Source organism: Bubalus bubalis, chromosome 7 (assembly GCF_019923935.1).
Source record: "Bubalus bubalis isolate 160015118507 breed Murrah chromosome 7, NDDB_SH_1, whole genome shotgun sequence".
Classification (NCBI taxonomy): Eukaryota; Metazoa; Chordata; class Mammalia; order Artiodactyla; family Bovidae; genus Bubalus; species Bubalus bubalis.
Window position 1 is genome coordinate 14,252,739 of NC_059163.1, and position 60,948 is coordinate 14,313,686.

General features: G+C 47.7%; 1 protein-coding gene and 1 long non-coding RNA gene across 2 annotated transcripts; one reads left to right on the plus strand and one right to left on the minus strand.

Annotated features, from left to right (window-relative positions):
- Positions 1–34,322: 34,322 nt before the first annotated feature.
- On the plus strand, positions 34,323–37,768 carry LOC123334545. The gene is made up of 3 exons (XR_006552564.2): positions 34,323–34,527; positions 34,711–34,807; positions 37,099–37,768. It is a non-coding gene; the product is annotated as an uncharacterized LOC123334545 (long non-coding RNA).
- Positions 37,769–38,936: 1,168 nt separating this feature from the next.
- C7H4orf50 (chromosome 7 C4orf50 homolog) lies at positions 38,937–59,490 on the minus strand. The gene is made up of 5 exons (XM_045166267.1): positions 59,368–59,490; positions 57,059–57,241; positions 48,653–48,701; positions 46,883–47,004; positions 38,937–42,451 (listed from the first exon to the last, which is right to left on the minus strand). The coding sequence occupies exons 2-5, from the start codon at positions 57,131–57,133 to the stop codon at positions 42,206–42,208; spliced, it is 492 nt and encodes a 163-aa protein (XP_045022202.1). The 5' UTR covers positions 57,134–57,241; positions 59,368–59,490; the 3' UTR covers positions 38,937–42,205.
- Between the last annotated feature and the right edge of the window lie 1,458 nt (positions 59,491–60,948).

Genomic DNA, 60,948 nt, shown 5'->3' on the forward strand with positions numbered 1-60,948 from the left:
GTCAATGGCCACGAGCGCTGTGAACCACCCAGGACGGTCAGGGGTGGGGACAGGACTGGTATGCAGTGTCGTCTGCAGCCAGCAGCACATCAAAGCCAACGGACGGGTCATCCACAGGTGACCTGGTATCAGAGGCGCCAAAGCAGTTCCCATGGCAACAGATGAGCTGGCCACATGTGTCTAGGACCACCATCGGGCCCCCTGACCTCAAGGGTGGGAGCCCTCTAGACCCTGCCGCCTTCTCCCGCCCATCACTGAGCACAGGCCACTCCCCCTACAGCCACATTCAACTCCTCCCCATCCTTCTGGCCTCGGACCCTTGTCCCTTTTGTTCCTGCTGCTTAGAACGTTCCTTCTTTCCACCCCTGCCCTCTGCCTGGTAACTTTTCCAGTCTTCATGTTTCCGCTCAGACGTGGCCTCCTCCAGGAAGCCTTCCTTAACTGCACTGCCCATTCGAGGTCAGGCACCTCCTCTGGCTCTCAGCACGGACCACACAGCGTCGCCATTGTCTGATTCCAGTTGTGTGTCCCTGGGTGGACCCTGAGCTCTGCCAGGACCAGAGTCCTGCCTGGAGCTCTGTGTCCCAGTTCCGCCTTGGTGGAGAGCTCTGCAACTATGGAGCTGCCATTAACACACAGAGCTTGCAATCTGAAGGCACATAAAGTTTATGGCCTTCTATAAACGTTAAATGTTCATAATACACCTGATAATTTAATTGAGATGGAGCTCATTAAGTCAAAAGTAGAAATAAAAATCTTTCACAGAACTCCCCTGAACAATGTATTTTAATTCATATATCCTATTCAGTGAGTGTCCACCAGACGCAGAGTCCTGGAATACGAACCGCAAAATATTGACTCTTACAAGGTCAGGGGCGAAAACAAGAAACAGTAAATAAAGGTCTTTGGCGGGTGGGCTGGCTTTCTCTCTCTCTCTCCGTGTCGTAGACACACACACTCGCACACACACACACACACACACACACACACACACACACGTGCGCGCATGCGCCCGCACACTCACACACAGCTTACATCAGACAGTGGCAGCCAAGTCCTCTGTCACCAGGGAGTGCGTGGAGCCGATGATGAAGTACCTTTGTTTGCTCTGACCGGAAGCAGCCGGCAGGTCCGCAGGGACAGGATGGCAACAGAGGAGGCAAGATTCTCCGTGAGCTTCTGGAGGAAGAGGGGTGGGTACTGCATGAGCTGGAGGCACAAACACCCCATACCTCCTACTATAAAACATCTCTCTGGGGCCAGGAGACATTCTTACCGTGGAAGACACTTCATGTCACTTCCAAGGGGAGAGTGACTTTTGATATACGGACAATTCCTAAGAGGGATACTTCCAAATTAATATTGAAATGCTTTTTAAAATCTGTTTTTTGCCCACTATAGAATTTTTATGTGCACCTTAAAACTATTTGGGGAAATAGTTTAAAAACCAAAGATATTTTTATGTGCATCTTAATACGATTTGGGGAAATAGTTTAAAAACCAAAGACATTTGGAGAAATAAATAAAAGTAAAAAAATAAGTCAGTGTCCCAGGGAATACATTAGCGTGTGTTTTCAATGGAATCAAGATTATAAAATTTCACAAGCATTCTGATCTTGTATTGTTCCTCAAAGGACCATATTTGCAGCAGCCATTGTGAACTGCTGCAAAATCTGCCAGTTTATCGTTGTATACCCACCTCCTAACCCTGCCTTTGGACACGGTAGGCACTCAGTAAGTATGTGTTGTATGAATGCTAAATGACCAATGTTTCATTGATGAGATATATCGCCATTTACTTAACCGTTCCCGCAGCTGGACACTGCGGTTGTTCCTAATAACTTGCTATTATAATACTGTGATAAATTGTGCAATTAGTTATATCTGTGTCTCAACGATCAACCAGAGAATCCCCTCAAAAGGTTTTACCCAGGTGAAGGATGTTAATAGTTTTCAGCTTGCAGGCTCATCTGCCAACCGACATTTTTTTTCAAGCCAATATCTGCCTTACTTTAAAGGCTGGAAGTTGGGTAAATATTTCTTTATCCCAAACCCAACACCAAGGCAGCTAGAATTTACATTTTGTTTTGCAAAAGCATGCGCATTCTCCTTTGGGAATAACATTACACCTTCTTGACTTGAATTCAGATATGAAATATTTACTTTTGGGAAACCCAAGAGAACTGACTCTGATATGAATTGTATTTTAATAACAGTGACTTGCATCGGAAGCCAAAGGACAGAAGGGAAGGAGAGGGGAAATTTACAATTTACTCCTTATAAACAGGAAAAAAAAACCCTAAGTGAGAAACTCAGGGAAATGAATCGTCTCTGCCTTAAGACTGTCTTGAGTAAATACAGTTGGCGGCAAGACCAAAGCTGCCTGGAGCTCTGTTTGAGTCAAACCCAAAGTCTCCATCAGTAGAGACCACTGTAAGTTGAGAGAGAATTAAAAGCTGAAGAGCCTGATCTGATTACCTAATTCTGCTGCTGCTGCTGCTGCTAAGTCACTTCAGCCGTGTGCGACTCTGTGCGACCCCATAGACGGCAGCCCACCAGGCTCCCCCGTCCCTGGGATTCTCCAGGCAAGAACACTGGAGTGGGTGGCCATTTCCTTCTCCAGTGCGTGAAAGTGAAGTCGCTCAGTCGTGTCCGACCCTCAGCGACCCCATGGACTGCAGCCTTCCAGGCTCCTCCATCCATGGGATTTTCCAGGCAAGAGTACTGGAGTAGGGTGCCATTGCCTTCTCCAACCTAATTCTGCTATCATCTAATAAAGGGTAACTAAGAGTTGAAGACGCTAGGTCATTAAGGGCTCTTGTGACAATAAGCAGCTTTAAATACCTGCCACCTCTTAGCAAGTGAACTTTATTGGGTACTAACCAGAGGAGTGAAATTTCAGGTGGTTTTTACACGATAGGTTTATAGCCCCATGAATGTGTATGGCCTTTAACTTCTGCTCCTGTGTTTACCGCACTCAGATCACACCTCCAGACATGACAACCAGGTGTCATATGGAAATTGTTGGGTCCTGGCAGAGGTTGCCCATATTGTGAGGGGAGTGTATATGTGCTCAGATGCATCCAATTCTTCACAACCGCATGAGCTGCAGCTGGCCAGGCCCCTCCTGTCCATGGACTTTTCCAGGCAAGAACACTGGAGCAGGTTGCCATTTCCTGCTCCAGGATTGTGAGCGGGTACAGGACTGAAAATCAGGGGCCCTGGGCTCTGAATGCTGTGACTGCCCTGATACTGACATGCTTTGGGGTCTTGTTCAAGGCGCTGCCTCTCCCTGGCTTCAGATCCATCCTCCTTCCAGTACGGAGCTTAGATCAGATGCTCTCTGTGTGCCATTTACTTCTTCGAAAATACCAACTAGTGATAAAAGTCACTATGTACGTGTTTACTATATGCCAGAGTCTCAAAAGCTCTATGGGGCCAACCCTTGACACCTCAAGCTCCTCTTTCTATCATCTCAGACTGACTCTGGTTTCAAGTATTGACTCAAACCATCTTCAAACTCCTCTGAGCTTTTTTTTTTCAGTTGGCCACTTCATAAGGTTGCCGGGACAGTCAAAACAGTGAGGTTTCATAAACTTTGAAATGGAGAAGGAAATGGCAACCCGCTCCAGTGATCTTGCCTGGAGAATCCCACAGAGTCGCAAAGAGTCGGACATGACTGAACAACTAACACCACACTACTAAACTTTGAAATACTAGACAATTTTGACAATTTAAATTAGAGCATATCTGAGTGGGTCCTCCCCAGTATCACACCGGGTGGACAGATGCAGCAGCTTTGTAATGGGGTGCATGGAGAAAGAGCCCCCCAAGCCTCGCGCACCTGGAGAGGTCAGATTGCTCCTCTAGAGCCTGGGTCACCCCTTCAGTAGGGGTACAATCAGCTCCAACATCTGTCTCCCTTAGGAGCACATAAGTCCCCTGAGGGCAAGGACCATGTTTAGATTCAATTCTGCCATCCACTTGGCTGGGACTAGGCATGGGAGCTCAGTTGCTCAGTCATGTCGACTCTAATAATTTCTGGACTGCAGCCAGCCAGGCTCCTCTGTCCATGGGATTTTTCAGGCAAGATCACTGGAGAGGGTTGCCATTTCCTCCTTTAGGGAGTCTTCCCCACCCAGGGATGGAACCCAAGTTTCCTGTGTCTCCTGCATTGCAGGGGGATTCTTTATCCACTGGGTCATCAGGGAAGCCAGGCATGGAAAATGCTCCAAAAAATGTTCAAAGGCATAAGTGGAAGGAGAAAGGTGGGGAGGGGACAAAGAAGGAAAGAGCGTGGGGGACTTCCCTGGGCAGGACTGCGTCAACTCTTTGTGCTTAGAGAGTGATGGTTCAGCCCGCCTGGTGCCCTTGCAATGAAGCAAGATCTGCTCTCCTGGGTCTTTTCCAAGGCGATTTGGATGAAAGCACCATGCCCGGATTTCACAGGTCACTGGAATCCATCTCTGTCAGGCCCGGCTGAAAAGACACTCCCAGAGTCTGGGACGGAGCTAGAAACACCCCACAAAGAGCCCCCTGGGGCCTCACCATCCAGACACTTGGCTGGTGTGTTCCCATGACCCTGGTGGTTTGCATCTAGGGCAAAACAGAGGCGGCTCTTAGGGGGTCTGAACAGCACCAGGAGGAAGCACATTTGGTCTCTTGAGTAAAGGAACACACTCTCATGTCGGTGAAGACTTTCACTGTCAGTCTCCCAATGGGGAGATGGAATCATTGATCAGGATTCTCACTCTGTGGCGGAGAAAAAGGCTTAGGAACAAAGAGCTATTTTCCTTGAGGTTATTTAGCCCTTAAAGGCCAAACAGAACTAAAAACCTACTCTTTTTGACCCTGAATCCACTCTCCAAACACTCTGATTTGACTTTGCCCTTATTCTCTCCATCCTGCTAACACAAAAGCCCTTCCCTGCTCCTGGGCTGACCCTGGTCCACTTTTTCTACTGGAGGATTCATTGGGTCCACTTCCTTCAGGAATTCTCTGATTACGCATGCCAGCTCCCCACATCCACCCGCCCTGTCCAGATCCAGACTTCTTCCTCTGGGCTTTGACACAGACTTCACCACCCGTGTTGTCCTTGGCTTCGATGCCATTTGCTCCCTCTGTTCACTTATTCAAGAAAATGTACAGAGCACTTGGAGGAAGGGAGACTGAGGCTGGGAAGTGAGTCTAGTGGTTTAAGGCCATTGAGAAGGTAGATGAGGAGCCATGGGACTGGATGTTCATTCAGTGAAGTTAGAGAGAGCTGCCACATGACTCAAACGCTCAGCTCTTTCTAACATCTGCCTCTTTATGGGGCCGCATTTCTGCACAATATTTGGACATTAGCCCATCCTCCTGGTCAGGATGGCAGGTGTAACTCACTAACCTGCCAGGTGTTAGCCCATCGGCCACCTGTTCACACAAGCACACGCACCGTGCCTGCAGGACTTGGCTAAATGTCCTATAGAGCAGAGAGCGTATCATTTCCACTCTAGCATTTTCCATCCTTGGTCCATTTATTGAGCCGTGAAGCCGAGCTCCTTTACAGAATTCAACCATTAGAGAGGGGTGTTTAACTCCCAGATCTGCCACCTGATAGAAAGTAACTCTTGGGAACCTCAGTTTCCTTTGGTGCCAGATAAGAATATCACCAGTTCATGGATTAGTATAGATGATGTGTTAATGATGACATGCAGCCCAGCTCCTCCTGGCATACAGCAGGCATGCAATAAGTGGCACAATATTATTGTTTATGTTGAATGTTATCATCTGTTTTTATCATTGTATTTAAGTATTTATTGTTGGCTGTGCTGGGTCTTCATTGATGCACAGGCTTTTCTCTAGCTGAGGTGAGCCGGGGCAAGCAGGGATGAGCGTGGGCTATCCTCCAGCTGCAGTGTGCAGGCTTCTCAGGGCAGAGGCTTCTTTTGTTGCAGTGCACGGGCTCAATGGTTGTGGCACACAGGCTTAGCTGCTCCTTGGCAAGTGGGATCTTCCTGGATCAGGGATCGAACTCATGTCTCCTGCATCGGCAGGCGGATTCTTTACCACCTAGCCACCAGGGAAGCCCAAATGTTATCATCCTGGTCTCTACCCCCACAGCTTTTGTAGATAAGTTTGCTTTTAGAAGAGCTACCCCCAAACCAGGGATTAGGAGCACTGTGACGAGAAGTGTCAATTTTAAGTGACCCAGCGAGTCCTGAGTCCTTTAGTCCTTTGGCAGCTCAGTTTTCTCATCTGTAAAATGCGGATTGGGGGACCTGCCCTCCTCTCTCACAGAGGGCAGAGGAAGGATCGGATGCAATGAGGCCCATGAAAACACTTTTTTAAAGGGGCTTTTAAAAGTTCACTTCACAGAACACAAAGATACACTCTTGAGGACCCCACAGAAGTCTTCGGATGTCTCCCTCTGGATTCTGGGAGAAGACCCAAATTCCCGAGGCCACCATTCATAGAACTTTGTGGGCTTTTTCTCCTCCTCCAGCCTCTTTGAATGGCACTTCCTGCCTGCCTCCTCCCATCCCCACCCCCACACCCTCCATCAGCCGCCGGGAACTTCCCTGACCTCTACTCTCCCTACTAGCATCCATCACATCAGGCTACACTCCAATTACTTGCTCATGTGACCAGAGTCCCTGAGGACTGGCGCTGTCTTGCTCAATCCTGTGTCCCCAACACCAGCATTCAACCAGCCTGGACTCGTCTGCAGCAGGAAAGAAAGCGGGTGGGGGGCTGTCTCAGCAGGAGCCATTTTCGCCCTGTTTTACAGTGGCTTCTCCCTTCGCGGCTCAGGCGCTTAAGGAAAAGGTGCTAGGGCAGCAGCGAGGTCCTCTGTGGCCTGGACCCACATAGAGGACCCATTCTTAAGGCTGGCACACAGGCAGCCCTGGGAGGCATGGGAGTCATGCCCTTTTAAGATAGAAAAGAGCCAAAACACTGGATCCTGGTGACATGGCTACAGTGGGGAGGGGTGGGAGGAGAGGGTCACAGGAGGAGAGAGGAGAGAAAGGGGGGTTAGAGGAGGGAAGCGAGCTAGGTCCACCCCCCTGCTTTTGTTCTTAAACTGCAGAGGTAACATGCTGTAGGGGTTGAAAGTGGACTCCAGAACCAACCCCTCACCACCTGAGCCCCTGGACAACTTATGAAACTTATGTAACCTCTCTGTGCCAAAGTCTTTGACTGTGTGGATCACAACAAACTGTGGGAAATTCTTCAAGAGTTGGGAATACCAGACCACCTGATCTGCCTCTTGAGAAATCTGTATGCAGGTCAGGAAGCAACAGTTAGAACTGGACATGGAACAAGAGACTTGTTCCAAATGGGGAAAGGAATACGTCAAGGCTGTATATTGTCACCTTGCTTATTTAACTTATATGCAGAGTACATCATGAGAAACACTGGACTGGAGGAAGCACAAGCTGGAATCAAGATTGCTGGGAGAAATATCAATAACCTCAGATACACAGATGACACCACCCTTATGTCAGAAAGGAAAGAAGAGATAAAGAGCCTCTTGATGAACATGAAAGAGGACAGTGAAAAAGTTGGCTTCAAACTCAACATTCAGAAAACTAAGATCATGGCATCTGGTCCCATCATTTCATGGCAAATAGATGGGGAAACAGTGGAAACAGTGGCTGACTTAATTTTGGGGGGCTCCAAAATCATTGCAGATGGTGACTACAGCCATGAAATTAAAAGATGCTTGCTCCTTGGAAGAAAAGTTATGACCAACCTAGATAGCAAATTCAAAAGCAGAGACATTACTTTGTCAACAAAGATCCATCTAGTCAAAGCTATTGTTTTTCCAGTACTCATGTATGGATGACTACTGAAGAGTTGGACTATAAAGAAAGCTGAGCGCAGAAGAATTGATGCTTTTGAACTGCGGTGTTGGAGAAGACTCTTGAGAGTCCCTTGGACTGCAAGAAGATCTAACCAGTCCATCCTAAAGGAAATCAGTCCTGAATATTCATCGGAAGGAGTGATATTGAACCTGAAACTCCAATACTTTGGCCATCTGATGTGAAGAACTGACTCATTTGAAAAGACCCTGATGCTGGGAAAGATTGAAGGCAGCAGGAGAAGGGGACGACAGAGGATGACATGGTTGAATGGCATCACTGACTCAATGGATATGAGTTTGAGTAAACTCCTGGAGTTGGTGATGGACAGGGAGTCCTGGCGTATTGCAGTCCATGGGGTCACAAAGAGTTGGACACAACTGAGAAACTGAACTTAACTGTGCCTCAGTTTCCTCATCTGTAAAAAGGGATAACCAAAGAAAAGTCTACAAATTACAAATGTTGGAGAGGGTGTAGAGAAAAGGGAATCCCCCTACACTATTGGTGGGAATTTAAGTTAGTGCAGCCACCATGGAAAATAGTATGGAGGTTCATCAAAAAAACTAAAAGCAGAATTACCATGTCATCTAGCATTTCCACTCCTGGGCATATGTCCAAGATCAGATCAGATCAGATCAGTCCCTCAGTCGTGTCCGACTCTTTGCAACCCCATGAATTGCAGCACGCCAGGCCTCCCTGTCCATCACCAACTCCCGGAGTTCACTCAGACTCATGTCCATCGAGTCAGTGATGCCATCCAGCCATCTCATCCTCTGTCGTCCCCTTCTCTTCCTGCCCCCAATCCCTCCCAGCATCAGAGTCTTTGCCAATGAGTCAACTCTTCGCATGAGGTGGCCAAAGTATTGGAGTTTCAGCTTTAGCATCATTCCTTCCAAAGAAATCCCAGGGCTGATCTCCTTCAGAATGGACTGGTTGGATCTCCTTGCAGTCCAAGGGACTCTCAAGAGTCTTCTCCAACACCACAGTTCAAAAGCATCAATTCTTCGGCACTCAGCCTTCTTCACAGTCCAACTCTCACATCCATACATGACCACAGGAAAAACCATAGCCTTGACTAGATGGACCTTTGTTGGCAAAGTAATGTCTCTGCTTTTGAATATGCTATCTAGGTTGGTCATAACTTTCCTTCCAAGGAGTAAGCGTCTTTTAATTTCATGGCTGCAATCACCATCTATAGTGATTTTGGAACCCAAAAAAATAAAGTCTGACACTGTTTCCACTGTTTCCCCATCTATTTGCCATGAAGTGATGGGACTGGATGCCATGATCTTAGTTTTCTGAATGTTGAGCTTTAAGCCAACTTTTTCACTCTCCACTTTCACTTTCATCAAGAGGCTTTTGAGTTCCTCTTCACTTTCTGCCATAAGGGTGGTGTCATCTGCATATCTGAGGTGATTGATATTTCTCCCAGCAATCTTGATTCCAGCTTGTGTTTCTTCCAGCCCAGTGTTTCTCATGATGTATTCTGCATATAAGTTAAATAAGCAGGGTGACAATATACAGCCTTGACGAACTCCTTTTCCTATTTGGAACCAGTCTGTTGTTCCATGTCCAGTTCTAACTGTTGCTTCCTGACCTGCATACAAATTTCTCAAGAGGCAGATCAGGTGGCATATGTCCAAACAAAACTCTAATTCAAAACGACTCAGGTAGCCCTATGTTCACAGCGGCACCATTCACAACAGGCGAGACAGGGAAACAACCTGAATGCTCGTCGACAGATGAACAGAAAAAGAAGATGTGGTGCATACATACAGTGGAGTACTACTAACCCCAGCCCTAAATGGAATACCACTCAGCCGTAAAAAGAAGGAAATAATGCCATTTGCAGCAACATGGATGGACCTAGAGATTATCATACTGAGTGAAGTAAGTCAGAAAGAGAAAGACAAATACCATATGATACCACATATACATGGAATCTAAGATATGAAACAAATGAACCTATTTATGAAGCAGAAACAGAATCACAGACATAGAGCACAGACTTGTGGTCACCAAGGGGGAGAGGGTTGAGAGAGGGTTGGAGTGGGAGGTTGGGGCTAGCGGATGTAAACTTTTACATATAGAATGGATAAACAACAAGGCCCTACTCTAATAGCACAGAGAATTATACTTAGTATCCTTTGATAAACCATAATGGAAAAGAATATTTCAAAAAGAATGTGTGTGTGTATATATATATATATAGCTGAAACACTTTGCTTGTATCAGTAACTAACACAACATTGTAAATAAGCTATACTTCAATATGCAATTTTTTAAATTGAATAAACAAAGTTCAGGGATCCACAGGGTGGCTGTGAAGACTAAATGGCTAAAAAGTAATGAGTGTCTGTACCTAGTAAGCACACAGGAAGTGTCAGATCTATACTTAAGAATCAGGAATCATTCAAACTTTATTAATCCTTTTCACATCTCCACTGTTTTTTTAGTCTTTCTGTCCAAATAACCTCAATATAAAATTTTTGACAAGTTTGTTTTCATGGGAAAATTCAACACAGAATTGAGCTTTAAAAAAAAAAATCAATTACCCCTCCTCTAACCCAAGAACTTTCTCGTTCTTCATTTCCTGCAGGAGAATGCCTCACTCCCTGGTACAGCCTCCCATGTCCTCTGTGATCTGATCCAATCAGCCTTTGCTTCATGACCTGCTGCTCCTCTGTGATTCCTTGTTTCAGCCACACTGATCCCTGGCATGTTCCTTTGCCTTAGCTTCGAATCACCTGCCTCATTGCAGCCCCATATCTCCCAAGATCTATCCTCATCCTCATCTCATACATCACTTCCACAGCCAGGCTGGGAGAAGCAAGCCTTCCTCCCAATGTGGATCTGGTTGGGGGAGTGGGGAGGGGGCGGTCCTGAGCCATGAGATCCCAGGACTTGGGAACATGATTTACTTGTAAACAATGAGAATAGTAGTAATAATAACAATAATGACATTTATAATAATAATAATAATGGCCAATGCTGTATATGCACATCTATGGGCCAGAGACCACAAAAAATGTCCTCCTATATCCTGGGAAGCAGCACAATGTTGGCTTACAGCCTGCATTTGGACCTAGACTGCTTGGGTTCAAATGTGACTCCCCACTTTCTGGCTGGGCAACAGTTCTATGCCTCGTGTTTTTAGCTGCAACACAGGGTTAGTAGTTGTGTGCACGTATGGTTGCTGTTAGGACTGAGTTAATACATGTGAGTGCTGAAAACTGTGCTTGGCACTCAAGAAGCTCTAGATTCATGATTGCTGTTACTAAAGGTAGTTACTTTTTTCCTCCCAGCAGCTCTGTAAGGAAAGTGCTTTGCAGGAAAGGGAGCCAAGGTTCACCCAGTTGAGATGAATCAATCAGGGGGACGGGGGAGGAGCCATATGGGATTCGGATTTGACCTGCTGTTCAACCCAAGTCCAGAGCTCATGTCTTCTCTGTGTTGCCAGAATTGACTGGATTTTCCTCGCTCCCATGTTTCCACAGGATCAATTTGTGATCACCAGAACTCATTGGAAATGCAGAAGTAGATCCAGACCAACTGCCTGTTGACAAGACCCCCAGGTGATCATGTGCACTTTGATCCCTGAGAAGCACTACCTCACGGAACAAGTGTTCACTACCCTGTAAGGCAGTGGTCGCTTCGTTACTGCTGTGCTTGGGGCATGGAGAGCATCAGGCTGAAAAGGAAACATCTGTTAACTAAATTCAGCCGGAATATCATACCCTCCAATTAATTTTCTGTTGTCTTCTTCAAGCATGGTCTCCTCTGCTTAGGATCAGACTCCTGAGCAAATAGAGACACGGTCCCATGTGGTGGCCAAGGCTCTGAACTGGAGGACTAGGCTCTTAGGTGTCCAGTCTTCCAGTCTGTCCATTCAACAAATATTTCCTGAATCCAACCTTGATCTGGGCTCTATGCCAAGTGTGAGGTTGTGAGGAAGACCAAAGAAGACTTCTCCCCCAATATGGTGGATGCTATGACTTCCACATTGCTGGATAAAGCACTGAAAGCATTTTCTACATGAAGGGCTGAACTCACAAGCCAGGAAGGGAAATCTCCATGAAAGATGGTGCCCTGGGAAGGCTGTGCTGTTCTCTGTGAATTAGGGGAATGGGACATAACACTTATGCAGACAGAGTCATGCTCTGGAACTGAAATCATCATGTAATGCAGGACCTTGAATGACAAGTCCTTCAGCAAAACAGTAGATCAGGTGGGGAAATTCTCCCTTTAGCACAAGAGATCATAAGATTTGCTTGTCTTTCTCAGTCAGAGCTCTAAGTGGGGAAAAATATCTCCCTTGAGAATATGTGACCACATGCCTGTATCTCATGGGAATGTGGGGTTGAACTCATACCATCCAAATGGTGCACAAACCTTCAGTTAGTAAATGAATAGATAAAAGGTTTCCTGAGCCAGTGAAACTCTGGTTATGATACGCCTAATATCCTAACACCCACAGGCCAGTGATATTCCTGAAATTACTGGGCCTGATATTGCTGAGCCTATAACAGTCTTATGGCTGAAGCAGAGACACACAGGATTCTTCACACTGATAAAGTCCCACAGGCCAAGATTACAGAGCACCCAACAAAAGGATATTTTACGAGTGAGACACAAGACATAATCAGGAGAGTTCAGTTTCCTAAGAACATCAAATAATAGAACTATTGGATAGCACCATAAAGTAGATTCTAAAAATAATGTCTAACTTTTATAGAGTACTTAATATGGGTCACTATTGCTCTAAGAGCTTTTTTTAAATATATTGACTCATTTAACCTCAAAATAATTTTAGGTGGGTAGGTATTATTATAACTTCCACTTTAAAAATGGTAACACTGAAGTATAGAAAGAGTCTGAATTCAGAGACTTCATGCTGCAGAAAAATACGGTACCATTGAAGATTCACCTGAGGAAACTAGCTAGGATATTATTTAGACAGAGTTATAAAACATGGAAGAGAGGTCACGAGTTGAGAAAAAATAAGGTAGTCCAACAATGCTACTATGAGTTCCAGAGGGAAAGAAAGGAAAGAGGATAATATTCAAATATATAACGGCAGAATTTTCCAGAAATATTGAAAAATATAAATTCTCAGGTTTAAGAATTACAAGTGCCAAGTAGGAGAGATAAAATAAATATGTCTTCTAGCAGAACTTTATAATCCCCCAAACAAAGAGAAAATCCCAAAATCAGCCAAAGAGAGAGAAAGGGACAGGTTACCTAAGAATGTATGGCAATTACACAATAGCAGACGTCTTGATAGAAGCCAGAAGACAGTGGAAATACACTGTCACATTACCAAGAAGAAATAATTGAAGATCTAGAATTCCATATCAAGGTAAATGATCATTCAATAGTGAAAACAAAGTAAAGATATTTTTAGGCACAAACTGAGGTTAACTGCTAAAATTCCTTGCTGATAAGATGCTAGTAATCAATGGGCTCCAGGCAGAACTAACCTGAACCCAAAAGAAGAATACAAAATTCAAGAAGGAATGGTAAGCAAGAAATTGGTAAATCTAAACAAGTAATGACTATAAAAAATAATAATGACTAATTTGTGATGTATATAAACAGAGTGGAAATATATTATTGGATAATATGAAAATGTAAAAAGATATCTCATAATTAAAGCCTTCTGGGATTTTGTGTACAGGTGGATGATAGAGATATTAATCCAAGGATGCACAATAAAATGTTAAAGAGTACTCAAAGAATAGAAATATAATATGTACCCGGGGCAAAGTGTGGAATAAAGAAAACAGTCAGTTTTACAGAAGGCACAAAAGGAGAAAAATAAGAATGATAGCAAAGGCAGGGTAAATAATAGGTACAAAACAAGATGATGGAAATCAAATGTATATATTAGTTACTATAATAATTATAAATGGATAAACTCTTCTTGAAAAAAGATAGGGATCATCCTACTGGATTTCGGAAATAAAGCTACATGCTGCTACAACCAGAGACGTACCTAAAATATAAGGACAGAGAAAGATTGACTGTTAAAAGAACGGGAAAGGTGTACCAAGCAAATATTAACCACCAAAAGAAACTTAGTGTAGCTATTCAACATTAAGCAAAATAAACTTGAAAATACCAAACAGTATTAAGGATAGATTGATAGTATGATAGAAAAATACTAGACTTATATGCATCGAAGAATATAGCTTCAAAATACACAAAGCAAAAATAAAGAAAATTAGAATGAGAAAATGTTAAATCTACTCCATAGTTGGATGTTTAAACATATCTTCCTCAGACAGATCAAGCATACAAAAATGCCAGTTAGGACAAATCACATTTGAAGAACACAGGTAACAAACTTGATATAATGGTATCTATAGAAGTCTGACTCGATGGACGTGAGTCTGAGTGAACTCCGGGAGTTGGTGATGGACAGGGAGGCCTGGTGTGCTTCGATTCATGGGGTCGCAAAGAGTTGGACACGACTGAGCGACTGAATTGAACTGAACTGAATAGAAGTCTGAAACTAATAATAACTAAATACGCTTTATTTTTAAACATACAAGGAATGTTTGCAAGAAGTAATCATAGTCTTAGAAATAGAGCAGGCCCCCACAAGTAAAAAATACATTAGAAGGTTTTGTGATCCATTTACTGGGTTCCCTAAACAAGCCATTTTTCTCCTTAGGCCTCAGTTTCTTCAAATGAGTTAATTGCACTGATTCATCCCCAAGTCTCTGATAACTGTTTTATTTTTAAACTTAATTCAGATCATCCAGTTTCAATACTGCTAAATATCACATGGATCAAGACAAATTCTTCTTTCTCATTGTAAAAACCTGTCAAATCCCTTTCACAATATAATGTCAGTTTTCTTCTCTTTTTTTTTTTAATAATTTAAGACAAATGATGCCTCTTTCTGCCTTGGCTTCACCCTAATCTTCCCAAGTTTGCTGCTGAGACAGATGGCCCATTCATCAAGTAGCGAGCCTTCCTCTGTCTGCTCATGTTTATCTGCTTCTTCGATTTATGAAAGAAATAGAACAAATCAATCACCATGCAGCCTCTTAGTCATTGTCCAGAATCAGGCAGCATCCTCACACCATCCTGTCTCCACTGTTCTCTCCCCTTCAGTCCTTTCTCCACACTGAGTCCAAAATGGTCTTCTTTAAACACATGAAGTCATTTCCCTGCTGGAAGCTCCCCATGGTTGCAAGGGAGCCAAGAGCTCAAATTCCTACAGTAACCCAGCAGCATGCTTATTGGGTCCTTTCCCTGGCAGAGCCTGAATAAGGATCCTTTTCTTCTCAGCCTCCAGACTGCGGAAAACTTGCTCTACTGTTCAAAGGCTTTCTTACTGGTTTATCTACTCCCCATCCGCCCCAGCTTTAGAATCTGGCAAATATCCAGAGGAGAAAATGAACCAGGCGTTTGACTCCCGCACCCCCATCTCTAATTTTGTCTCTTTGGTCCCATGAGTGGGCATCTCTCTGTCCCCAGTAGCAGCATCCACCGGACCAGACCTGGACTCATGGTCTTGCCCCCAGGTTGCAAAAGACCCAGAGGAAAAGCAGCAGCTGGCTCTCCACAGTTCTCCCCTCCCCAGAACCTGTCTCCCTCTAGTCCTCACTGATTCAGCTGCTCCCTGAGGATTTAAATGGATAATTTTTGTATTTCATACAAAACAGGCTTTCTCATTGTTCTTGGCAGGAGTGATTGTCCAATATCTCTAGGAGCTGCTAACAACTCCATCCTACCCAGGACTGCATCTCATTTTTATTTATTTATTTATTTATTTATTTTGACTGGCAACTCATTTCATACATGATATTTTACATGTTTCAATGCTATTCTCCCAAATCTTCCCACCCTCTCCCTCTCCCACAGAGTCCATAAGACTGTTCTATAGAACAGTCTTATGCATCTCATTTTTAAATTCCAAACTTCCTGGCTTCAAATATCCAGAGACAAGAGCAATGAGCCTATGAAAGAAGTGCTGTGTCCATACCACGCAGTATGTCATTAGGGCCTCAAAAAGTGACCTCACCAAGAACTCCCACAAGACAGATTAGGGCTAGGTCATTCTATTCCCTCCCATCAACTCAGGCCCCTCAAAAATCATGCACCCCTCTCTTGCTTAGTGACTGGGGAAAACCACACACCTCTGCTAGTATTAACATGCTTCTCTTCAATAAAATCAACATGACTTTGCCTTTGTCCTTGTTGTTGTTGAATTGCTCAGTCGTGTCCAACTCTTCGCGACCCCATGGACTGTAGCACTCCAGCCTTCCCTGTCCTCTACTAGCTCCCAGAGTTTGCTCAAATTCATGTCCATTGAGTCAGTAATGCTATCTAACCATCTGATCCCTCAAAAGAAATCCTAACTCTCATCTGTAATTCAGTTGGCTATTTTGCCTTTTTTTCGAATCCTGCATTTCTCACTGATAGAAAGAACCCTAGTGCCCGCCTCCCAGCCCCTAGCCTAAAGGCTGATTCCCACCATCTCAATCATTTTAAGGGATCTGCAGATGTGGCTTGAATATTCCTAATATAGTGAAGTTCTCACCTCATCAGGAAGCTAATTTTGCTGCGTGGACAATAGTTATGGAAGCCAATGTGCTTGGCAAGTTACCAGAGCCTCAAAAACGTTAGCTGCTTCTGTGGAAGACTGTTTGCAGAGCTGGTCGAAAGAGTCCCTCCTTCTTCTATGTACACACGCATTTGCACATGCATATGACTCCCCTACCTTGTCACACATTAGATGAACAGAGAGGGGCAGACGTGATCATTGTGGGTGTTCTGGCCTCAGGAGACCTTGAAGCACCTGCTCTCTTGTTCTCTCTTTTAGCTGTTCATTTGCTTTAGTCTTTATTTTATATGGAGTATAGTTGATTTGCTATCTCTCTTTTGGAATGCTGCCTTGAGACCACCAAGTACAGAAGCCTGAGCTAGCCTCCTGGAGGATAAGAGGCCATGTGGAGCAGGGATGAGCATCCTAGCTGAACAGACCAGCCTACTGCTGACTGGTCCCAATCACCAGACGCAAGGCCGTCATCTTAGACTACCTATCCCCAGTCAAACTGTCTGATCTCCCCAATCGAGAAGTCAGCCAAAAAACTGTAGAGCCAGTCCAAACCCTACCCATATAAGTGAATAAATGAAATAGGAAAGGTTTTAATCAGCAAGATCAACAATATCTAATAAACCTTCCTTCTGCCAATTATTAAGGGTTCTGATGGTGATTTACATTAACTAGGTGCTTCCTCTATGCTAGGCTCTAAGTATTTTACTAAAGTTCTTATAATTCTAACAACCCAATGAGTTAAGGATGATCATTGCTAATGAGGAAACTGAGGCCCCAAGACCTGAGGCAATTTACCTAAGGCTGCCTATTCAGCAGATAGAGGAGCAGAGACTCTGGTGTGCCAGCCCCAGTTCCCACATCCTCTGTCTCTGCCCAGACCACTTCTCTCTCACCCCGTAATCCTCTCACCCACCCCGTTTCCTCCCCATCTCATGTAACTTCCCTCTGGGACCCATATATGCAGAATGGCATGGAAGGAAGAACTCACATTTGTTTACTGAGTATTCATTTAGGCAATAACATGTATCACATGTGCTGTGTGTCTGATACTCTTCTAGAAATTAAGAATACCAGTTTTGAGAACACAGTAGATCAGACCACTAAGAGTTTAAACATGTGCATAGCACATACAACCACTCTGAGCACATTCTCTCATGGGGGTCTTCACAGCAGCCTCATTGGGTAGACATCACCTTCCCCCTCTTACAGAAGGAGCTGAAAGGAATAAGGACATTCACACAAGGTCACCTAGGGGGTGGGACCCAGGTTGGCCCAACCTCAGACTTAGGCTTTCCTCAATTCACCCTGAGACCTTCTTCCACCCACAGCTCCTTGGGATGGATGTCCTCCAAGTCTTCTCCAAACTAAAGGCTCCATTTCCCATCTTTGTCCTTCTAATGTCTTAGTTTCAATCCCAAGAATCTCCTGTTCACTGATGTTTATTTTTAAGACTTGCTTGGGGAATTCCCTGGCAGTCCAGTGGTTAGGAGTCTGCACTTGCACTGCAGGGGGCCTGGGTTCGATCCCTGGTCAGGGAACAAAGATCCTGCAAGCCACACAGCATGGCCAAAAAATATAAATAAATAACAGATTGTTTTAAAAACTATTTTTTAAAAAAAGGACTTGCTTTCAGCTAAATTGTGTGTGCATTTATGGAGCGCTGAGCATCTGCCAGGCACTGGGGAAGGGGCTGGCAGGGGGAATCCCAGTCAGTTGCTTAAGGAAACTGCAGGAGAGGTAGCACCTGGTTTCAAATAATGGTGGGGCAGGTAGTGAAAGTGAAAGTGAAAGTCGCCCAGTCGTGTCCGACTCTTTGCAACCCCATGGACTATACTGTCCATGAAATTCTCCAGGCCAGAACACTGGAGTGGGTAGCCTTACTCTTCTCCAGGGGATCTTCCCAACCCAGGGATCAAACCCACGTTTCCCGCATTGCAGGCGGATTCTTTACCAGCTGAGCCACAAGGGAAGCCCGGAGCAGTGTAGAGTGGGTTACAAATAGACTGAAAAGGGTTCTTTTTATGCACACACTGCCGCGAGAAGCAGCAACGATCAATGCCAGACTAATCAATAATAGCTACTATTGCACCTCTCTGCTCTCCTCAGACTTAAGATCAGGGGCAGAGTGGTCCGAGAACAGACCAGGGGCTTGAGGGTTTGATTGGACCCAAAGGGGAATCACAAGAATCCACAAAGGGACCCTCAGGAATCTCGCCTGTGCTCATCACCATACATACAGCTTGGACAATGACAAGTCTCAGTTTCAACCTCTGCAAAATGGGAGACAAAACCAATTTCTTGACATCGTTACACAAATGAAATGTAGCAACAGGTATGAAAGGCCTTGAAAAATGCCCAGCATAAAGTTAGTAGCCAGTGGGACTTATAATTTTACCAAAAATGCTGATACTATCAAATATTTAGTGAAGACTTGCTATATGCCAGGCTCTGCCCAAGTATGTTACATAATCGATTCATTTCTTCCTACAAGTAATGAATATAAGACAGATGCTGTGCTGCCACGTTCCATTTGAGATAACAGAGGCACAGAGGGGTTAACTACAGTTTACCCGCAGCTAGTTAGTGGCCTGTGGTGCTGGAGAAGACTCCTGAAAGTCCCTTGGACTGCAAGGAGATCAAACCCATCAATCCTAAAGGAAATCACTCCTGAGTATTCACTGGAAGGACTGACGCTGAAGCTAAAGTTTCAATACTTTGGCCACCTGATGTGAAGAGCCGACTCACTGGAAAAGACCCTGATTCTGGGAAAGATTGAAGGCGGGAAGAGAAGGAGATGACAGAGGATGAGATGGTTGGATGACATCACCAACCTGATGGACTTGGGTTTGAGCAAACTCTGAGAGATAGTGAAGGACAGGGAAGCCTGGTGTGCTGCAGTCCATGGGGTCGCAAAGAGTCAGACAGGACCAAGTGACTGAACAACAACAACACAGTAAGTGGCCTAAGAGGCTAGTTTCAGAATCCACTATGTTAACCAACATGCTCTCCTGCCTCTGTAAACTAAAAGGATGACAGCGTCAGGTTGGATGGGAGATATAGGAAACATCATACACACAGTATGATCTCAAGTTGAAAAAAGTCTGCTGCATAAGGATGATCATCAAATGTTGAAAGTGAACATCTCAGTGGTGGGATTCCGTGTGTTGTGTGTGTGTGTGTTTTCCAAATTTACTCAAATAAATACATACCAATTTTTAGAAGCAGGAAAACGTTTTTTAAAACGTTATTTAAAATGTTTCCTAGTAGCTACTATTCCAGGCTTGGTTAGGCACTGGGCATATTTATAAGGATATTATATTACCCTGGATTTTAGGCACTATCTGGAAAATTTCTAAACTGACACAGAATAGATACTCAACACACGTTTAGCCTCTTTCTTCTTAGTAGCAACAGCTATTTATAGTGTTCCAGGAAGCACCCGTAGTAGGCTTCTTCTAAAGTGATCATACCTTCCCTAAAATTGTTATGAATGCAATAGAACCAAAGGGCATCTTCATGATGTTGTTTCTTTACATTCACTCTGAAGATAAGCCTCCAAATTTTCCCAGGGGTTCACATTTTGATCCCTAGATTTAAATTTTGAATTTTACTGGGGGTGCACCTCTGGGTTGATGTTTAGGCAGCAGTAGGTAGAATCTTGGAGAAGACAATGGCACCCCACTCCAGTACTCTTGCCTGGAAAATCCCATGGACGGAGGAGCCTGGTGGGCTGCAGTCCATGGGGTCACTAAGAGTCGGACACGACTGAACGACTTCACTTTCACTTTTCACTTTCATGCATTGGAGAAGGAAATGGCAACCCACTCCAGTGTTCTTGCCTGGAGAATCCCAGGGACAGAGATGCCTAGTGGGCTGCAGTCTATGGGGTCGCACAGAGTCGGACACGACTGAAGCGACTTAGCAGCAGCAGCAGGTAGCATCTGGTGTGCCCTGGAGGTATGAGATATGTGGTATTTTTTCCATTCCATGGGGAGCAAGAAGATTAAAGCCACGCTCTGCCCTTCACCACAGCTGTGTGACCTTGGGCAGATTCATAAAAACATCATCAAGCCTCAGTTTCCCAATCTATAATATGGGTATCCTCTTCTTTATCCCTAGTATGGTCATTGGGAGACTCAAACAAGAGCATGCACAAGGAAATACTTTGCAAATTGTGAAGTCCCATCCAGAAACGAGAGGTGGAAAATGCTAGAGGCAATCACGCAGCCTTGCTGTGGTCTGAATATTTGTGTCCCCCTCCCCAATTTCATACATTGAAATTCTAATGCTGAATGTGATGGTATTAGGAAGTGGAGCCGTTGAAAGGTACTTAGGTCATGAGGGTAGAGCCTTCATGAATAGGATTAGTGCCCTTGTTAAAGGACTCGACTAGAGTTCCCTTCTGCCATGTGAGGACACAGAGAGGAGTCAGCTGTCTGAATTCCAGAAGTGGAGCCCCCCCAGTCCAAACCAAACCATGCTGGCACCCTGATTTCAGAGTCCCAGAGCTGTGAGAAATAAATGTGTGTTGGTTATAAGCCCCCAGCTTATGGGATTTTATTTTAGCAGCCTGGATGGACTGAGACAGCACCAACAGCATGGTGGATAAAAAATGGATAGGACCCCTGGACCCGTCTGCACCCTCACCCATTTAAGGAGCCAGCTTGCCCCACAGCTTCGAGAGCGAGCAAGGGCAACTGTCACTTGTTTTTGTCCCTCTTGCTGCAACAGGGGCCCCAACAAAGCCTAAATTTCTCATCTTATCAATTTCTATTGATTAAAGGGTCCAAGAACCTAAGCCAGTAAAAACCTCAGGTGCCTCCAGGCCTACAGCCTGTCCTTGAATTTCTAAAATAAATCTTGGTAAAAGATACGGGGCTCCATCACTTGATCTGCACAGGGAGGTGCATCGGGCTGAGGATTCTACAGCTCTTCCAGCAAAGCAGGTAATCTAGTTGGGCCCTGGAAGCCCCATCCCCCACTGCATCAGGGGAGCCGAGGCAGAGAGCAGAGGTTTCCCTTAGTCAGCAGCATTCTGATTTAGACAGCCTGGGAAGGCGTGACATCTTAATCAATCTTCCTTCAGGGGCTGTTTCTGATTCAGCTTGGCACACAGATTCCCCAGGGGCTGAGCAGCTGCTGGTTGCAGGTCTTGCTAAGGCCAGACCTCGGGGGTTCACTTCATTTTCCTCCAGGTCATCTTCCCCCGCACTGAAGAGCCCACTGGAGTTCCAGGGGAGGGAAAGCCCTACATTGTATCCATGGACGTGAGTTCCGAGCATCCGTGCATCAGTGATTCACTGAGGGGCCCCCCACAAACAAGATCTGGGAGCGCTTTAGAGTTCCCACTCAAGGAGACACAGCTCATGGTTTGCCCAGCCTCCTGACCCTCATGAAGTCTCTTTCTCTCCATCTCAGCATCTCCTGTTCATTGATCGAGGGACGGACTCTAATTTGTCTCCACTTCCCTGGTGGCACTAGTGGTTAAGAATCCGCCTGCCAGTGCAGGAGATGTGGGTTTGATCTCTAGATCGGGCAGATCCCCAGAGAAGGAAATGGCAACCACTCCAGTATTCATGCCTGGGAAATCCCATGGACAGAGGAGCATGGCGGGCTACAGTCCACGGGGTTGCCAAGAGTCAGACACGACCTGGACACTAAACAGTGACAGCCATCTGCTCTGTGCTGGGCGCCGACCGGCGGGGCCAGCCGAGCCTCTGCTGTCCTCCCAGCCACCAGCGTTATCCATTTTCTGGAACCCAGAAGGCTGACCCCTAAGCATGACCTCTAGCTTGATTTCTGGCTTCCAGTTTGGTTCAGCCAATGAGAGGCAGGAGGAGGGGTCAGGAGGGAGGCAGGAGAGAAGGTTCCAGAATTTATTCTGCACCCCCTTGGGAGCATGTCCACAGTGGCTGAGGGTCTCCACCACAGCCTGGCTCCCTGCAGCCTCGGGAGCAGCAGAGGCCTCTCCAGGCCCTACTTCCCTTCTTGCCGTCCTCTGTCCCCTCACCCCCACTGTCCCGACAGTGAATATACCCTCTTCAGTCACCCCTTTTGGGAGTGTCTCCTCTTTCCTGCCTGGACCCGGCTTGTGAGATGAATTCAGTAGCTGTACTGTGTTACCTCCAGCCGTGAACCTCGAGGACAGTACCCTGAGTGAGATAAGCCAGTCATCACAAGGGCACAAACACTGTACAATTCCGCTTAAACAAGGTACTTAGCGTAGTCAGCCTCACAGACAGAAAGTAGAATGGTGGTCTCCAGGGGCTGGGGTGACTTGTTGAACAGGGACGGAGCTTCTGTTTGGAAGATGAAGATGCTCTGGAGAGATGGATAGTGGTGATGACTGCATAACAATATGAACGTACATGTTGGTTAAAACAGTAAAATTTGTATTATGTATATTTTATTACCAAAAAAGGCACCAGTCAGTCACAGTGTGATGACTTTATTTAGATCTTGACTCAAAAAACTGCAAAAAAAAAAATTAATATAAATGTATAAGATAATTAGAAACTTGTACACTGATTGGATATTTGATTAAAAAGGAATTGTTTGAGGTATGGTGATGGTGTGGCGATGGTTACAAAAATATCTTTGAATTAAGTGAAAAGTTCTCTAGTTTTACTTCAAAATAATATGTGTGGGGGGAAGCGGCGGGGGCGGGGGTATACAGATGAAAACAAGATTGGTCTTGAATTGCTGATTTTTGAAACTGAGTGACATCTACATGGGGGTTCCTTCTATTATTCTGTTTGTTTTGTAAATGTCTGAATTCTTTCATAGTAAAATGTTTTTCAAAATGAAGTTAAATCTCAGACCTGTCTTTTATTAGCTGGGTTCTCTAGGACATGCTACTTCACCTCTCTCCTCCATTCCTTCTTCAAGGAATCTTCTGCTCGAAACGTCACCTGCTCTGAGCATCTTGGGATGACACCGCTGTAGGTATAGGAGCACCTTCCTCACTTTTATCCCTTTTTCTCCCTCTTCATCCTCTTCATCAATCATGACTTGAACTCACACCACGTATGAGTGTGGGTATAGCCTTTCTCTCCCCCTCTGACTCATTCATAGCTGCATGTCCCACACCAAGGAGCATGCCTGGCACATAAGAGATGACCGATAAGAATTGCTGGAATGAGTGAATACATGAACTAAAATTACGGAAGCAATGACTGCTGCTTCAAGTTGACAGGACCACGAGTGCAATGAAGTGCTCAGCCCAAAGCCCAGGAAAGCATAGATGCTGACTGAGCACTAACTCTTTTTTCTTTTCTCTCCATCTTGAAAGCAAGGCATGCTTAATTATCAGAGAAATGCAAATCAAAACTACAATGAGGTATCACTTCACACCATGCAGAATGGCCATCATTAAAAGGTCTACAGATAAATGCTGGAGAGGTCATGGAGAATGTAAATTGATACAACCACTATGAAAAACAGCGTGGAGGTTCCTCAGAAAACTGAAATACAGTTGCCATATGTGATCCAGCAATCCCACTCCTGGGCACATATTTAGAGAAAAATATAATTCAAAAGCATATATGCACCTCAAAGTTCATTGCAGCACAATTTACAACAGCCAAGACATGGAAGCAGCCTGAATGTTCATCAACAGATGAATGGATGAAGAAGACATGCAATGGAATATCGCTAGGTCACTTCAGTCATGTCTAACTCTTAGTATCTTATGGACTGTAGCCAGCTAGGCTCCTCTGTCCATGGGATTCTCCAGGCAAGAATACTGGATTGGATTGCCATGCCCTCCTCAATGAAATATTACTCAGCCATAAAAAATGAAACAACCCATTTGTAGCAAATGGATGCAACTAGAGATTATCATACTGAGTGAAGTAAGTCAGAAAAAGACAGATATCATATGATATCACTTATATGTGGAATATAAAACATGACATAAATGAACATGTCTATGAAACAGAAGCAGACTTAAGATACAGAGAATAGACTTATGGTTGCCAAGGGGGAGGGAAGGATTAGAGTTTGGGGTTAGCAAATGTAAACTATTATATATAGGATGGATAAGCAACAAGGTCCTACTGTTAGGGCAGGAAACTGTACTCAATATCCTGCCATAACCATAAGAGAAAAGAAAGTGAAAAAGACCACATATGCATAACTGAACCACATTGTTGTGTAGCAGAAATTAACACAATATTGCAAATCAACTGTACTTCAAAAATTTTTTTTAAAAAAAGCAATCATGCTTTTTTTTCACTTTATCTTCCTGAACCTACAACTTTGTGTGTGTGTGTGTGTGTGTGTGTGTGTGTGTGTGATAAAAAACACAGTAATAAAACTGACCATCTCAACCATTTATAGATATGCATACTGCTGTGCAATAACTCTCTAGAACTTTTTCAACTTGCAAAACTGAAACTCTACACCCAATGAACAATCATGCCCCTGCCCCAACCCTGGCAACGACCATTCTACTTCCTGTCTCCATGAATTTGTCTCCATTAGATAATCCCATATAAGTGGTGAGCTTCTCATGTGGCTCAGTGGTAAAAAAAATCTGCCTGCCAATGCAAGAGATTCAGGTTTGATCCATGGGTCAGGAATATGCCCTTGAGAAAGCAATGGCAACCCACTTCAGTATTCTTGCCTGGAGAATCTCATGGACAGAGGAGCCTGGCAGGTACGGTCCATGAGGTTACAAAGAGTCGAACATGACTTAGCGACTATAAACAACAACAGCAATGTATAAGTGGTATAAAATACACAGTATCTGTGCTTTTTTTTTTTTTTTTTTTTTTGGTATTTGTGCTTTTGTGACTGGCTTATTTCACTGAGTATAATGTCCTCAAGATTCATCCACATCGTAGAATGTGTCAGAATGTCCTTCCTCTTGAGGCTAAATCATATTCTGTTGCATGAACAGATTGCATTTTCTTACCCACTCACCCGTTGATGGACACCTGGGCTGCTTCCCCGTCTCAGCTACTGTGAATAATGGTACATGAACACGGGAGTGCAGGTTTCTCTTTGAGACCGTGATTCAGTTCTTTTGGATGTATACCTAGGAGGAGGATTGCAGGATCTTGTGATGGTTCTATTTTTAACTTTTTGAGGAAACACACTGTCTTTTGACTAGAACCAGAGAGTGCCTCAAGCGTTCTGGGTCTTTGGGATTTCAATATAGACAAAAGTCTTGACCTTACAATACAACAGTGTGTGAGGGCAACTCAAATGTCCCAGTGAGAAATGTGATGCTAGAGGAGGCTGACGATTCAAGCGGCTCAGAAAAAAGCTAGGGCTTGACTTAGTAAGAGATGGGCCAATCCTACGGAACAACCTGGCCAAAGCCTTAGTTTTTAAAAGAGAGCAGTCTATGTCTTGGATGAGAGCAGACACAGGGGTCCCTCTTCACCTCAAAAGGTCAGGCTCCTAAAAGTGGTCCAGAAGAGAAGACTGGTGGTGGAAGATTTCGAGGCTTCATAGGAGCTAAAAGGTTGTGGGTGAACCAATGAAGAGCCAGTATGGAGTTCTCTGAGAATAAAGAGGATGGTGAGGAAATATATGATATACAGAAAACATGGGTCAAACATCAAGGGGGTGGATAGAGCATTTTGTCCCCTTGTTCCACAGAAATTCTTTAGGTTCCTTCTTCCTTACATTTCCATTAAGATGCCAATGAATTTGCTCTGCTTTGTTGCTGACAGCGTGAATGGTGAGGCCACGCCAGGTGTATGTGACTTTGTATCCAAATGCTCGACATCTAGGAAGAGCTCATGCTACCTGAGGCTGAGCCCATAGAGGCCAACCCCCTGATCATTTTCCACTTGATTTTTATAATGGGACACTAGCTTTGTTTGGGGTTGCCAGGTATCCAACCAACAGACTGTACTCCTTTTCCTGTGCAGCCAATTATGGCCATGTGACTATGTTCTGAACTTCAGACAATATCAGCAGAAGACGCCTAAAGGGCTCCTTAGGGAGTCACTTCTCCTACTACTCCACGACCAAAAATAACATATTTTCTTTTTTGTTTTTGGCTATGCTGGGTCTTTGTAGTTGCAGCGCATGGGTTTCTCATTGTGGCGGCTTCTCTTCTTGCTGAGCACAGGCTCTAGGCGACGGGCGCAGTAGTCATGGCTCAGGAGTTGTGGTGCACAGGCTTAGTTGCTCTGAAGGACGTGGCATCTTCCCAGGTCAGGGATTGAACCCATGTCTGCTGCATTGGTAGGTGGACTCTTTAGCACTGAGTCACCAGGAAAGCCCAATGATAACCTATCTTCTGCTTCCTGGAACTTTGACTTAATGGCTGACACTACAGCAACCATCTCAGATCATGAGGTGACTTTGAGAACGGAAGTTTGGATCTGAAATGTTAGAGAATAAAGAAGGATCATGTAGACCATTCAGGTATGACCTAAATCAAATCCCTTATGATTATACAGTGGAACTGATAAATAGATTCAAGGGATTAGATCTGATTGACAGAATGCCTGAAGAACTATGGACAGAGGTTCGTGACATTGTACAGGAGGCAGTGACCAAGACCATCCCCAAGAAAAAGAAATATAAAAAGGCAAAATGGTTGTCTGAGGAGGCTTTACAGATAACTGAGAAAAGAAGAAAAGCTAAGGGCAAAGGAGAAAAGGAAAGATATACCCATCTGAATGCAGAGTTCCAAAGAATAGCAAGGAGAGATAAGAAAGCCTTCCTCAGTGATCAGTGCAAAGAAATAGAGGAAAGCAATAGAATGGGAAAGACTAGAGATCTCTTCAAGAAAATTAAGAGATACCAAGGGAACATTTCATGCAAAGATGGGCACAATAAAGGACAGAAATGGTGTGGACCTAACAGAAGCAGAAGATATTAAGAAGAGGTGGCAAGAATACACGGAAGAACTATACAAAAAAGATCTTCACGACCCAGATAATCACGATGGTGTGATCACTCACCTAGAGCCAGACATCCTGGAATGTGAAGTCCAGTGGGCCTTCGGAAGCATCACTACAAGCAAAGCTAGTGGAGCTGTTGGAATTCCAGTTGAGCTATTTCAAATCCTAAAAGATGATGCTGTGAAAGTGCTGCACTCAATATGCCAGCAAATTTGGAAAACTCAGTAATGGCCACAGGGCTGGAAAAGGTCAGTTTTCATTTCAATCCCAAAGAAAGGCAATGCCAAAGAATGCTCAAACTACCGCACAATTGCACTCATCTCACACACTAGTAAAGTAACGCTCAAAATTCTCCAAGCCAGGCTTCAGCAATACATGAACCATGAACTTCCAGATGTTCAAGCTGGATTTAGAAAAGGCAGAGGAACCAGAGATCAAATTGCCAACATCCGCTGGATCATCAAAAAAGCAAGAGAGTTCCAGAAAAACATCTATTTCTGCTTTATTGACTATGCTAAAGCCTTTGACTGTGTGGATCACAACAAACTGTGGAAAATTCTGAAAGAGATGGGAATATCAGACCACCTGACCTGCCTCTTGAAAAACATGTATGCAGGTCAAGAAGTAACAGTTAGAACTGGACATGGAACAACAGACTGGTTCCAAACAGGAAAAGGAGTACATCAAGGCTGTATATTGTCACCCTGCTTATTTAACTTATATGCAGAGTACATCATGAGAAACACTGGGCTGGAAGAAGCACAAGCTGGAATCAAGATTGCTGGGAGAAATATCAATAACCTCAGATATGCAGATGACACCACCCTTATGGCAGAAAGTGAAGAGGAACTGAAGAGCCTCTTGATGAACATGAAAGAGGAGAGTGAAAAACTTGGCTTACAGCTCAACATTCAGAAAACGAAGATCATGGCATCTGGTCTCATCACTTCATGGCAAATAGATGGGGAAACAATGGAAACAGTGAAAGACTTTATTTTTTTGAGTTCCAAAATCACTGCAGATGGTGATTGCAGCCACGAAATTAAAAGACACTTGCTCCTTGGAAGAAAAGCTATGACCAACCTAGACAGCATATTAAAAAGCAGAGACATTATTTTGTCAACAAAGGTCCGTCTAGTCAAAGCTATAGTTTTTCCTATAGTCATGTATGGATGTGAGAGTTGGACTATAAAGAAAGCTGAGCGCTGAATGATTGATGCTTTTGAATTGTGGTGTTGGAGAAGACTCTTGAGAGTATCTTGGACTGCAAGGAGCTACAACCAGTCCATCCTAAAGGAAATCAGTCCTGAAAATTCATTGGAAGGACTGATGCTGAAGCTGAAACTCCAATACTTGGGCCACCTGATAGGAAGAACTGACTCATTTGAAAAGGCCCTGATGCTGGGAAAGATTGAAGGTGGGAGGAGAAGGGGACGACAAAGGATGAGATGGTTGGATGGCATCACCAACTCAATGGACGTGAGTTTTAGTAAACTCCGGGAGTTGGTGATGGATAGGGAGGCCTGGCGTGCTGCAGGTCATAGGGCCGCAAAGAGTGGACACGACTGAGCGACTGAATTGAACTGAAATGAACTGAACTGAACTGAGTGATGCCCGTGGGCCCCTCTGAGACCTTTGAATGCTCAGCCCTGAAGTACATAAAGAAGCTTCTACTTCATTTAAGCCATCATTATTTTGGAATTCATTATATGCATCCAAACTCATTTTTAATTGAAACACTCTCCCTTGCACGTTAGGACCCATCCTGGTCTCAAGGTCATAGGCGGACTTGGAAGCTTGAATTGGAAAAAGTCTGAGTTACTTTTATATCAGCTATGCTGATTAGTTTTCCTTCCCATCTTCCCAGTTCTCAGGGCTTATAGCCCAGATTCTGCCCCTGATAACTTCCTATCAGATCAAGCCATCACACTTTCTTATACTTATCCAGCCTCTCCTCCTCAGGGCCAGGAAAGAGGTCTGTTCCCTGCCTCCAGAAGCTTCCATGTAATGAAGGATATCATTTATCCCATCCCCTTATTCCTGCTCCTAGTCCTTCAGGCTTCCTCTTCTTGGAAACCCCAGCTCACTCATTTTCTCATTATTCCCAAGAGGAGTGACTCATGGTTTGGGTTGAATAAGACTCATATTGTCATGGCTCACAAAAAGAAATAAAACTGAACTTGCTAAGGGGTCATTGTGGGAGGAAGAATTATATGTTCCTCTCATGTTGTATTCACCGCACATGTACTGTTTATATGACCCAAACCTGTACCCCATGAAAAACTCTCCTCTGCATTTCAACGCACAGAAGGAGTACCATGCAATGTGGGAATCAGGAATCCCAGGTCCCAGGCCCAGCTCTATCCCTGACTTCCTGTGTGGCAAAGGGAGCCATGCTCCCCTTCTCTGAGCCTTGATGCCCTCATCTATAAGGCAAGGGCCCTCAAAGGCATCAGTGCATTTTATCCCTCTGCTCCCAAATCTGCCAGATGAAATTTCCCCTGTGCTAGTGAGCACCTTCTTCACAAAATACAAATGTTCCTAGAAACTGTCAGTCATTCACTACATAGTATGAAGTACTAATAGTTAAACAAGGTGACTTTTCTCCTGCTGCTGCTGCTGCTGCTAAGTCACTTCAGTTGTGTCCAACTCTGTGTGACCCCATAGATGGCAGCCCACCAGGCTCCCCTGTTCCTGGGATTCTCCAGGCAAGAACACTGCAGTGGGTTGCCATTTCCTTCTCCAATGCATGAAAGTGAAAAGTGAAAGTGAAGTCGCCCAGTCGTGTCCGACTTTTAGCGACCGCATGGACTGCAGCCTACCAGGCTCCTCCATCCATGGGATTTTCCAGGCAAGAGTACTGGAGTGGGGTGCCATTGCCTTCTCCTCCTAACAGTATGGTAAAGCCATCTGTACTGAATGCATTGACATGATCATTCTGAGGGAGGGAGGAAGCTTATGATTATGAAATAAAGGAAACTGTGGAATGAGGAACTGAGGCTCAGAGAGAATACATCCCCTTAGGTCCCATAGCCAGTTAGATTCAGTACTGGTATTACAGTCTGTCTCATTCCAAGTCTTTGTCCACTATCCTGCAAACCAATACTTGGAGAAAATCTCCATGATACAAGAAATACAAATATTAAGCTGAGAAAAGATGTCACCCTATGTATAAGGTGAAATTTATGGCCCTAATAATAATGGCACAGATAAGGCATCTGTATTAAATGAGTAAGACAGATGGTGTGTAGTAAATAGCAATCCTTCCAAAGGAAAAAGTCCAGAGATGAAGAATGAGTATGAAGTTTCCCTGCCCCCCACCCTCACACCTCTGCCTCTTTCTCCATCCCTGCCTGTGACATCTTTACCCTCTGACCCACCTTCCTTCCATCCCAGACCCCCCAGAAATGCCTGGGCTCTTTACTTCTTCAGCAGCTAAAGGCAAAAGTCCCAGTGCAGGAGAAGTAGGGGTTGGGAGGAGACCTGGGTTCGAATCCAGCCCCCTCTTCTGCTGAATCACTTCCTTCCCAACCCCCCCACCCCAAGGCAAACATGAAAAGGACAGTAATATTTCTCATCCAGCAAGGTTTGGATCTTGTGTGTGCTTAGTCATGTCCGACTCTTTGCAACCCCATGGAGTGTAGTCTGCCAGGCTCCTCTGTCCATGCAATTCTCCAGGCAAAAATACTGAAGCAAGCTGCCATTTTCTACTCCAAGGGACCTTCCCAACTCAGGCACTGAACCCTCATCTCTTGTGTCTCCTGCATTGGCAGGTGGATTCTTTACCATTGCACCACCTGGGAAGCCTGTGCCCTAGAAACAACCAGATATGGTAAAATAGGTGCTGGGAGCACCACTGAAAGAAAATCGAGCAACTAATTCATTCATTCAATAAACATTAATTGAACCCCTAGTAGACACTCAGCACAGTTCTAGGCACTGGGGATGCGGCTGCAGAAAAAAACAAAACAGTGTTGGGGGCAATAGGAGGTGGTCAGATCCTGGATAAATTCTGAAGGTAGAGCTGACAGGGTTTGCTGATCTGAGGATACGCACACACACACACACAGCAGGAGGAGGAGGAGGAGGAAGAGAAGAGAGAGCACAGAAGTGAAGCTCACTTTGCAGCATTTTTGCTCTACTGAATCCTGTAAGGAGCCAGCACAATCACACCTCCAAATCCTGAGAAGGCTGGTGACGGGCCCAGGGCACCTCTGAGGGAGGAAGGCAGAGCAGGACTAAATATAGGAGGATTGAAGTCTGTACAGGAAGCAGCTGGGCCCTGGGGCCCCTGCCCCGGGATTGCTCAGCCAGGCGACAACCACCCCGAACCTGGCTGCCGGTGGGAGGGAGGCTCCAGGCCTGGGACTTCAGGAAACATCCCTTCTCACTCCACCTCCTCTTCCTTAAGGGAACTTTGGAGGAAATACTTCAACTTCCTAAAAGATCAGGGGCCGAAAAATAAAATACCACCTGGCTCCTTTGGGGAATGGACTTGATTTGGTCATTCTTTTCTGCATGTCTCAGTTTAGATGTGTTTGGAAAAGGAAAGCCAGGTGTTTCTAGGAGGCAGAGCAGGGAGGAAGGAGACAGTGAGAAGAGACAGAAAGGGACTTCCCAGGAGGTCCAGTGGCTCAACCTCTGCACTTGCACTGCAGGGGGGACGGGTTCGATCCCTGGTGGGTAACTGAGATCTCACATGCGGTGTAGCCCAGCCCAAACAAACAAAACAAAACAGGGACTTCCCTGGCGGTCCAGTGGTTAAGAATCTGTGCTTCCAATGCAGAGGGCATGGGTTCGATCCCTGACTGGGGAACTAAGATCCTGCATGCCACATGGCAGAGCCAAGGGGGGATAAAGCGAGAAAGACAGAAAGCGAGCAGAGATGGGCGCTTTGACACTTGAGGGTGACTGTTCCATGTTCTACGAGGTCCTTAGCCCTTACTCCACTGAGGGTACACGAAGTTTGGTTTCACTTGGACATATTTTATATCCACATGAAGATACTCGAGGAGAGGCAAAGGAGGGTGGCAGAGGGAGCAGAAAGCTGCCATGTGCCTCCTGTGAAGGGCACTCTTTGCACGTCCCGTCGCTTTCCGTCTTGATCGCCGTCACACGTGAGACATGCCCAAGTCCGGCTGTGAGGGTGTAGTAGTTGGGATGTTTCTGATCGGTTCTTCCTCCTCTTGCCCATGACCTTGAAACACTGGGGAGTGGGCAGAGGAGTCCATTTCCCCTCTCACTGATGTTCTACCTGTTCACACGACTCGCTGTGGCCATTGGAGTATGGTTCTGGGCATATTCCAGTGTTAAGAGGCACTGATGCCCCATCCACCCTCCTGTGTGCCACCGGAAGACCATGAATTCCCGGAATTCAAAGGGGAACGTGGTGATGGGTGCCACAGGCCTGAATCCAGCCTCAGCCTACAGCAGAGCTGCCCTGCTGAGCCCAGCCTGGTCAGCCAAACAGCAGCCCGCCATAGACCTGAGAGTGTGAGCATGGACATGGTGGTAGCTGAGTTTGGGCTGGTTTGTTATCCGGCGATATTGAAGCAACAGCTGATCAACACAGACAGGTTAAGTGACTCCCTTAGGGACACACAGCTATTAAGCAGCAGCCCTGTAACTTCCTTACCTAGTGCTCCTTCCCTCCCCTCAGGGTCGGGGCTGGGGTATAGAAGTTAGATGATCCTAGATAGGACCCAGAATTCAGGGCTCAGACTCCTTGGGAGTAAAAAAGGAAGAAATTCATGGCCATTCCTAATGATGCAGTGAACAGAAACCACCATCCTGTTGAGGGCTGCTCCCAGGCCAGGCTCAGGACAGCTTGGGCTCTTGAGTCAGGCTCAAAGATGCACGGGGCCAGGAACAGCCCTGCAGCACTTGGCAAGCTGGAGAGCTGCACAGGTAAGGCCTTGGGGCCTCCCTGACCCCTCCAAGACCTGCTGACCTCAGCCTGCTGACGTGGCACCTCTGGGTCTGAGTCGGCAAAAATCAGGTGCTGAGACTGGTCTGGAGCATTTGCGCAGAATCACAAAAAAATGCCCATTCCACGTGGCTCCAGCCCACAGCCCTCTGTGTGATCTTGTAAATGGCACTACTTCTTCTAGACAGGCATGGTCTCCTGGCAAGAAGAGACAGCAAGGGGATTTGACCCCCTTTGGCCCCTGGACTATATACTTGGTTCAGTACACAACATGAACAACTAGACCAGCAGCCCTGGAAGAGGTGGATGGTTGGCTGTTTGGCTCTGCTGCCTGACCATGGACCCCACACTCCCAGCTGGTGGGCCTGGATCCTGCTCTGCTGATCATACCCAGGGCAGGCTCTGCTGCCTGACCATGGACCCCACACTCCCAGCTGGTGGGCCTGGATCCTGCTCTGCTGATCACACCCAGGGCAGCACCTGGACACAGTTCGACCTTAGTGTTGACATGTGTCCGATGAATAAACCATCAGTAACAATAGGGATGCTTTTGAACTGTGTTAGAGAAGACTCTTGAGAGTCCCTTGGACTGCAAGGAGATCCAACCAGTCCATCCTAAAGGAGATCAGTCCTGGGTGTTCATTGGAAGGACTGATGCTGAAGCTGAAACTCCAATACTTTGGCCACCAGTGCGAAGGGCTGACTCATTTGAAAAGACCCTGATGCTGGGAAAGATTGAGGGCAGGGGGAGAAGGGGACGACAGAGGATGAGATGGCTGGATGGCATCACCGACTCGATGGACATGGGTTTGGGTGGACTCCAGGAGTTGGTGATGGACAGGGGGGCCTGGCGTGCTGTGGTTCATGGGGTCACAAAGAGTCGGACACGACTGAGCGACTGAACTGAATGATAGGGAGTTGTATATTGAGGCCATTGAGATTTAACCCATCGCCTTCTGTCTGTAGTCTTCCCTGTGTGTTGTGTGTGTGTGTGTGTGTGTGTGTGTGTGTGTGTGGTGGAGGATATGGACTCTGGGGTCTTGTCCAGTGTGAGGCAAACACCAGGGGGTCCTAGTCCCCAGGATGAGGGTAGCAGAAGCCACAGCAGCAGCTGGAAGCAGTGAGCCCTGCCCCCAACTCTCTCCACCTCCAGCCTCACACCTGCTTCCCGTTGCTCAATTACTCTCAGCTGCCAGCCATCAGAGCCGCACGCTTTGGAGCGGAGCCCTGGAGGGCTTGGGGGCCCTCGGGAGCTTTTGGCGGCGATTTATAGCCAAGGGGAGAATTGATGTGCCTGCCTGTGGGGGAGGGCTGCAGGTGGGTGGGGGAAGGGAGAGTGGGGAGTAGAGAGAGGGAGGGGGTTGGGAGGAGTAATGGAGGGATTAGCTCTGGGCAGTAATCCAAGCGGCGGGGCATCCCTGAGCCAGGCAGCGTGGCAGAGAGGCAGGGCTTAGGAGCATAGAAGGCTGGCACCCCTTCTGAGAGCTTTGTCCCCTACAGGCCAAGAAAACTTAACACCAGGGGTGTCTATGTGGTCTCACCTTAAAGGGCGAGTGATGATGCTGTGAGCCCAAGGAGCTGTGAGAACCCCGTGAAGGTGGGTGTGGCCAATGGCACAGATGGGGGCACAAAGCAGCTTCTTTTTTTAAACTTTATTTTCTATTAGATTTTATTTTTTTAAATTCAGGTTGCTCTTGGTCTTTGTTGCAGCGAGCGGGGAGGCTACTCTTTGTTGCAATGCCCAGTCTTCTTATTGGGGTGCTTTTTCTCATTGCGGCACTCGGGCTCATTAGTCGTGGTTCTCGGGACCTAGAGTGTGGGCTCAGTAGTTGTGGCGCACGGGCTTTAGTTGCCCACGGCATGTAGGATCATCCCAGACCAGGGATGGAACCTGTGTCCCCTGCATTGGCAAGTGGATTCTTATCCACCACGCCACCAGGGAAATCCAGGAAGCAGCTTTCATGAGATGTCCCTCCCTCTGTAGCCCACATGGTTGAGCAGGTGTCCTCCTAGGGACACGAGCCACTGTTTACCCCTCTTCCACTGTACAGAGACCCTCAGAATGAGTCCCCTAGGAGGTCAGAGCTTGAAGGAAAATTCTCTAGTCTGCTTCCTTTCACTGGAGATTCAGTGCACTCAAACCCATGTTATTCCCCCCTTTTGCCTTGACCACCGGGAATCTCAGAACTCATTTTTTTCCCATTCAATTCTCATAGCTGCCCACAACCTCACTGTGGGGCATATAGTTATTCTCTCCTACCATCAATTATTATTTGGCCTTAAGTTTTCACTCTGTAATACAGATTATTTTTAAAAAATTTATTTACTTACCTTTATTTTTGGCTCTACTGGGTCTTCACCACTGTGTGCAGGCTTCCTGGTATCCATGTCTGTTACTTAAGTCTCTCTAACTCCTTGGATGGAGACAGGGACATACATGGGGCGAGGTGGATCACACAGGTACATGTGTGAGGACCTGTGTGTCACGCTCTGGGATTCAAGGTCCAATGGAGGAAAAACTAATTTCAGAGTCAGAGCCAGACAGACTGGGGCTCAGTTCCAGGGCTCTACCTGTCTGGGTTATCTGTGAACCTCAGTTTTCTCAGGTGCATAATGGGGATAAACCACCATTCTTCACAAGCTGATCAGTGAGGAATTTCAGAGATACACCGCATAAAAGCCATGAGTGCCCAGTGCCTGGGGTGGCGATGGCTGGTATCTGGTCAGTGGGGGGCACTGTGTTTTATGCAATTCCAGGAATGGGAAGACACGCTGAGCCTTGACTTTAGCAGGTAGAGAACTTAAAAGCAGCAATGACAGTAATAATATCTTGCACAATGAGCTGAGTTCTGTGCACTAAACTGTCTCCCTAAGATACGAGGTCCTTTAAATGTCCCCATTTTATAGATGAGAATACTGAGGTCCCGAGGGGCCCAAGGTCACACAGAAAGGAAATGGCAGGTGGACTTTTGAGGCCAGAGCCTGCTCTGTTGCACCCTGGAACTGCTCTCAAGGAGGATAGGTTAGGCAGAGCGGACAGGAGGGCAAGTGCTATGGGCGTGTTGGTCACCCTGTGGATGGAACAGAGGGTAGATAAAGCTGGAGGAATTGTCGGTCGGATCCCTGAAGGGCTGAACGTCAGCATCTGAGGCTGGGCTGGTCCTGCAGATTCGGACTCACTGGGGGTTGGAGGGGGAGAAGCAGCTCAGGAAATTATTTTCCATGCTTACCAGTAATTTCTGTATTTTTGAAAACATTTTCTCTGGACGGCGGGGAATGTTGGCTTTCTACTTGAAGGCATACCAGCAAGTTAAACTTGAAAATAACATCAACACCACAAGCAGTTATGATGCAGGCATCTAGCCTCTGCTTAATCCTTCTGGGATACACTTTGGGAAGTGAATTTGTTACTGTCATCAGAAGAAGGAAATTGAGGCACAGAGTGGGCAAGCAGCTTGCTCAAGGTCACACAGCTGATGATGGCAGAGCTGCACAGCTCATACTGAACGGCCCACGTTAGATCTGTTCATTTTTAACGAGTGTCAAATGAAGCAAGAAGGACTGGCCCAAGCAGCAGAAATGAGCTTCCTTGTGGTTGATGAACAGGGGCTTTTAAGAAGTGAGAGATACCAGCCCAGCCTGCCTCCTGAAGACCTGGACAAAGATACCCTCAAAGCTGTGGGGAAGCTTTCCAGGAATAGGCAGACCAAGGAGAAGGACAAAAGATCCTGGAAGAAACAGCAGCAGTTCCCGCACAGGAATTGAGCTCCTGTGACCGTCAGTGTTGAAAAGCTCCTGGCAGGCTCCTTACAGCCCTGGACAAGCTTGGCTGTATCACCACACACAGACCCTCAGCAGCACCCTCACTGTCTCCCAATCTCCTTACAGATGTTCCTCCGAGAGCCTTTGCAGTCCTAAGCCCTGTCTCCACCTGTGCCACCAGCATCGGCATCCTCTCCTCGTCACCCTCGACTTCCCTGATTCCTCCTCATTCCGGTTCTTCACATCACCCTCATGGAGAGGAAACAACAGCAGCATTCCTGGCGTTCTCACCATGTGCCCTCTTTTTAGTGCTTTTCCTCACTCACTCACTCACACCCACCCTAGGTTGTGTCCCCATTGTACAGATGAAAAAACTGAGGCATAGAGAGGTAAGGTGAGGGGAGGAGCCAAACAGAGCGGGTGTGCTCAGGTCCTGGGCCACCTGCCTCCCAGCATCAGAGCGAAAAAAGGAGGGATGCGCCTGCAGAATGGAAACCCGGATGGTCCCTCCCTGAGGTCAGGAAGCGGGTGCTGTCCACTGAGCTGTCTCCCCAGTCCAACGTCCCCCCTCCTCCTGAGGACAGGGCCCTGTCTGTCTAGTTCACCACCTGAAGCCACGCCGGCCCATCCATGGCAGGGGCTCAGACAGGAAAGGCTAAATTGAAAGAGCACATCCTTGAGTGCATGACGACAGGGACCGCCAAGCGTCGCGAGGGCGGGTGAAAGCCAAGCAGCTTCAGAGTGGGGCGGGGAGTGGGGGTGGGCAGGGCTCTCAGAGTGACAAAAGCTTCTCTGCTCTGACCCAAAAATTCCAGATTCCAGGAATCTGTCCTCAGATGAATTGATACATGAGCAAAGAGATGGATGGGCAAGCATCGTCGTGACAATCCTGGATTTAACAGCAAAAGATCAGAAACAATGCACATGTCCATTGAAGCAGTGCTGTCCACACAATGGAAAACAGTGCAACTGTTCTTTAAAATATGGTTTTTGTGTTTTTTTTTGCTATACTACTCAGCTTGCAGGATCTTAGTTTCCTGACCAGGGATTGAACCCGGGCCCGGGCGGCAGTGAAGGCACCAAGTCCAAACACACGGGCATGGTGCATGCATGCTAAGTTGCTTCAGTCATATCTGACTCTTTGTGACCCCGTGGACTGTAGCCCACCAGGCTCCTCTGTCCATGGGATTCTCCAGGCAAGAACACTGGAGTGGGTAGCCAGCCCTCCTCCAGGGGATCTTCCTGACCCAGGGATCGAACCCACACTTCTTATGTCTCCTGCATTGGCAGGCGGGTTCTTTACCATGAGCGTCACCTGGGAAGCACCCTAACCAGTGGACCACCAGAGAATTCCCAACAGTGCAACTGTTTAGAAAATGAATGAGAAATTTATGTTCTCATGTGGAATTATCACCAAGCTGTAGGAACTGAAATAAGCAAAGCACAGGCCAGAGTGTGTAATAATGCTCCATCGGGATGGAAGAGGGGTGAGCACACGTGGGAGGTGACCATGCAGAATATACAGAGTGTCTCTGGAAGGAGTCTTAAGAAGCTGGGCTCGCGTTTGCCTCTTGGGAGGGGAGCCCAGAACAGGGGTGGGAAGGAAACTTGCACCATGCAGACTTCTGCGCCTTCTGAATTTTGAAACATGAAAATGTCTTCCCTATACCAACAAACAGGAGATGCAAGAGACATGGGTTTGATCCCTGGGTCAGGAAGGCCCCTTGGAGGAGGATACGGCAACCCACTTCAGCATTCGTGCTAGGGAAATCCCATGGACAGAGGAACATGGTGGGCTATAGTCCATAGGGTCGCAAAGAGTCGGACATGACTGAAGTGACTTAGCATGCATGCACACTAACAACCCTTGTAAAATCATACTCATAATAGTATTGCAAAAAAAGCATCACTTTTCACTGGGGGACTGTAGAAAGATGTTTTACCCATCCACCTCCCATCTCCAACCCCCGACACACCCCTAGCCTTTGCCTGTGTGATTGCCCCTACTCACAAAGCCTCCCTCCCTGGCCAAGCTCTACTCACCTCCAGGGCCCACCTCAGTCATCACTTCCTCCAGGAAGCCCTCCCTGACCCCTCCCTCGATGGTCAGCCACAGCTTTGCGCCCCTGGCCCCTGCATGCTCCCTGCCACACCCTGCTTATGCCACTCCAACTGCTCCATCTGTGCAACCGTCCCCCCAGGAGTCTGGAGGATGGGGACCGAGAGTGAGACTCCTGACACCCGGCCCCCAGCTTCTCATCTGCCCCGACAGGCAGGTGCTCAGGGAAATATTTGCTCAATAGATCGCTTTGACATAGGAACAAAATGCCTCCCAGAAGGGCACGGCAGTGAATGGCAGTGAATCAGGTGCAGGGAGAGACTGCACCGAACGCTTGTACTGCCTGGCCACCAGCCAAGCCAACTCTCTCATCGGATTTGCCTAAAAGCCCAGGTGGGGCCTGTTCACAGGAGTCAGGGTGGGATGTGCACTTACCTTGCTGTGTGCAGGGCTCCCGTTCTGCATAGCTCGGCCAGGCTTCACCAAGAAAGCCATGGCTGCAGCTTGCTGACAGCCATGTGATGAATTGCTTTCCGCAGAGGCGGCCAGGCTGGCCCATCTGGCTCGTCTCCAGAGGCCTTGGGTCATTCCTGAAGCGTGGGGCAGCCTGGGCCAGCTCCAGTGGGTCAAGTTCCTGCCTGACCTTGCTTGGTCACCCTGGGAAGGTCCTGTCCCCAGCCTGGGAAGTTTTGACCAAGCTGGGCCCTGGTCCCATCAGGTCCACCTGGGGCGGCAGGGGAACATAGGGTCCCTTCCAAGGGCTGGAATCTATGGTTCAGGCCAGAAAGTTTCCAGAGTCTGCCCTCGCAAAAGTGCCACAGGGAGGAATCACCATACAAAGCAGTGACCCAGTGCGAGGAGATCCAAAGTGCGACTCCAGGTGGGACTCCTGGCTCAGGGTACTAAGTGGCTCCTGTCTTCAGACTGTGATTTATTATGGAATCATCGGGTTACGCTGCCAAGACTGCTGTGACTTCTTTAATGGATTTTCCCCCATGGCCTCTCTGTTGAGGCCCCGAACATGAGCAGTGGCAGAAGGAGGCACTCAAGGACACCAATGTCTGAACCTGGCGGGAGTGTCTGGGAACCAGAAATGGCCTTGACTGCCTCCGGCGGGCTTGGTCCTGCAGCTCAGCTGGCTGCTCACCCCAACGTCACCCGGTTCCCAGCTTGTCTTGAGCATAGTCCCAGTGCTCAGAGTGAATGGCATTGTTCCAGAAAAAAAGCAGGAAGAGGGCAAAAGAGGCGAGCGCAAACCAGCGTAGTGAAGGTCTCTGCAGGATGCCACACAATCGGCAGTCACGGGGTGGCGGGGCTGGTTCAGATCATGAAGGTGAGGACGACATTCCAATCTGGGGACTCGGTGTGTGATGGGGCCATCTTCCAGGAGGTCCTGGAGGCTGGAGACAGGCATCTGCTTTCTTCCTGTTTCCCAGCACCTCCCTGAGGTCCCGGCGCTCACGTGGCAGTTAAATCAAATGCTTACTGAACAAATGAATGGGTGGATCCGTGGGTAAACCGATCCAAGGAACCGTGGATGATCGTGATGACCCATGACACATCCCCTGGGCTAATGAAGACTGTAGCAGCCTGGTGAGCCGATGCTCGCTCTCAGAGGTGCTTTTCTTATGTCTTGATGGCCTCCCAGGGTTCCTCAAAATCAATCTATTCATTTCCATCCTTGTGCTCTGGTTAGGCACCTGGGGTGTTAACTTCGAGGAAGCTGGGTGAGGCTGTGTGGGAACTCTTTGCATTGTTCATCTCAGCATAAAAAGCGAAAATACATTAAAATAAAATCAATAGGTTTTGCGTACTGCTCCAGGAGCCCTTGGTTTCCTGTCCTGGTCCTTCCTTGGCCTCCCATGACAGCTGCTTCCAGGTGGGAACAGAGTTAGGAGGGTAACTCTGACCTTCCCTCCAGCCCCTCCCAAGGAGAGAGACGATGTCTCTGATTGGTGAGCCGGGGGCACAGGGTCTGGGCTAACGTGACCCGAGCCCCCTCGCCTCTTCTTCTACCCCTGGGTCCTACACCCAGGTCAGGACAGGGTCTCCTTCCCGGAGGAGGTAAGTGGTGCTGGGTAGGGATGAGGCAGCGACTCTTAGCACCTGGCCTGGCAAGGGGCTGCCCCACCTGCTTCCCCTCTGGTTGCACACTGGGAAGTTTCATGCCTCAGACTTTGGCTCCTGCTGTTCCCTCTTACTGTAAGACCCTTCCCCACCTCACCCATGTATTCAGCACCTCGTTGGGCTTAGGGACTCTGCTCAGCCATCCTTTCTGAATGACTTCCCATTCCCCCAAGCCAGGCAGAACTAGCCCTTGCCTTGTCTCATGTCCCAGGGCACACTTAACCACGAGTGCATGGTGAAATGTTTACACCTGCATCTCTCTGTTGCCCTGTGAGCCCCCAGGGCAGGGACCAACGTGACCTCACTTCCTTCTCCCTCATATCGTATTGCCTGGCATACGCTGGATTCCACAAATATCTGTTGAATGAATGGACTTATCGGAAAGTTCTAAGTGGTTTTAATGTTCAAAAATGTAAAAGAGATAATGACTTCAATCAAGCATCTCCTTTGGTAGACAAAAATCTTTTAAAACGTGGGGAGGGGCCTCAGGCAGGAACGTAACCAAACAGTTCTCTGCAGCTGACAAGGTTAGGAGCTATTAGGTCAGGTCAGGACCTCCCAACCCGGCACTGCTGACACCCGGGGGGGACGACTCTTTTTGTTTTCGGAGGCTATCCCAGGCACTGGAGGGTGGTGAGCAGCATCGCTGACTTCTACCTGCTAGATGCCAGCAGCAGCTTCCCAGTTGTGACAACAAAAATACTGACATTGTCAAACTTTGCCCTGGGGGTGGGGATGGGGGTGGGGGATGGGGATCACACCCAGTGGAGAGCCACTGGGCCAGCCACTTGGTAGGTTTGGGAACAGTCGATATTCCCTTTGCTGCCTGGATGTTTGCAAAGCTGCGCTCCTAAGAATTTGCAAGTCCAGTGCATCTCCTGAGCTCTGACAATCACCACAGCTCCCTAAGCCACAGGCAAAGCCACTTGCCACAGAATGAGGGGTTTGATTGCTACCAATTTCTTAAAACGCTCTCTGAAAGTTCTGCTTCAAATTATTTATGGTGTGGAGGAAATGGCCCCCAGAGAGTGCACAGTCCAGTTCTATTTATAACTCCAGTGGTGATTTATTGACCTGGGAAGTGCTGCTGAAGCTTCCTCGAAGCTCTTGGTGCAAAGCCAGGATCCGTGCAGGGCTCGGGAGCTCGGGGGACGGCAGGAGATCATCAGACTGGAGGCCAGGACAGGACATTCCGCCTTTTTCTTGCAGACATTGCACAGGGAGCCCTGGTTCCATGGTGACGGAAGCCTGGCATATTTCAGGATCAGCCATCAGTCCTGAGGGCAGGGGAAGCTGGAGGCAAGAGCACAATGAAATGGTCTCTGCTTCTAATGTTCATAAAAGCCCCTCTGACCCCACATTTTATCCAAGGAAGAGATGGCAATGGTAATGAACATTTATTGAGCACTTTCTGTGCCTGGAAGCTTCTAATACATTTCAGCAAGGCACACGCCATCAGCACTGAGTTATGGATGGAAGCAGAGATGGGGGTGGGGAAGGCTCAAACCCCGGGTCTGAAGGCCTGGGAAGACCGTGACTGGTATCTCTGTAGAGTGATGTCCTCTGTAAATTTTGTGTGTGGTTCACAGTGACAAGAGATGGTGACCTTCTCATTAAAAGGAAGCCAGTGTCCACTGGATGCCAACCTCCTTCCTCCCCTTTTTCATTTTTTCCTCTAAGCTCAACCATAAAATAATTGTGACATGTGACAAATTTAGTTACTGCCCTTCAAAAAATGACCCCGTTTTGCTTCTAGGTCATTAATCCCCTGGTGTCATTTAGAGTTCATTTTCACTATGGGAAGCTCTTACCCAAAGCCGGCCCAGAGAGACGGCTGGCAATCTGTTTTTCTGCAGGGCAGAGAGCTCTGCTCAATGCCTGTTACAACTGAACAGAACCAACGCTGCAGGCGAAATACAATGCTGGGGATGGACGAGGTGTGAGCGTGACCTTCTAGAGAAATCACCCAACAGCTCCCTCCCACTGCCTCATTCTTTTTCCAAATCCACTCAACAAGGCCTCCTATGGGCTCGGTACTGTGTACAGTACTGAACAAAGATATTTACATCAACCGTTCTGTCATCTCACGGTAAACTATCGTGTGGCCTTGAGATCATTCCGGTACAGGAGTTGTTATCCAGAGGCCTTCTATGGTATGGTGAGAACTCTGAGGAAGGCTGAGGAGCACCTGAGAAACCTGGAACCCTCACAGTATTACGATGCGCTTGGGTTGGTCCATTCATTCAATTTATGCTCCAACTCTTTCCTCCAAAGCTTGGCTATCGGTTTCTGCCCAATATCGCTGACTGCAGGCATTGGATGGTGTTTTCTCACATCGAACTCTAGACTGTAACCTCAACGAGGGCAGGAGGGACAACTTTTAACCCCCTCAATGAAGGCCCAGCACAATCTGGACGCATGATGACCAGAGCACCAGCTCGTGAGCCAGGCTGTCCGGGTGGGGACCCCAGCTCTCCAGCCGTGTGACCTGGCTAGTTATCCTCTCTGTGCCACACCTTTACTCACAGTGAAGTGGAATGAATGTTGAGATCTGTTTTGTGGGTTTATAGTGAGTACTGGGGAGAAGGCAATGGCACCCCACTCCAGTACTCTTGCCTGGAAAATCCCATGGATGGAGGAGCCTGGTAGGCTGCAGTCCATGGGGTCGCGAAGAGTCCGACACGACTGAGCGACTTGACTTTCACTTTTCACCTTCATGCATTGGAGAAGGAAATGGCAACCCACTGCAGTGTTCTTGCCTGGAGAATCCCAGGGACGGGGGAGCCTGGTGGGCTGCCGTCTATGGGGTCGCACAGAGTCGCACACGGCTGAAGCGACTTAGCAGCAGCAGCAATGAGTACTGGATAAGCTGATGTACTGCACAGCGTATGTAGTCAAGAAATGAAGGCAGGACTTCCTTGGTGTTCCAGTGGTCAAGCATTCGCCTGCCAGTGTAGGAGACATGAATTTGATCCCTGGTTCGGGAAGATTCCACATGCCACGGGGCAACTAAGCCTGTGAACCACGACTACTGAGCCCATGCTCTAGAGCTCTACGGCCACAACTGCAAACACTGAAACCCACAAGCTGTAGAGCCCATGCTCTGCAACGAGAAGCCAACACACTGCAATTCGAGAGTAGTTCCCGCTCGCCACAGCTAGAGAAATCTCGAGTGCAGCCACGAAGACCCAGCACAGCCAAAAATAAAGGAACAATAAAGACATAAATGTTAAAAAGATAAATAGGGGCCGGGGCTCTTTCTCATGGTTGTTCTCATCAACATCTTCATTATGATCTCCTAGACTCCCCTCTCCTTCATGCTTCAGCCTTGTTTAATTTCATGCCAGCCCTCCATGCTTTAGGATTGCTCTCCCCTCTGTCTTTGCAGTTATCATTCCCTCTGCCTAAAATGTCCTCTACCTGCCTGTGATAAGGTAGGTCTATGATCAAAAGTCAGGTGTAATTTTCCTAGAAAAAGATCAGAGCTGGAAAGACGTTCTCATTATTAGATAATGAGCCTGTAGACAAGTAATTCAAAATGAAAGCCATCAGTAAAAACAAACAAACAAACAAACTTTAAGGTCAGTCAATAACACAGCTTTCACTTATTGAACACCTCCTGCGTCAGGCAGTATGGTAATTGCATTATGTGCATGATTTCATTGAATTTCCCCAGAGACCCTGAGAGGTAACTATTGGCCCTATTTGTTAGATTAAAAAAATTAATATAAGCATGAAGGCAGGAGAGAAGCCACAGGGAAAAAAACAATAATCATAGGTTGAAATAAAATGCTAAGAATAAGATCAGTTTCCTCCTAAGTAATGGTTGCTATTCTTTTCTCTTGAGCATCTCTTATATTCCAGACACATATTCAACTCTGCTTATCTGATTTTATCCTCATATCAACAGTAGACGTCATTATCCCCATTTTACGGACACAGTAAGTAATCTGCCCAATGTCACACTGAATTACAACTGAGATTTGAACTCAGGCCGGTCAGACTTCAAATCTCATAAGTAAAATAGGTTTTCTCTGGGAAAACAGAGTGCTGCTCTGGCTCCGACTGCATGCTACTAGTCAGCTTCAGTCACGTCCGACTCTTTGGAACCCCAGGGACTGTGGCCCTCAGGCTCCTCTGTCCATGGTATCCTCCAGGCAAGAATGCTGCAATGGGTTGCCATACCCTCCTCCAGGGATCTTCTCGACTCAGGGATCGAACCTGGGTTTCTTACGTCTCCTGCATTGGCAGGCAGGTTCTTTACCGCTAGTGCCACCTGGGAAGCCCTGACTCCGACTGGTTTGGACATTCTGGACCAAACCTTGAGTAAATGCAACTAGGAAAGCTGGACAAAATGTAACAAAACATCTACTTGAAAGCATCCGAGAGCCCCCAAAGACTGTGAGGATTCATGGGACTAAAATTCAAGACAGGAGGGAAACCAAGTGTAGCTGGCCCACATTTGAAGGTTGTATCTCCCCTCCAAGTGAAAGGGGAGCCTGTGTGTGAGGGTGACAGCTGAGAAGCACTAACAGAAAGCTAAGCAGAGCTTTTGACAGCCTCATGGGGTGGGCAGGGGCTAGGGGAAGGACACTGATAAACATTACAGGCTTTTGCTTAGAATCCTGAAAGGCTGGGCCCTATGAATAAGAGTGACCAAGAAACAAACAAATCTTATAAGTATGAAACTCATCTCTGAATCAGTTCTGGTGTGAAGAATGGAAAAAGCCCTGTCTGGATGAAGATACTATCAAACAGAATCTCAAAATATGCCTTCACATTTTCTCACACATGATGTCAATGAAAAATAACCAGACACAGAACACACAAAAATAACCAGACACAGAACATAAAAATAACACAGAACAAAAGAGAAAATTAAAAAACAGAGAATAAAAAGAGACTATAAGAGAAACCTGGCAGCTCATATGGTAAAGAATCCGCCTGCAATGCAGGAGACCTCAGTTCGATTCCTGGGTTGGGAAGTTCCCCTGGAGAAGGGATAGGTTACCCACTCCAGTATTCTTGGGCTTCCCTGGTGGCTCAGATGGTAAAGAATCTGCCTGCAATCTGGGAGACCTGGGTTTGATCCCTGGGTTGGGAAGATCCCCTGGAGGAGGGCATGGCAACCCACTCCAGTATTCTTGCCTGGAGAATCCCATGGAAAGAGGAGTCTGGAGAGCTACAGTCCATGGGGTTGCAAAGAGTCGGACACGACTGAGCAACTAAATACACACGTAAGGGAAACCGGGGGGTAGGGGGGTGTTTTGTGGTCACTTTCTAGTTCTTGATCTGGTGATGGCTTTATGAGCATAAATCGCTTCACAGCAATTCATGGAGCTGTATACTTCTGAGTTGTACCCTCTTCTGTATGTGCATTACCTCTGAGCCATCAGGGAAGCCTATATCTTCAATAAAACTGTTTATTTAAGAAATTAAGTGACTGACTTCCCTGGTGGTCCAGTGGTTAAGAATCTGCCTTCCAATGCAGGGGACATGGGTTCAATCCCTGGTTGGGAAATTACAAATCCACATGATGCTGGGCAACTAAGATGGTGTGCCACATACACTGAGCCTGAGCTCTCTGAAGCCCGCTTACCACAACTACAGAGAAGCCTGCGTGCTGCAATGAAAGATCCTGCATGATGCAACTAAGACCCAAAGTAACTGAAAAATAAATCAATATTTAAAAAAAAAAAAATTAAGTGACTGATGTCTTCTCACCTTCAAAGAATCCAGTTGAGCTGTCCATGCTGGCGACTCAGCCTCAGGAACAGGCCAGGTCTCTGAATGCAAAGGTCTCTGCAGGACACTGTCCATTTGGGGATTCAGGAGGCATTTCTGAACTAGAAGAGGGTATGCCCAAACTTCAATCCAGAAATCTATTCTAAAAACCAGCAAGTCTCTGAGCCTTTTCATTCTCTTTCATTCCCAGATCCTTCACCCCATGACAAAGTCCCTCTTTGGAAGGGTGCCTTTGAACTCTATGAGTGCCACACCCACACCCCTCTGATGGTACTCCTGTGGTCTTCAGGTATCCTAGAAAACTGCCTGCCTGCTTCACCATCTACTGCCTGGCTATAAGCTCCTTCAGCACAAGGACCACCACCTCTGCAAGCCAGCTCATCTTTGTAAACCCTACAACACTGATAGGGGCCTGGCAGGCAGCCTTTTAGAAATGCTGAGTGAATAAGTAACTTCATCAATCTGGTACACGTCTTTCTTTCAAGGATGAAGAAGCTGAGCCCAGATGAAGGAGGAGGCTTGCACAAACTAGTGGAAGAAGCAGGACCAGCTAGAATTGATGTGCCTCCAACTGTGAAAACAGATGCCAACCCAGACTGCAGGGATGGAAGCTGAAGGTACAGAAGGGGCGGTCCATCCTGAGCAGCGGAAAACTGGAGCCAGGTCTCTCTTCCTATTTGTTGGCACCGTGCAACATACCAGGTACTAACATATCTGAAAAAGATCACGTTATCCTCCTTTTAAAGATAAGGGTCCCGGGCTCTGAGAGGTTAATTAACTCATCCAAGATCAACACAGCTGGTAAGAACAGAATCTAGTAATAAGAATCTCTAAGCAAGCAGTTATCAAGAGCAGCTCAGTTGCCTACAGGTAACATTATCCATACTTTCTTCACTTTTATATTGAGCATCTTAAAACAAAATAACCCTAAACACACCCCTAGGAAGCCTCCTCCCCCAGGGCTGACAGTCCACTGCACTGGTAAAATAAGGCTCAGGGAAATTCTTTTCTTTTTAATAATAAGAATAATAGAACGACAAAATCCCACCCATGTTACCATCTAAGTAAGCATTGTTGGTATTTTAGTTTATCTTCTAGCCTAAGCTGCCAGTCATTCACAGATATTCATGTACAGTTATATCAGTGGTGTATGTGTTCACTCAGTCGTGTCTGACTCTTGGTGACCCCACTGACTGTAGCCCATCAGGCTCCTCTGTCCATGGAATTTCCCAGGTGAGAATACTGGAGTGGGTTGCCAGTTTCTTCTCCAGGAGATCTTCCTGACCCAGGAATCAAACCCGGGTCTCCTGCATTGCAGGTGGATTCTTTTACCACAGAGCCACCAGGGAATTCCCTCATAGTTTATAAATAAGAGTTAATTAACAATACCGGAGTTTCCCTGAATAGTTTTTCACTGTTATAAATAACCTGGCATGTATATGCCTGTCCACTGAGCTTTTCCACACATAGAATTATTTATTCAGGATGAATTTCCAGGAGTGAAACTACAGGGCTGCAAAATTTGGCCATTTGGGTATGGCAGTATTTTTCTAACATGTTCTCCTTAAGAGTGAAATAAAAAGGCAAAGCCAAGCAGGAAAGAGAGTGCAAGACAGCAGGCTCTGGTTTCCTTTAGTCGTCTGCACTCGACCGTGGGCGTTTCCCCACCCTGGCCCACCTGTCAGATTGTCTTGCTGGCCTGGACTGGTCTGAGTATGCAGACTCTTCCTAACTGAAAATCGCACTGACCTCTGACAAATGCCGTCATCTCAGACTCGACGTCCAGGTGGTGGCTTGTCTGGAAGAAAAGACATCCCAGCAGTTACTCTGCGTGACACGCGAGGAAAAGCCTTCCACACTTGACTACAACTGGAAAGAGCAGCCCCTGGCCCCTGCAGAAAGTGCATCCTATGGCCGGATCCACTTTCCTGTGTGTGCACACGTGTAGGCAGGGCCCCCACCCTCCTCCACCCAGGACCTTCAGGGGAGTCCAGGATTTGCTCCCAACGATACAGGTGTAAGGGAAAGCTTCCATTTCCTTTATTCAAATTGAATCTCCAAGTGGAGACTGATGAATAGGTTTTAAAAGCTGTTATAAACATAGACAATGTGTTAAAAAGCAAATATATCATTTTGTTGACACACATCTGTATAGTCAAAGGTCTATGGTCTTTCCAGATATGAGAGTTGGACCATAAAGAAGGCTGAGCACCAAAGAATTGATGCTTTTGAACTGTGGTGTTGGAGAAGACTCTTGAGAGTCCCCTGGACTGCAATGAGATGAAACCAGTCAATCCTAAATGAAATCAACCCTGAATACTCATTGGAAGGACTGATGCTGAAGCTTAAACTGCAATACTTGGGCCATTTGATGAGAAGAGCTGACTCACTGAAAAAGACCCTAATGCTGGGAAAGATGGAAAGCAGAAGGAGAAGAGGGTGACAGAGGATGACTTGATTGGATGGCATCCCTGTTGCAATGGACATGAACTTGGGGCAAAGTCCGGGAGATGATGAGGGACAGGGAGGTCTGGCGTGCTGCAGTCCATGGGGTCACAAAGAGTTGGACATGACTTGGCAACTGGACAACAACAAAAAAGGCTGGGAGTGGGGCAGGGTGAGGAGGGCAGCCACACAAGACAGTCTTCAGGAGAAATACTCTCTCTGCATGAAGGTCCTTCCAGCCCCTTGTGAGAGCCGATCACTGAGCTGCTCCTGCGGCCCCTGACTGAGAACCCAGGAATCCAGGTCAGGCTGGACCCAAGTCCCTGCACCACTCCATGGACCAATTGTCCTCCTCTTCCCCACAAGTGCACAGGCTCTGAAAGAGCTGAAGTGGCAGTAGGAACTCAGCTAGTCGGCCTGGCGGCTCCCAATGGGTTCAACAAGAGCAATAGCTGGATCTTCAAGGCAGGTTAGAGTTGATTCCAGACCAGCAGCCCAGATCTTGCTTCCTCTTGGGTTTTCCAGTGGGGAAGGGGCCCCGAGTGCAGTGTAGCTGTGATAGCTCCCTTCTCCCAACTCCACTGTGTCCGCCAAGTATCTGCACCAGCCACCTTCCTGCATGGAGGATCCTGCGCTCTCATTCTCTAGTGAACTTCTATGCATACATCAATACCTAATCCAAGTGTCTCCACCTCTATGACATCTTCCCTGACTCCCCTTGGCTGAGTTCAGCCACCTGCCTATCACATAGCCCCTCTACGCTGCACTGGGACACCTGGGCTCTTTGACTATCCCTCTAAATGGACTGACTAATCCAGAGACAAATATACAAAGGCATGGATGATGGCCCTACTGTCTTCTGATACTAATCCAATCACAGCACCACTTATCGGGAGCCCTCTGCACCAGGCACAGTGCCTGTTCTCTCACTGCATTTCCTGCCCCCAGAACACTCCACTTACATCTCCTAAAACTCTGTGTCTTCGAGGACCATGACCCTTCACACCCCAGGGCCTCTGCACATGCTGTTCTCCCAGCCTAGAGGGCCTTCACACCATCCATCTACATCCTTAAAAGCCTAGTTTTGTGTGCTTCCTCCTCCAGGAATCAGTCTCTTCTCTCCACTCTGCTATGCTGCAACTGAATGCTTTTGCTTGCACTTGGGTTTGGAGTTAGTTTTATTAGACACAGACTTCTTCAGGTTTCCTTGGTCTTTGTATGCACAGAGTAGCCTCATAGGCACTAAACTACTTCCAGAGGCACTGCATTCAGTACGTAATCAGAGATCTACAGATCTTTCTCCTGCTTCTCGTTTATCCCATCAGCCTGGAGAGGCGTGGAGCCAGGCAACCTCAGGTTGAACCTGGCTCTGCCGCTTACTGGTTCTATGGTCCTGGCCAAGTCAGTTGAATTCTCTGAGTCTTGCCCTCTCCATCTGCAGAGTGGAGCCATGAATATGCTCCTTGCAGGGTCTTGTCAGAACCAAATAAGAGTAAACATCTACCAAATGCTCCACGCAGAGTAATAGATGGATAAAGCCTCACCCTACACACTCCACTCCCCTGCCTCTCTCCCCAGGTAAATTTTTTGGGGGGATATTCTCCATAAAAGGCAGCAGATGAAGAGAAACTAATTGCCTGGATCCTCAGAGGCCCAGGCTTGGGGTCGTTGATTTAATGAATTAAGGGAGTTTAGGGCTCTCAGTTTCGCTGTTTCTTTCAAGATGAGATTCCATTTCCAAAGGCTCATATATAGATCTTGTTGACCAGTGCCCAGAGGAGAGCAAGATGTTTCCAGGATGTGGAGAATGGAGTAAAAAGCAGGGCAAGAGGAAGTGGAATTAGCAGCTTCCTTGCCTGGTTGCATGTGTCTTTTTAAGGCTGGGGTCTCAATGACCCTCTGGTGTTAGTACACCAAGCCCCTGACCACCCCCAGTGGGGCAATTTCTGCTTGACCTTATATCCTCAGTGAATATCTTTATGTGATGGCAACGTGATGGGCATTTGAGGGGGGTCTCACAGAGCCCTACAAGAGCTTAGCAACCCCCACCCTGTGCTATCCAGGCCTAAAAGAGCAGGTGACTTCAGGAGGTGAAGGCTGAGCATTGGGCCACAGGGTGGCTATTCTTCAGGGTCTGGGTGTCTTTATCTGCCAAAGGAAACTCCATGCCCATAGAGAGGGCAGGGAATCTCACATCCCAGGAACAGCAGGGAGCCAGGCAGGGCTAAGACATCCAGTGCTCTGATGGATCTTCCGTTTGCTGAGCTGACCCCACACCCACCCCCCCCCCCACCACTGGAGCCTGCAGGAGGCTGGGCATGGGCCGGAGGGCACCCTTTCTCCACTGCCCCTTGGCACCCAGGCATCTGCCTTCAAAAGCGGATGACACCCAAGTGCAAGTAACAAAAATGGTGTCTCCTTCTTGGCTTGGGAATGTCAACAGCCTAGGTCCTGGTGAAATCCAGAAAAAAAAGAGATGTCCTGGGGCTCGGGGTCAGGAAAAAAGTTAAGGGGGCCCCGAGAAGGTGCCCAGAGCCCTGTTCAGTCAAGTCAGTTTGGGGCTGGGGTGGGACTGAGAACCCCCATGTCCATTTGGGAGTCCAAGAATGGAAGGAACCTGCCCTCCTCACACTCCCATCTCAGCTGAAGCCAGGGAGGTACCAAGACCCCATGTTCCCAGCTGAAAGACAGCGGGGGAACTGACCAAGCTGGCCTCGTGGGATTCCCTGCTTTGGGACCAATGCTCAAGAGAACCTACAGAGCTGCGGAAGGGCGCTAGGCCGGATGCAGGGCTGACCTGCGGACAGTGGCGGCCTGGACAATGAGGCAGGTCAGGAAGATGGCAGCTCTGAGGGCTGGCCGCCCCCATCCCCCCCACGTGCTGTCCTCTGCCCTGAATGTGTGTGTCCCCCCGAAAATGCGCATGCTGAAATCCTAACCCCCAAGTGAGGGAATTTGGAGATGGGGTCTTGGGGGAGTGATCAGATCATGATGACAGGGTCCTCTGGCTGTCCAGAGGAACCAATGTCCTTGATAGAAGAGATGTTAGAGAGCTGGCTTCTCTGTCCACCATGTGAGGACACAGGGAGAAGGCGGCCATCTGCACCCCAGGAAGACAGCCCCCACCAGAATCCCACCTCGGGGCTGATCCCCAGCTTCCAGTCTCCAGGACTGTGAGAAATAAGATGCTTGCAGTTTCAGCCGCCCAGTCTGTAGTATTTTTGTTAAGTGAGCCCAACAGACTAAGACACTTTAGATGCAGCCCCGAGAAAGGGGTCCGGGGCCTGAGCCCACTGAGGCTCAATTTCTATCACCCACCCAACCAAGGCGAGAAGAGGAAGTTGATGGGAGGCGATCACTGACCCTGAGCCACTGCCATGGCGGGAGGGGGAGCACCCTCTTCCCGAAAGGGTGGAGCCCAGATGGACCCCAGCTCTGAACCCCAGCCTGCCACCCCCGGGTATGACCTTGACCAGCTTTGATGCTGGGGCTCAGTCTCCTCCTTGACGAGGGGGGATGTTGGGAGGATGAAGTGAATAAACCACAGAAAGTGCTGGCTCAGGGCAGGCTCTGTGAGTCTCCCATCATCACTGCCTCCCGGGAATAAATGAACAGCAGCCTGTCCATATGGGATGCCCCGCTCATAGCCCACACCCCGCCCTCCCTCAGGAGGCTGTGGTTAACGGGAGCCCCCTCCCGAGTGCAGGGCTCCCAGGACCCGCCCTCTTGGATCTGGCACGTGCCCCCTCCTCAAGTCCGTTAAGTGTCCCCCCAGCCAGTCGGGCAGCCCTCCTGGGCTCTGAGCCCAAGCCCAATGTCCCCACCGGGAATTCCATCTGTGTTCTCTGAAACGAAAATCTGCACCAGTAAAACCCACTTCCTGCCCAGCTGCCAGCGGGAGGAGCTGCCGCCACCACCACGAAGGCTCTCCGTACCCCCAGGGCTCTGCTCGGCTGCCTGGGCCTTGGGTATTTGCGGCCTGAGCCATCTGGCTGCCATGTGCATGGCCTGCCTGGGACTCTGCAGCCCAGGCCAGCCCACAGGCCTGCTGGGATCATCTTCCCAAAGCACAGCAGTTACTGCTGCACCTCTTTGGCAGCTCCCCATTCACTGAAGAACCGGATGCAAACACTCCTGTGGCCAGTCAGGTGCCCGTGACCTCGTGTCCAACCTCTCAGAACTTCTCCACTCGGAAGTCCCCTCACTCGAGCCATCCTGGAGCCCTTTTTGCTTCTTAAATACATCACGTTTATTTTTCACTGCCTTATATTAATATAGGGCTTCCCTGGCAGCTCAGATGGTAAAGAATCTGCCAGCAATGCAGGAGACCCAAGTTCAAACCCTGGGTCAGGAAGATCCCATGGAGAAAGAATTGCTACCCACTCCAGCACCTTGCCTGGGAAATATCACAGACAGAGGGGCCCAGTGGGCCACAGTCCCTGGGGTCACATATTAATATCTGCACACAAGGATCGGCCTTGCAGGGACAACAGGGACGGACTCACTGAGGGCCTGGTCTGTACATGCCAGACCCCTGTTGCTGCCCACATGCCCCAAAGGCCCACACTGCACCCAACACACACCGCCTCTCCACCCTGCAGTGGCCCTGCACAGAAACCCAGGTTCAAACCCAGCTCTGCTTATGCAAACGACTGAACACACAAAAGGCTGAGCTAGACAGCTGCTTGTAGACAGGTGTCTTTGGGCATGACTTGTAACCTCCTTGAGCCTCAGTTTTCCCATCTGGAAAGGTGGGGGGTAATAATAAGAGCACCTCCCACACAGGAGGACTCCCTAAGTCAGTTACATAAAGCCCCCATGGTGACACACGTCAGTGTTCCCTCCTAAGGCCACAGAGTAAGACAGTGGCAGAGCTAAAATTTGAACCCAGGGCTCCTGGATGCCTACCCCCTTGACAACTGCTCACACAAGGACCAAGTTCCTACCTGTGGGACAGCCCTGTACAGGGTGTTTCATGAGTTATCTCCAACTGTCTTCATGTTCATTCTACCAAGTAGGATGTAATATTCCCATTTTACAGATGAGCAAAGCAAGGCTCAGAGCAATTAAGGCACACACATAGTCTCCATCTTTTCCTTTTTGACACTCACTGTAATTTACAATTATTTCTCTCCTTGTCTGTGTGCACATTTTGGCCTGATTCATTATTTCTCCCCAGACCCCAGCACCGTGCTCGGCTCGTGACAATAGGTGCTCAATAAATATCTGTGAAATGAAATGGCAGAGCCAGGCTTTTGTGCTTTGTGGAGGGGACAGTAAGCTATTCCTCAGATCAAGAAAATGGGGGTGTTCTTGGTGAGCTGCAGCCATGAAATTAAAAGACACCTGCTCCTTAGAAGAAAAACTATAACCAACCTAGACAGCAGATTAAAAAGCAGAGACATTACTTTGCCAACAAAGGTTCATCTAGTCAAGGCTATGGTTTTTCTAGTGGTCATGTATGGATGTGAGAATTGGACTACAAAGAAAGCTGAGCACTGAAGAATTGATGCTTTTGGACTATGGTGTTTGAGAAGACTCTTGAGAGTCCCTTGGACTGCAAAGAAATCCAATCAGTTCATCCTAAAGGAAATCAGTCCTGAATATTCATTGGACAGACTGATGCTGAAACTGAAGCTCCACTACTTTAGCCACCTGATGCGAAGAACTGACTCATTGGAAAAGCCCCTGATGCTGGGAAAGATTGAAGGTGGGAGGAGAAGGGGACAACAGAGGATGAGATGGCTGGATGGCATCACCAACAGGATGGACATGAGTTTGTAAGCTCTGGGAGTTGGTGATGGACACGGAGGCCTGGCATGCTGCAGTCCATGGGGTTGAAAAAAGTCGGACACGACTGAACAACTGAACTGAACTGAATTTGGTGAGCTGATCTGTAAAATAATGCAAAATGGGTCACGGCAGGTTCAAAGTCACCTGAAAAGGAGGGCGTGTAAGCTTATGATAAGCCATGGCCTTTCAGAATATCCACAGGGGAGACACCCTGGCCCCTGGGGAGGCCTGTCCGGGGCCAGAAGCACATCCCTCCAGGAAATGAACGCGTCAGGCTGATGACACCACTAACCCTCTCTGTTTTCATCCCAGGCTCCCAAATGGCCTTCTGACTACAAATGTTGATTGACTTACAAACAAACCAATGAACCATGAGCTGGACTCTCTAGATAACTCCACTATAGGGAGAGAACAGGCTGATTATTTTTTTATCCATCCAATATTTCAGCCTGTGCATAGCTTGATCTCACATGAGAAATGATTGTTAAGTGTTCAGGTTTACACCTCAGACTCTGTGAATTTGGTCAATGTAAGTCAGCCTGTCCAATCCCAGTGAACAAATCAGGTCTAGTTTCAGAGCCTGCCAGACAGAACAGCCCCTGGGTGGGTGGGAGGGTTCACTGCGATGAGGCCTTCTCAGCCCACCGCCAGCCTCTCTCCCAGGAGACCCCTGGCACATCCAACACCTTTCCTGGAACTCTGCTTTCAGTCCTGCCTTAACTGAGACATGAGGACTGTGCCAGGCCCCTCAACAAGATGCCGACCTCTCTCTCCACCCCTATTCTGCCTCTGAAGAAGCTTGAAAGCCTCAGGCAGAGGGATGAGCGCTGGCCTGGGAGTCAGGGGCTCTAGGTTCAAATTCTGACTCTGAACCAAGTCACTGTGGCCCTGAGCAGGCCCCTTGGCCTCCTGGAGTTCACATGGGCTGTGTGGCAATTTGGATTAGAGGACACATGAAATCCTAAAGGCTTTAGGGGAAGGAAGGGACAGAGAGGTTTGGCCTGCAGAGGCTGGGCTGGGAAGGCCAAGCAGGGAGATGCAGATGTAGGGCTACACTATCAAGAGCAGGCCCCTCTGACTGCAGAGCCCCGGGGGGATGGTGGAGAACAGAGCCAGCTATATCCATAGCAGCAGCTGCATTTCCCCCTTGCACAATCAGGAACTAAGCTAGTTTGGTAGGGGTGCTGCTAGCTGGTCCCCAGGAATGGGGTTGTGTGCCCAACGAGTGTGTGTGTGTGTGTGTTTGCCTGTGAGTGAGTCTCCCAACCTCTCTGAGCCCCAGTCTCCTCTTTCATCGACCATTGAAAGAGGAGATTCTCATTTATTTAGTTCATGACTTCATTCATCCAACAGCTATTCCCTGTGCAGCTTTTCCATGCCTGGCACTAGACAGACAGAAATGGTTAGGGAGTGGCTCTGGCCCCAACAGAGAGGCTGACAAAAGTCTTCTAACAGCAGAGGGAAATTCCTCTAACTTGCCGCATCGGTCGTGCCCACGTGCCATGTAGGATCCAAGGCTGGCTGCTGAGCAAGGCCACACCTGAACGGGGCCTTGAAGGACAGACGGGAGGCTGCAGGGCAGACAGGAATCCTGCCAGAGGAAGCGGCAAGTGCTAAGGTCCTGGGGCACCCATGAAAGAAATGTCTGATGAGACAGAACTTGTATGGCATTGAATTAAAGTCACGGTTTCTGTGTCTGTCTTCTGCACCATGTCGTGAGACTTTCTAAGGTTCATGATGACTGGATCACCTCCCTATGCCAGCCCTGAGCAGAGGCGCTGGCATGAAGGAGCCGTGTTCCAGGCAAGGTCAAGGGACAGAATAGGGGAGGGCAGGGCAGGTCAGGAGGTGGACAGGCAGGTGGATGAGCCCACAGTCCCTACAGGAAGAGGGGCAGGGCGGTCTGTGGGACCCTACCTCTGGGACCCTCGGAGCCAGGAAGGTGGCCGCATACTCAGCCAGCGCCACGTCATTCACCATGTTCTGCGCCATCCTGGAGAGCAGGTGGTTCTCTGCCCCGTGTCTGTGCAGCTCCTGAAGCAGGTGTGTGATCAGGTGGTTCCTCTCCCAGCACTTCTGGACCAGGGAAGCCAGCTTGGCCTGAAAGGATGGGGGTGAAGACATGGCTGGTGGGTCCATGGACGCTGGGCTCCTATGGGGGCGGGGCGGCTGAGTGGGAGGGGCGGGGCACTGGCTCCAGGTTTTGCTTCTCTCAAACTCTGGGTGGCTCAGCTGGTAAAGACTCTGCCTGCAATGGGGAAGACTCAGGTTCAATCCCTGGGTTGGAAAATCCCCTGGAGAAGGGAATGGCAACCCACTCCAGTATTCTTGCCGGGAGAATCCCATGGACGGAGGAGCCTGGTGGGCTACAGTCCACAGGGTCACAAAGAGTCAGACACGACTGAGCGACTAACACACACACACACACACTCATCTTAGCTCAGCCTCCTTCCTGCCATCCCTCCCTTCACCCCGAAGCCAGAGGCAGCTTTGAAAACAAGGGGCCACACTGCTGCCCACCCTTCTGGATGCCTTCTGGATGGGTCTTCAGCCCCTCCACCAACCAGCTATGAGACCAAGCTCCTCTCTACCCCTTGACTTGCTCATCTGTACAGTGGGTATTGTCGCCACATCAAGACAGAAGGAGACGATGCAGACAAAGCATGCACACTGACCGGCCCAGGCAGGTGCTCACGCATGAAAGGTTGGACCGTGCCTCTCCAGCCCCATCACAGCGATGACCCTGTTTCTCATGCCTTGTGTTCCAGACACACTGATCCACTTCCCACCCCCAACACCCCAGAACTTCCTCACTACTCTTCTGTGGCTCCTACATGTCCTGAGCCCAGGAAAACCTTGTGCAGATCTGTTCAGAGGCCAGCCTGGGTAGTGCCACCCTGGGCAGGTCCCCCTCAGAACTTGGGTCCCTCTGTGCCCAGGCTCCTGGCTCCTGCTGTCCCAGGAGTAAATCTTTACATCTGTGGTTCTGTCTCCTCCATAGCCTGGGGACTCCTTAAGGACAAGGCTGACACTCTCCTGGATTCCCTGCACTGTCCTCGTTCCATGGCTGCACACAGGAGAGATCTGTTATGTGGGTGATGTGAGTGTGTGACCCTCTGGTCATGAAATGACCTCCCGCGTCTGTGCATGTTTGGAGGAGCTGCTCCATCAGAGGACATGATGACCCCTTCCTGCCAGAACTCCCTTCCAAGCCCAGCCCAGAGAGGGTCAGGGACCTTTGCACATCAGTTTCTAGGCAATGATGCCCAAGTGCCCAGTACTGCCAGTACATAGCAGATGACGAAAATAGCAGAGGAGCAAGAACACCTCCCATTTTCAAGAGCATTACAGTTTGCGCTCTACTTTTCCATCAACGCCGTATCCACTGAGAGTCAGAAGAAGCTGTGAGAGCAGGCCAAAGGGTATCGCTATTATTTCAGAGGGGGTGAGATTCGGCAAAGTCAATAGGATCTGGGGGCTCAACTATGTCCTTCTAATTCCCAGCCCAGGGCCCCTCCCGGCCCACCATGCCCAGAGAGTGGGAAAAATGGACAGTCCCTCCAAGCATTTGGCACTGCCCAAGTCCAAGTGCCATGTGTGAACTTACATGTGTCATCTCACCCAAACTACATCTTCAACGAGTGTATCAAACCCTATAAACCCATAATGCCTTATCTGGGAATGTGTCCTCAGGAAATGTCTAGATGCATGGAGAAAACTTTTCTAAGAAAAAAACGTGCAGCATGGTGCTTACGTGTGATGATGCAAAAGAGACAGGGAGGGAGCGAGAGAGGCAAGGAGACTGGACAGAGGGGTTTGAACACCCGCAGGGTCTGGAGGCTTTATGAACTGCAGTCTCCTGCTTTAGATTTGGCAAGAACGGCACCTTCAAAGGCTGGTGAAGACCCACGTGGCACATACATACCTACTCAGGTAGAGTAGGGTCTCAGACACATGTAACATATACTAAAAGAAAATACATGAAGACGCTAGATTCAGAAGGGAACCTGGGGTGCTGTGTTTCTCTCCTTCTTTCCAGTGTTTTTACACAACAGACATGGACTAGTTCCTAATGGGAAAAATATCGGGTTGGCCAAAAAGTTCTCTTGGATTGTTCCATAACATCTTACAGGAAAATCCGAACAAACTTTTTGGCCAATCTAGTACTAAGCTCCCTTTTTCTCTTTTGAAAGAGGTATTTCATGCTGATTTCACACATGTATTACCTTCAAAGGCGTCCCAGCCAAATTCACTTCATGGTGCTTTTTCTGAAGTTCGTCAAGCTGAAAGAGAACCAAGATTTTTGATAACGCTGAGGGGCGGGTTCCACAGCTTGCTGCATGTACAGGCAAGCCATGCTCAGAGAGCTTGGCTCTCATCTCTTTTCCCCCAGGAGTTGGTGGTGAGAACACAGGCCTTTCCCATCAGCTGCTCGACCAGATCAGAGGAGGAAGGATTCTCTGAGCACCAGAGAATGAGTTCTGCAGACTGCAGGTGCCGAAGCCATTCTACTGCCTCTTCCTTCAGAAAGCAGGGCTTCCTAGGTAGCTCAGTGGTAAAGAAATGGCGTGCCAATGCAGAAGCTGCAGGAGACATGGGTTCTATCACTAGGTCGGGAAGATCCCCTGGGGGAGGAAATGGCAACCCATTCCGTTATTCTTGCCTGGAAAATCCCACGGACAGAGGAGCCTGGCATGCTACAGATCATGGGGTTGAAGAGTCTGACATAACTGAGCATGCAAGCATGCAGTCAGAAAGAAAGATTTCCCCATTCCCCATACAGAGGTTGCCAGAGTTTTTTGGTGCGGTCTTAAACCTATAGGTGTCCTAGACAGATGTCCTGAGTCCTGTGACTTTGAGAAAGTCAAGTCTTTCTGTGCCTCAGTTTCCTCATCTGTAAAGTAGGTGCAATGTTGCTGTTTAGTCACTAAGTCGTGTTCCACTCTTTGCGACCCCATGGACTGTAGCTTGCTAGGCTCCTCTCGTCCATGGGATTTCCCAGGCAAGAATACTGGAATGGGTTGCCATTTTCTTCCTCAGGGAATCTTCCTGACCAAGGGATCAAACCAGTGTCTTCTGTGTGACAGGTGGATTCTCTACTACTATGCCACCTGGGAAGCCCAGGGGTAATATTACTGTCCACCTCACAGGGAAGATTGGATGAGGACTCTATGAATCGATTCCTGTAAAGTGCTTAGGGCAAGGCCTGGCATCTGGCCAACATTCAGTGAATATAAACCATTATTATTCTCTGCAGCAGGCACATGTATGAAGCCACTTTGTACCTTCCAGCCTAGCCCAGTGCCCAGGTGAATACCACTGAGTGATCCTCACTGATGCTCTGCAGAGTAGAATTGTGCAGCCAAGTCCTGCCTTAAATTCCTGACCCATAAAATCATAAGCTACAATAAGATGGGTGATCTGGGAATTCTTCTCACTCACTCTCTGATTTTCTCTGTAATCACTACAAGAAAGCTAGCTAGATAAAAGTCCTTCTTCCTCTCCCCCAAGCTCTTCTGACCTCTAATACTGTTTTCAACCCTGCATTACCACAATCAGAAGCCATATGTGTGTATACACACAGATGAAACTATACTATACAAAATGCTTTACATCTTGTTCTTACAGCTTGCTGTTGTCATTTAATGTAAAATCCTGGGTGTTGATTCCACCTTAATACATACAAACCAATCATATTCTTTTAAAATCTTGCACATTATTTAATCATGAGATTGGAACAAAATTATTTAACCAATTCTTTGTTTATGAAAATTTATATTGTTTCTATTTCTTTGCTTTAAAAATAA

Coding starts and splice junctions, on each gene's coding strand:
- C7H4orf50 (XM_045166267.1), bottom strand. CDS start 57,133: ATGGCGCAGAACATGGTGAATGACGTGGCGCTGGCTGAGTATGCGGCC. Junction 48,702..57,058: donor TGGCTCCGAGGGTCCCAGAG/GTAGGGTCCCAC, acceptor CTTTTCTTCCAG/ACAAGCCACCACCTGGACGT. Junction 47,005..48,652: donor GATGACGGCATTTGTCAGAG/GTCAGTGCGATT, acceptor ACCCTCTTCTAG/TTCAGAAATGCCTCCTGAAT.